General features: G+C 53.9%; 1 protein-coding gene across 1 annotated transcript; it reads left to right on the forward strand.

Moving 5' to 3' along the window:
* Positions 1-3,297: 3,297 nt before the first annotated feature.
* LOC133353399 (collectin-12-like) lies at positions 3,298-24,597 on the forward strand. Its single transcript, XM_061569645.1, is given in 10 exon segments — positions 3,298-3,944; positions 6,428-6,481; positions 7,174-7,256; positions 7,258-7,297; positions 7,994-8,092; positions 9,585-10,376; positions 15,352-15,711; positions 16,677-16,813; positions 21,134-21,243; positions 23,562-24,597. Coding segments are annotated over 10 exon segments (1,887 nt in total). The 5' UTR covers positions 3,298-3,892; the 3' UTR covers positions 23,722-24,597.
* The last annotated feature ends 28,724 nt before the right edge of the window (positions 24,598-53,321 follow it).

Here is a 53,321-nt window from a genome sequence, read left to right on the forward strand (position 1 = left end):
CATTTGTTGCACGTCAAAATCCCGTGTAGCCAGATACCCAGCGAGTTTCAGAGGAAACGGCCCGCATCAGCCGCTATCAATACGATGCCTCTTGTTGTGGTGGTGGAGATGAGCCCAGCCAGCAGCCGGCCAGGAAACTAGAGGCACGGTTTATTTTTGTCGAAAGTCTGCCCAGAAAAGCCCCATCGAGTTTCAAGGCTCTGGGTCAGAATGATCCTGCCAGGTTCTCACAGCAGGGGGCGATGATCGTTGCTGCTGGGAGTGCGTGTCCGCACTTGAGGCGCGGTTCGGGCTACACTGCGCTACGAATTCCCACTCACCCTCAACATCGGTGACGATTATCCGAATCGGTCCTGGGCCTCCCCTAGGTCGGCTCAGCCTCAAATGAGTACCTGGTGCGGTGTGTAAACATTGTGCCACTAGGGAGACAAAGGCGGTCGGGCGTGGTGCTGGCTACCCACCCCGTCGTGTGCCGTATCGGCCTTCATAGATGCTCGCTAACAGCACTTGACACCAATAGTCTGTTAAGGCTACACGGGGGATCTTTGTCTGAGTAAAATGCGGTGTTATTTTTTTCTTTAAAAAATTGTACCATGCAGACGCCGGCACACAAAGGCCTACTCTTGCGAATGATGCCACGGAGATGTTTAACGCCCACGGTGATTGTTTGGGATCTGACCGTTTTAGCGCCCGTTCCAACGCGCACGCGTTATATCCTCTGGTAGCCAACGTGGCCGTTACATCAGAACACCTTGGAATGCCTGCGATGAGCCAGAATGGCTGGGATCCTGGGTTCGAATCTGGGATTCAGTAACCATGGAGTAAAACCGGGTTCCCGAGTACGTAGACACCTACAGACCCACATACACATCTGGACTCACAGATATACCCAGAGACTTGCATTGGAGCCCACAAGACATGGTTTACCAAAACTCCAATCCTCGCCACCCACCACGCTACCAATTTACGCTCCATTTAGATACAACGTTAACTCGTGCCACGCTGCTCGCGCCCGATGCTTGTTAAACACGTTACACGCGCTAAGAAAGTAACGCCGTCCGCGCGACGCGGAACATGTGCACACGTGTAACGAGATCTCAATTTCGATTTGAATCGGCACCAGCTACTGGTATGCACGTGATCAGCCCCCCCACGCTCACAATGATGCGGGGTTTATGTTTGACAGGAGCCTTGTGGGGGCGGCGGTGATTTCGCAACGGGAAATGTTGGGCTTGACTGAGCCTTGTAAAACATGTGTACGTGTAAAATCTCACCCACGCAGCTATGCAGAATTAATAATATCATTATCAATTTCCCCAGTTGCCCCCCCATACATAATGCAACTGCAATGTATGCGCTTTGCGTGGGAGCGGTGGCGCAGTGACGTGCACACACACACACGTGTGTGTTATGCATGCTGATGATATCGTAATGGCTACTCAATTCGACGGAGTTAGGGACTCTTGTTGTGTGCCTGGACTATTCAGTCACGAGGTGTGGCCTTGCAAATGTTCCACAAAAAAGAAAGCGCCTCGTTGTGTATTTCATGTCATCCAACGCTCCACCTGCCCAACTCACCACGAGAAATCAGGGAGTGCTCCAGGCAGTGGATGGAGGAGCTCCCATACCTTGTCAATAGTGCTCACAACCAGCTCGGATTTGGCAGCCACAGTCCCAGTTCAAATCAGCCGAGCTGCGTTCTTTCATTCGACGGTGTAACACTGTGTTCAAATTGCCTGGACTGTTGCTCCATACAAAGCTCCGAACCAGTCGTGGGCCTCCTCTAGGTTTACTCAGCCTCAAATGAGTACCTGATGCAGTGTTAAAACATCAGCGCTAAGGAGACACTCATACAGTTAATATACAAACAGACAACGATCTCTGGTATTTCCGAAAGCAGACTTGGTACAAGCGCTGTTAAAGAAAACCTATTCAGATCCGCCCCTATGTGACATCATAATCTAAATGTTTATTTATCTGGAGGAGGAATCCCATGAGCTCTGCAGCTCGTCTCTTTCACAGATCTCCAGCCTGTATTCATGTGGAACTTCTCTCGCACCGTACGTAAATCTCCAGCCTGTATGTATGCATGTGGAACTTCTCTCGCACCGTACGTAGCTAATAGCGCTAATCGGACGTGCGGGGGTAAGGAAAATACATTAACACAAACAGCAGTTTTGAATAAATGGATTTTCAATCTAGATGATGATGTAAAAGTGCATAGCTCCAGTGGCTTCCTAATATCGGAAGCAAGAGCGTTCCAGACGGCCGCAGAAGCGCATCTGAAAGCGCCGCGCCATGCGGTGATTGACGCCTTTGTTCGACGGTGAGCCTCAAGCCGCCGCTGCTGCTGCTGCTGCTTTGAGGATGATCGGAGTTCGCATAATGATGGTTTCTGCTCCTTGACGAGCTGAGCGAGGTGGTATCGTGGTTAATTTGTGGCGAGCGCGTTGTGTGCGATGAGTGCGAGTCAGCGAGTTGCAACAACACAGCATCACAACAAAGGATAAAAGAGCGGGACAGAGAACAGTTACTCAAGCCGCTAGTAAGTAAATAAATAAAAATTCAAGTATAAATTGCACAAGCGCATTCCTGCAGATGTTTTCTTTTTTTTTTAAAAAAGAACAAAAGCAACCTTGGGGCAAAGCAGCAAAACAACACTTGCAAGAGTCCACGACCGAAAACCAAGACGACACACAGTCTCTCGATTACATTGCACTTTATAAATGTCGCGACTCTCATAGAGGTAAGCTTCAGAGTTACAAAGCGCAGTTGCAAATGCATCTTGCGGTGTTTGGCTCTCGTCCTCTGTTTAAGACCACCCCCCTACAGTCTCATCGCAGTGTTGGGGACCAACGCCGCTTCACGCCACATGGACCGTTTCAAATATTCGCCGTGGGTCGGGATCAAACTCGGGTGGCTGGGGTCAGTAAGGCAGTGCGTTCACCACTGCGCCACTACTCCCCTCCCCCACCGCAGTACATACAAAAAAACAAAGATCCCCCGTATAGCCTTAACAGACTGTCGGGGAAAGTGCTGTTAACGGGTACTCATTTGAGGCTGAGTCGACCTAGGGGAGCCCCAGCACCGATTGAGATAATCGTGTCGGTGGCCGTGAGCGGGAATCCGAACTCGGGTGGCTGGGTTCAGTAACGCGGTGCGCTAACCGCAGCGCCACCGCTCCCCTTCCTCCCCCCTCCACCACACTACGTACATACACATTCACACACGCGCGAACCACTTTGGTCTTCCGCCAATAGAATTCGCATCCGGAGCCCCGGACTGGATTAGTTTATCTTGAGAAGCGTGGGGCAGAGTGCGAGTGAGATGATCGGAGGGAGCAAACAGCAGCAGCAGCAGCACTGCGCAGTGTGCGTTCAACCAGAGAGAGAGGCAGACAACTTATTGGATACACACACACACGCGTAGAGACACACGTACCGTATACGTGTACACACACACACATTGGCACACCGACACATAGACGCGCGTGGAGAGACACACGCTCACACACGTGTCGTCTTACACGCAGGTCGTGCGCGTGCACGACATCACACATGCACGCGTAAAGCAACACGCATGTAGATACACACACGTACGTACACATATACATTAAACGTGCACATGTAATAATAAGTACATACATACAGACACACAGAGAGACACGTGCGTATGTGTGTAAATATTACACAAACTTACACGCGCACATTTGTCACACACACGCGCGCGCGTAAAACACAGATAGACAGACGCACACACACACACGCAGACATAGACGCAATCGTATATAAAGAAACGCATACATACACACGGACACATAACGGCTGGCTACGCACGGTGTGAAAGAAGAAGGTCAACTTACACAACTACTGACACACGGACGGACGGACCCATGAATCGCTTGGGATCTAGCAGCCAGGGAGAAGGAGACGCGATGGTGAACGGTGAGTGACATCGTACAAGGTAAAGATGCCCCGTATAGCCTCCTCGAACATACTTGGGGCAAGTAATGTTAGCGGGGGGGGGGGGGGGGTCATAAATACGTCTCCCCAGTGGCCGATGCTTGCACGCCATCAGGTACTCATTGAAGGCTGAGTTGACCTAGGGGAGTCCCGGAACCGGTTTGGCCGTGAGCGGAATGTTTGTCTGTGAGCAGGAATCGAACTCGGGTCGCTGGATTCGTAGCGCGGCGCGTTAACCACTGCGCCACCGCTCCCCACAAACACAGACGAACACACAGTATAGTACAAGAGGGGGTGGGTGGCCAGCACCACGCCCGACCGCCTTTGTCTCCCCAGTCCTGATGCTTACACGCCACACCAGGTATTAATTTGTGGCTTAGTCAACCTAGGGTACACCCAGCGTCGGTTAAGATACTGAAATCGTCACTGGTATTCGTGTCGTGTTCTAAGCGCAGCGCGATAACTGCTGCGCCACCGCTCCCACACACACAAAGACAAAAACACACCTCGCACACACACCACGCACACACACCACGCACACACACACACCACGCACACACACACAACATGCACACAAACCACGCACGCTCACACACCACACACACCACACCCACCACGCACACACACCACGCACACAGACCACACACACCACACCCACCACGCACACACACCACGCTCACACCACGCATACCCACCACGCACACACACACCACGTACACCACACCCACCACGCACACACACCACGCACACCCACCACGCACACCTACACACCACGCACACACGCCACACACACCACGCACACACACCATGCACACCCACACACCACGCACACCACGCACACACCACGCACACCCACACACCACGCACACACACCACGCACACACACCACGCACACCCACCACGCACTCGCACACCCCACGCACACACGCCACACACCACGCACGCACACACGCCACACACACCACGCACGCACACACACCACACACACCACGCACATCCACCATACACACCACTCACACACACACCACGCACACACACCACGCACACACACCACGCACTCACACCACACACACATACCACGCACACACACCACGGACACACACACCATACACACACCACGCACACACACCACGCACACCCACCACGCACTCGCACACCCCACGCACACACGCCACACACCACGCACGCACACACGCCACACACACCACGCACGCACACACACCACACACACCACGCACATCCACCATACACACCACTCACACACACACCACGCACACACACCACGCACACACACCACGCACTCACACCACACACACATACCACGCACACACACCACGCACACACACACCATACACACACCACGCACACACACCACGCAGACACACCACGCACACACACCACGCACACCACACGCACACCGACCAGGCAAACACACACCACGTACACCACGCACCCACCACGCACACCATCGAACCAAAGACTGTCGCCGCATCGCGCGCTTTCAGATGCGCTTCTGCGGCCGTCTGGAACACACTTCCTTCCGTTAATAGGAAGCCGCTGGAATGAATTCAGTTTTAAATCATCGAGATTGGCAACCCAATTGTTTAAGAACCGCTTTTTGTGTTTAGTTTGTTGCCCTTCCCACGCACCTCCTATTAGCACGGTCGGCTACGTACGGTGCGAAAGAAGTTCACCATACAGTGCATACACACATCACTCGCACGCACGCGCGGGTGACGTGTTTGGTGAAGCCGAGTCTCCCCGCTCTCCCCCCCCTCCTCATCCCACCTCTTCATCAGCATCATCGTCGTCACCGCTAGGTACTCAACCTCATCAGCCCTCATCCTCATCCCCACTTGTTCCTCGTCCGGCCGATGTCCACGTCGACCAGCCGCTATCAGCGTTGTTGGAGGTTGCCGAGCCTCATGGTTGCGCTAATAGGAGGGGGGGGGGGGCTTACAGAGGATCTATCTGGTGATGCTGGGCAGTGCTGCACAAGCACACATAACAACAACAACAATATTTTACACGCAGGAGGCTTTCGCGACCAATATCATCCATAATAGAGGGTTTTTTTCGGGTTAGATCGCGTAAATATATAAATGTGTCGTTAAAACCCGTCACCACCCGACACAGCCAACGATAAGGTTTGTCACGTAATCAGAACGTGGCATGTCCTGATTTCGTTGATTGAGAGCTACCGACAAGGCGGAGAGCTACAGGCGAGCTCGAGGCGAGTGAGAGTAACAACGATTATGTCTCGTTATCAACAGCGAGCTCGCTCCACGACGCGCTGCTTGTGTTGCATGATCGGGGGCTCCCTTGCGCTGCGAGGGCAGCTGCTGCTTTGGGGGGTCGCCGGGCGCAGCCCCAGGCATGCACCCCCCCCCACCACCCCCACCACCACGTCCCCCGGCTCACGGAGCGACCCTGTGTGACCCTCCCTCCCTCCCAACCACCTCCAGGAGGAGCGTGCGAAGGAGACGGAGACATCGACTCTTTCGAGTACAACAGATTCGGTAAGTGCCTCTGTGGAGGAGGCTGCTGCCGCTGCTGCTGCTGCTGCTGATGCGGCTGCTGCTGCTGATGCGGCTGCTGCTGCCGCTGCTGCTGCTGCCGCTGCTGCTGCTGCCGCGGCTGCCGCTGCTGCCGCTGCCGCTGCTGATGCTGCCGCTGCTGATGCTGCCGCTGCTGCTGCGGCTGCTGCTGCTGCCGCTGCTGCTGCGGCTGCCGCTTGCGGTTCGGAGGCCGATCTCAGAGCTGCAGAGTCGGTGGTGTAAGCTCCGTTCCTCTCTGGGGAGGGGCGAATCTATCCATGAGACAACCGCTGGTGACTTCATCACAAAGTGGTACTCGTTTACGCGACCCCGTTGTGATGATGATCGGGTGATTGGATGGTGATGTTGATGGGTATGGATAGCTGTGGCTAAGAGACACCCACAGCGTGCCTAGATGCGGCTAAGAGACACCCACGGCGTGTCTAGATGTGGCTAAGAGACACCCACGACGTGTCTAGATGTGACTAAGAGACACTTTGACCGTCCAATCATGAGACCGATCCTCCACCAGCGCGTGGTGCAGGATGTGAGTGACGGTCCGGACGAGACCCTGGTCCGGGTGGCGGTGGCGCTGGTTCTGCTTGGAGGTTGAATCACGCTACCCCCTGACCCCCTGACCCCCCCCCCTCCCTGACCTCCCGTCACTGGCACAGGAATCTCGGACGGCGCCGGCTGCTCGCGGTGCCGCAGGAAGTGCGCGCTGAAGACGGCGATCGCCCTGCTGTGCGGCCTGTGCGTCCCTGCTGTCGATCATCCTCGCCGTCATCAGCTACACGGGTGAGAGGCCTAGGGTGACACGGGGAGGGAGGAATCTCGCTCATGCCATCTTCTTCATCGTTACCACCACCACCACCAATCATTGCGAGCAGCCATGGTCTATCCACTGCTGGACGAAGGCTTCCCCAGCCATCGCCATCTGTCACGGTCAGCAATGATTGAGGTCGCAGGTTCGTTTCGATCTCCCGGCGTGGCAGCTGAAACAACGGCGCAGGTTTCTGGAAGCCCCCCCTCCTCCCTCCCCCCCTCCCCCCTCCCCACCTGCTCACCCAGCAGCAGCAACGGCAACACCACAATTAGTCGACGATCGGCAGGCCGTGCATTGCGGGGTGAAGTGTGGGTAACCCCACCTCTTCCAGGACGTCTGGCCCGCGTGGAAGAGGAGTTCTCTCCTAGAGCTCCCTCTGAGCGGAGGCCGCTCCTGCCAGCGGTGGCGTGAGAGCGAGCAATTGCAGGGCTGCGCCTTTACCTTTGCATCTTTAACTTGCGAACGGCATTTGTGTGGGCTACACGGGGGACATGCATGTACCGTACGTGTGTTGAACTTCCTCCGCACCGTACGTAGCCAACCGTGCTAATCGGCGGTGCGTGGGAAGGACAACAAACTAAACACAAACAACAACAAGAAATGAAATGACTCGCGACTTCGTGGGTGGGTGCGGCCCGGTGACCCCGCCGTGGCGCCGTCGTGCGCAGTGTTCCAGCGGATCGACGGCGTGGCGACGGTCATGACCGCCGAGGACCTGACGTTGAGGGAGCGGCTGGACGCCTTCGGGACGAAGCTGGAGACGCTGGGTAAGTGGAGGCTCAACGCCCTGGACACAAGTCGACAAATGAACGTGGAACTTTACTCCCCCAACTCCCCCCCCCCCTCTCCCACTGCCCGTTGCACGCCGCGAGTCGCATAGCGGCGTCGGCGGGCCCACGTGAGCAGATGGCCACAGCAGGGGCAGACCTTCATCCAGCAGCGAATCACGACGGCGACGGCTATGATGACGATGATGATGATCAGGTTTTAGGATGTGCTCTCGCCAGCCGTGATCAATCCACTGTTTGGATGTGGGCTCTTCCCCCAAGCTGCTGTTGTCATCTGCCTCGGTCTTGCGATGCAATGGTATATACAAAGTGTGGGCCATGAGTAACTACCCGGTTTGTTTTGCCTATAACTTTTGAAAAAGTAAACAAAAACACGCTCCAGATTATTGAAAATTCCTTAATTCATGGAGATTCGATATAATTACGCGTGAAAAACTAAATATCTTGCAAATGACGGCCTGCGTTGCGTTGGCGAATCCGTGCTCTTTCAACGGCATCTTCCATCACTCTCCGTGTCAGCGAAAGCAAGCGAGCCCCTTAGGCTGCTTCGATGGTCTCTCGGCTCGTAAATTCTTGCGCCGGCTGCATCTTACGTGGAAAAAGAGGCAAGTCCTGTACCCGAGTTTGGCCGCAGCGACCTCTGTGCCATCCCCAATTGAGCAGCGGGGCGTCTCCTCCCCCGTCGGAGTTTCAGGGTTCCCTCCCTTGCTCAATAGAAGTCGGAGATCGACCGGTTCGAGGGCTGCCAACACGACGCTGTGCATCCACCGTCGTTCCCGATTCCCGAAATTGGGAAATGAACGCCCGAATTCAGTGCGGAGTTGGAGCCGTTCGGGTCTTAAAATATCTGCAGCAGTCTCCCTGTGTTTGAAATAATTGAACAATTGTTTCTGATTAAATGTCAACTATTCTCGCAGGCTACCAAGAGTTATAACCAGTTCATCATAAACTCCAAGGCTTCTACTTTATTTCTGCAAAAAAAAATCACTTAACACAAAATACCGTGATTTCAAATCTGGGAGTTACTTATGGCCCACCCTGTATATACACCTACACGCCGATCCATCACTCATTCTCGTCGGTGCGTATCCCCTTCCACTCTGCCACTACCCCTGACCATCGTCTCTTCTCGTGACGTGTCCTGCCCAAGCCTTCGTTGCATTAACAGTTAGCGTGCCGTGTCCTCCCTTTGATGCATGTGTCCCTCTTGTCAGTGTAATTACAAGAATGCCACCTCCACGCTTGGATCCTCTGTGCCACCCTGCCACCTCGGCGAGATTACGTAAAATGAAGGATCTCAAGTTGAAAATACGTGGACGTAGACTGTTACGTGAAGAGGGATGGCTCTGCCTCGTGCCGTAATCGATGTGTCAGTCGGCGAGTCGACGCATCGTCGCTGGCCTCTGGAAGTCGCTCGCGCTAAGTCACCTCCTCCCGGCCCCCCACTTTCCCCCCCTCCGCCCTACACCAGACAAGCTCGTGCAGAACAAAGAGAAATCCATCGGCGACGCGTTGTTGCATTGGCGGCAGGACGTCGACACGCTCAAGGAGTCGACGCAGCAGCTGCAGGACCGCCTCGACCTGGCGGCGCTCGGCACGCAGCGGCTGGGCCACATCGGCCAGCGCGTGCAGGCCCTGGAGGAGGCCACGGGGCTCGCCGGGGACCCCACGGCGGCCGCCTCGAGCCGCGCGGGCCTGGAGGCCCTGCAGCGCTGGAGCTGGGAGGCCAACGCGACGCTGCTGTCGCTGCGCGGCCTGCCCTCGCGCGTCGACGAGCTGGCCGCGAACGTCTCGGCCGCGGCGGCGGACGGCGCCGACGGGCGGGACGAGCTGGCGGGCCGGCTGGACGACCTCCGGAGCAACGCGTCGTCCGCGGCGGAGGCCCTCCGGCTCGCCGACCTGGCGGCCGAGGAGCGCGGGCGGGAGCTGGAGGCGCTCGCGCGGGAGGCCCGTGCGGCCGCGGAGGAGGCGGCGCGTTTGTGGCGGCCCGCGGTGGCGGCGCTGAACCGGACGGCGACGCGCGCCCAGGAGTCGTGGCAGAGGGAGCGGGCCAAGCTCGCGCAGGGCCTCGCGGGCGCGCAGCAGGACGTGGCGCGGCTCGATGGCGCCTTCCGCGTCCTGCGCAAGGACTGGAGCGGCGCCCGGCAGGCGCTGACGGAGCGGGTGGACGCCGGGTACCGCAACGTGTCGCTGTTCGTGGACGAGGTGCGGCTGCTGCTGCAGGAGCACGGCGACAAGGTGCGCAACATCACGGTGCTGAACGGTGAGTGGCGCGGGACGAGGATGCGCGGTGCCCCCCCCCCCCCCCCCCCGCTGTTCAACGAAGATCCTTGCGTCTTCTGCCGAGGACGCTGCGTTGAAATCCGGGGCGGCCAGTGCCCGTGATGCGTGCGGGGAAAGCAACGTGGAGGGGTGGCCTCCTCGGGATTTTACATTGACGTTGTGGGAAGAGGAGCGCGTGCATCAGAGGACATCGTCGAGTGAGACGAAGCATCACGCTGACTGCTTCGGGCTAGGGGAGAACACGCTGTCCAGAGGGGGTGATGGCCGGTGGTCGAGGCTAACAACGGAGTGGCAGCCGAAGGAGGGAAGATGGGTGGCGCAGTGGCAACGCTCGTCACCTAGCAGCAAGAAGGGCCTGGGTTCGATTGCCAACTGGGCCGTGTTTCTGTGTAGAGTTTGTGGGTTCTTCCCCTGTCTTGCGCGGGTCGCCTCTGGGAGCTCCAGTTTCCTCCCAAGGCTAAAAACAAGCGAAACTTACAGTGTAACCGGTCTTGGCCAAAACAACCCCATTCTGAAAAACGACATGAAAATTACTCATTTGGGATTACACGCAGTGGAAACATTTCCCTCTTCGGAGCAAACTTGGCAGGACCCTCCTGAAAAGGGGCCTTGAATCCATCTTTTTTTGATAAACAGGACTAATATATATTATTCCTGGCTAAACACGAGTAATATATATACGTATATCAAAAAGAGGAACGTATCTGTGAGACAATTTTTGCCAGTATCCAGATGATAAGAAAAGACTTAACCCTTTTGAACAATAACACAGGAGGTGTTAAGATGTTCAAACACCAAATAGACACACACGTATTATCACAAGTGTAGTGACATATGACGTCACTACTGTGTCGGCCCGTACGAAGCTATCGTGTCTCTATTAACCACCCGCACTCGTGGTATAACAGATCCAACTTGGGGGATGGAGTGATGCGATCAGCCCGTTACGTCACAGGTCCGAAGAGAGATGGCTTGAGAAGACCATCATCCAGCAGTGGAATGATCACTGCTGCTGATGATGCTGCTGCTGCTGATGATGATGATGGTGGTTTCGTTGAATGAAAGGGTGACGATGGCGCCATTCACCCGCTCCGCGGTGCCGTACCTTTTTTCAGCAACTGAATTCAATTCCCGAAAGAAGGCGCCCCCATAGGACGTGGGCGCGAAACGTCGGACGTGACACACGCAAACCCGGGGAACGCAGCCCATTACGGCAGGGGGACGTGAAAGAGGTTGTCTTTAAAACCTAAAAATTAATGGGTAAATTAATCGTCCCGACGTGCACATTATTCTTAGTTTCAACGTACACGAACGTACGTATCGTCGATTTGCATTTGAATGCACCCCCCCACCCACCCCCGCAAGTTCGTTCCGCTTGAACTGATGCCCGGGGTTTGCAATTTTAATTGCTCGTTGGGCCTGCGCTCCTTTAACGAGCCGCGACAGTCACATCGGACGCCAAACCGGTGTGCGGTTACGGTGTGCGGTTACGGTGTGCGGTTACGGTGTGCGGTTACGGTGTGTGGGTACGGTGTGCGGTTATGGTGTGCGGTTATGGTGTGCTGTTACGGTGTGCGGTTACGGTTTGCGGTTATGGTGTGTGGGTACGGTGTGTGGTTACGGTGTGCGGTTACGGTGTGTGGGTACGGTGTGGGTACGGTGTGCGGGTACGGTGTGCGGTTATGGTGTGTTGTTACGGTGTGCGGTTACGGTGTGCGGTTATGGTGTGTGGGTACGGTGTGTGGTTACGGTGTGCGGTTACGATGTGCGGTTACGGTGTGGGTACGGTGTGTGGGTACGGTGTGCGGTTACGGTGTGTGGGTACGGTGTGCGGTTATGGTGTGCTGTTACGGTGTGCTGTTACGGTGTGTGGTTACGGTGTGCAGTTACGGTGTGCGGTTATGGTGTGCGGTTATGGTGTGCGGTTACGGTGTGCGGTTACGGTGTGCGGGTACGGTGTGCGGGTACGGTGTGTGGGTACGGTGTGTGGGTACGGTGTGCGGGTACGGTGTGCGGGTACGGTGTGCGGGTACGGTGTGCGGTTACGGTGTGCGGGTACGGTGTGCGGGTACGGTGTGCGGGTACGGTGTGCGGGTACGGTGTGCGGTTACGGTGTGCGGTTACGGTGTGCGGTTACGGTGTGCGGGTACGGTGTGCGGGTACGGTGTGCGGGTACGGTGTGCGGGTACGGTGTGTGGGTACGGTGTGTGGGTACGGTGTGCGGTTACGGTGTGCGGGTACGGTGTGCGGTTATGGTGTGCGGGTACGGTGTGTGGGTACGGTGTGTGGGTACGGTGTGTGGGTACGGTGTGCGGGTACGGTGTGCGGTTACGGTGTGCGGGTACGGTGTGTGGGTACGGTGTGCGGTTACGGTGTGTGGTTACGGTGTGTGGGTACGGTGTGCGGTTACGGTGTGTGGGTACGGTGTGCGGTTATGGTGTGTGGGTACGGTTTGTGGGTACGGTGTGTGGTTACGGTGTGTGGGTACGGTGTGCGGTTACGGTGTGTGGGTACGGTGTGCGGTTATGGTGTGCTGTTACGGTGTGCTGTTACGGTGTGTGGTTACGGTGTGCAGTTACGGTGTGCGGTTATGGTGTGCGGTTATGGTGTGCGGTTATGGTGTGTGGGTACGGTGTGTGGGTACGGTGTGCGGTTATGGTGTGCGGTTACGGTGTGTGGGTACGGTGTGCGGTTACGGTGTGCGGTTATGGTGTGCTGTTACGGTGTGCTGTTACGGTGTGTGGTTACGGTGTGCAGTTACGGTGTGCGGTTATGGTGTGCGGTTATGGTGTGCGGTTACGGTGTGCGGTTACGGTGTGCGGTTATGGTGTGCTGTTACGGTCTGTGGTTACGGTGTGCGGTTACGGTGTGCGGTTACGGTGTGCGGTTACGGTGTGCAGTTATGGTGTGGAGTTATGGTGTGCGGTTACGGTGTGCGGTTATGGTGTGCGGTTGTGGTGTGCGGTTGTGGTGTGCGGTTATGGTGTGCGGTTACGGAGTGCGGTTAAGGTGTGCGGTTGTAGTGTGCGGTTACGGTGTGCAGTTACGCGAAGGGCGGGGGGGGGGTCTAAGTGCCGCTGTGTTCCATCCGCGCCAGCCCAGCGCCGCTGGGCATCGTGCAAACTCAGCAAGCGCTTCGTGTCCCAAGCGGCTCAAAGGCGCCGTGGGGGAAAAATTGAGCTGCACCAAATATCAGATTGGATTGAAATCCGAACGAACATAACGTGCTATGATGAATGCGTGTGGTTTTTACCGTTGACAAGAACGAAATCAAATTGATCTCTCATCTTACACGTCTCTCTCCTCTCGTGCCCACTTCGTCTCCATCTCTTCTTATTCTGCATCTCCCCTCTTCATCTCCCTCGTCTTCGTTTTACTTTTTAATAATAATTCCAAGCTTAGGGGGGTCCCCCAATGCATCGGCACCACGGCTCAGTACGGTGGCTCTCTCGTGGCCCCGCTTTGCAAGGCCCACCGACGTCCCCGACACTAGGGTGAGACGGTTCTGTGGCTTCGAGTTTAATGATAATAATAATAACGAGGATAATGTATAAAGCGCCTTTAAACAGCTGTTCTCAGGGTTGTGTGCACGAAAAGGCCGGAATGGTTTCAAGTCGACCGAGGAAAGAAGTGAGAAAGACGTTTGAAAATAAATAAAGAGACATTTTTTTTACGCGGTTCTGCATAAACGGTTCAAATCCCACGGTCTGTTTGTTGCAATTTGGCAATTTCCAGGGAGACGGTTACTTCTGTAGAAGCTGCTGTTGGTTGTTTCATTTGAAAATGTGAGGCAGATTATTTAATTTAAAAAAAATTATCTTCTCAGGAGGTGCAGGGGCAGCCCTGCAATATCTGGGCTCACGCCACTGTTGGCAGAAGGGCCTCCACGAGAGGGATCTCCAGAGAGCCCCGCTATATAGAGCGTAGTGTGGCCTACCCTTCCACGCTGGTCAGACTGTCTTGGAAGAAGTGAGAGTACCCACGTTGTCCTCCACCACACTCGGCCCGCCAATGAACTGCGACAAAGGCAGGTGGGTGGTGGGGTGGGTGGGAGGGTGGGATTTCAGCTGCCGCGCCATGAGATTGAACCATGGACCTGTGGACTCTGGGGGTGGCTGACAGACAGAACTAATGGAAGCCCAACATCTGGCAGCGCCACGGGTCAAGCGACCTGACGCTTGGCTTATCGTGGCGTCCACTGCAGCTCACTTCCCTAAAACCCCCCAGTTACAAGACTCCTCACGCAGACCCACAAAGCTAGGCCTCGTCACTCCAACCCGCAGATCCAAATCCAGTTCTGAATCACCTGCTAAGTCACTACCCTCATGACCTTTGACATCCTCCGTGGATATTCGCCCACCAACCTCTCCCCTCTTATCTCACTCTACTCCCCTCCACGCACTCTCCTGCCTTTGCCCTCTCATCTCACTCTACTCCCATCCACGCACTCTCCTACCTCTCATCTCACTCTACTCCCATCCACGCACTCTCCTACCTCTCATCTCACTCTACTCCCCTCCACGCACTCTCCTACCTCTTATCTCTCATCTCACTCTACTTCCCTCCACACACTCTCCTACCTCTTATCTCTCATCTCACTCTACTTCCCTCCACACACTCTCCTACCTCTCATCTCACTCTACTCCCCTCCACACACTCTCCTATCTCTCATCTCTCATCTCACTCTACTTCCCTCCACGCACTCTCCTACCTCTCCCCTGTCGCTCTCTCGCCTGGTGTATTCACCGTCTACATCGGGTTCAATGCACGATTAGACAGAAGCAGATCATTGTGTTTCGCGATGAGCGTTTGTTTCAGGTTCAACATTCACCGTTCGTGCCCCCCCCCCCCCCCCCACTTCGCGTTAAACAAGCTCACGCTATAAACTCGGCTTGCATCGGCGTCGTCAGCAGCGAGTGAGCGCCACCACCGTACCCTCCTTCCCGTCTCCTCAGGTCTGCCCGGCTCCCCGGGCCTCAAGGGCGACCAGGGAGAGCAGGGCCCGGCGGGCATCCCTGGCCCCGTGGGCCCGAAGGGCGACCCGGGCCTACTCGGCGAGACGGGGGCCACGGGCCCCAAGGGAGAGATGGGCGACAAAGGCCAGCCGGGCCCCATCGGCCTACCCGGGCAGAAGGGCATGAAGGGATCGAAGGGGTCGAGGGGCTCCACGGGGCCTGTCGGACCGCAGGGCCTCCTCGGGCCCAAGGGCAGCCAGGGCCTGAAGGGGCCGAGGGGATTCCCCGGGGAACAGGGGCCTGGCGGAGCGCCCGGCATGCAGGGCCCCCCCGGTGATCCCTACGACCCCAAGAGCGAAGGCAAGTTGGTGTGGGGGGAGGAGCCCTTACTTGCTTTAGCACTCGTAGCCATTGTTGTTAAAGCTCAAGGATAGCGCAGCGCTGCCTGGAAAATGCCCCTCGTCTGTCCCCACCGTCAAACTGCGCCGCGACGATGGACTCGACTCATTTCCAGGCGGCGCGGAGTCGCGCCGTGCTCGGTCGCCTTGAGGACGTGGCCTTGAGCACGTCCCCCAAGGCCCTCGCCGAGTCTCGTGCCGACTTGGCGGGGATGCTCGGTGATTTTTTTTATCGACTTAAGAGAGCTTCTTAGTTCTCTTAAGTCAGAGTGATTTCCTGCTCACGCGTACATTGAGAGAATGCTCATCTCCTGTTTACAGCCGAAGGAAATTTCCAGTGGTGGAGATTCCAGATTTCAGTGGCAGGGTTGGGGGCCCTATGTGCATTAATTCTAGATTTGAAGCTTTCGTGACTGCAAGGATTCATATTCTTAGGTTTTTTCGGTAAAGTCACGTAGGTAAAAGATTAAAGTGCGTTGATCATAAGTGATGATGATTTGTGTTTCGGTAGTGCCGCCCTCCTTTACGTCCGGGCTTTTTGCCCGCGATGAGCAGCGTCGTCCATATCTTGTCGAAGGCAAATTGAAACGGCACCCCCCAAGTGGCAGCTGTCCCTATGCGGCACAAGGTGGCTCAGCACCTGGTCCGCAAGCGGGCACCGGTCGGCAAGTAGGGGTGCCACGGTTGCCGCTACGTGTCATCCCACTTTGAGTTATTTTCGGATCAACTTTGGCAATTTGTGTTTCCATGCGTTGGGCGCTTCAGGCCTCACGTCCATCGCCCGCTACCGCATTCTCGGAGCTGAAACGTGGCCAGATTGAAGAGCGGAGCCGAACGTGGAGCGACGTTTCTGTGTTATTTGGTCATCAGCGTCGACCCTGCTGCTGCTGTTGTCGCCCCCCCCCCCCCGTGTGTGCGCACGTGCAGCCTGCAAGGGCTTCGGGCCGTACTTCAACGGCAGCTGCTACTCCATGTCCAACATGAGGATGAACTGGACCCTGGCCAACGAGTCGTGCATGGCGATGCAGTCGCACCTCGTCATCATCAGCTCCAAGGATGAGCAGGTGCCGTGCCAGCGCCCTTGCTCGTGCAACCTCTCCACCCCCCTCCACCCCCCCCTCCACCCCGGTGTAGAAGGGATGAGGAAGTCTTCTCAGCCAGAGAACCACATTACCGGCGAACGTGCCGCACTCGATCGTGCGTAGTTATCCAACTAATTATTGTTGCGATTATATTATGAGCAACAGTCGCCTGAGTACAGTCCCAATGGCCCGCAGTGTCAAGCGGCCAGCAACGAGCAGCACTATCAATAATGAAATAGGCGAGAGTGCAACACGTGTCTTGGATTGAGCAAAGTTATTATTATTGTTCCTGTAAGAGCTTGGGGGAAAAACACGAAGATGAACGGGAGGGAATTCCAAAGTGGAGCAGTTCAAGGGGTGAAGCGGCAAGGGAAAGTGTTGTGACCTGCAGCGTGGTGAGTGGGTGAGTAAGTGGATGAGCGTTCGAGTGGGTGAGTGCGTTGTTGTTGTGACCTGCAGTGTGGTGAGTGGGTGAGTAAGTGGGTGAGCGTTCGAGTGGGTGAGTGCGTTGTTGTTGTGACCTGCAGCGTGGTGAGTGGGTGAGTAAGTGGGTAAGCGTTCGAGTGGGTGAGTGAATTGTTGTTGTGACCTGCAGCGTGGTGAGTGGGTGAGTAAGTGGGTGAGCGTTCGAGTGGGTGAGTGCGTTGTTGTTGTGACCTGCAGCGTGGTGAGTGGGTGAGTAAGTGGGTGAGCGTTCGAGTGGGTGAGTGCGTTGTTGTTGTGACCTGCAGCGTGGTGAGTGGGTGAGTAAGTGGGTGAGCGTTCGAGTGGGTGAGTGCGTTGTTGTTGTGACCTGCAGCGTGGTGAGTGGGTGAGTAAGTGGGTGAGCGTTCGAGTGGGTGAATGCGTTGTTGTTGTGACCTGCAGTGTGGTGAGTGGGTGAGTAAGTGGGTGAGCGTTCGAGTGGGTGAGTGCGTTGTTGTTGTGACCTGCAGCGTGGTGAGTGGGTGAGTAAGTGGGTGAGCGTTCGAGTAGGTTGAATGCATTGTTGTTGTGACCTGCAGCGTGGTGAGTGGGTGAGTACGTGGGTGAGCGTTCGAGTGGGTGAGTGCGTTGTTGTGGTGACCTGCAGCGTGGTGAGTGGGTGAGTAAGTGGGTGAGCGTTCGAGTGGGTGAGTGCGTTGTTGTTGTGACCTGCAGCGTGGTGAGTGGGTGAGTAAGTGGGTGAGCGTTCGAGTAGGTTGAGTGCATTGTTGTTGTGACCTGCAGCGTGGTGAGTGGGTGAGTACGTGGGTGAGCGTTCGAGTGGGTGAGTGCGTTGTTGTTGTGACCTGCTGCGTGGTGAGTGGGTGAGTAAGTGGGTGAGCGTTCGAGTGGGTGAGTGCGTTGTTGTTGTGACCTGCAGCGTGGTGAGTGGGTGAGTAAGTGGGTGAGCGTTCGAGTGGGTGAGTGCGTTGTTGTTGTGACCTGCTGCGTGGTGAGTGGGTGAGTAAGTGGGTGAGCATTCGAGTGGGTGAGTGCGTTGTTGTTGTGACCTGCAGTGTGGTGAGTGGGTGAGTAAGTGGGTGAGCGTTCGAGTGGGTGAGTGCGTTGTTGTTGTGACCTGCTGCGTGGTGAGTGGGTGAGTAAGTGGGTGAGCATTCGAGTGGGTGAGTGCGTTGTTGTTGTGACCTGCAGTGTGGTGAGTGGGTGAGTAAGTGGGTGAGCGTTCGAGTGGGTGAGTGCGTTGTTGTGGTGACCTGCAGCGTGGTGAGTGGGTGAGTAAGTGGGTGAGCGTTCGTGTGGGTTGAGTGAATTGTTGTTGTGACCTGCAGTGTGGTGAGTAAGTGGATGAGCGTTCGAGTGGGTGAGTGCGTTGTTGTTGTGACCTGCAGCGTGGTGAGTGGGCGAGTGTATGAAGGTGCTGTTGTGACCTGCAGTGTGAACACAGCATGGGTGACCGAGTGCCCAACATGGGCAGAGGAATCGATGAGTGAAGCTCACGGGAACGGAAGCAGTGGTAGTAGCGACAAGACTGACGTTGTGAGCGAGTTACCGGAGTGAATCATTGAGTGTTGGAGCATCATTGTTTACCCTCACTGCTGTGTGATTAATGGAGCGTAGTGTGGTAGGAACTGGGCGACTCCACCGCAGCTATAACCGCAGGATTCCAACTTCGGCCGATAATGCGGCGCTTTGCATCGTAGAGAGAATTGTTTAGAGCTTAAGATGAAGGCTTTGGCACGGAACAGACTACGAATGCTTCTGTGATGCCTCTGTAGGCAGATGAATGAAACAGATGTTCAGTGACAGGTCAGATGAAGATTGTTGTTGAGCCAAGCAGATTTATGTTGTTCTGAACTCCCGCCACCTTCACCAACACCCCCGCGCTGACCAGCGTGGTGAAGTATGGTCAAATATTCCTCACAGCCCACAAGGCATGGGATGGGGTGGGGGGGGGGGTAGGCTCTCATCCAGCAGTGGAGTGAGAAAATTAAATTGGCTGTGTATAAAGCAGGCGACTAGTAATTTGGCAGTTCCACAATGCTGAACACACATTTCAGACACTTTAAATATAAAGGGTGGCTCAAACGCCAGGCCACATAGGGTTACTGGATTTATTTTCACAAATCACAAAGGGCAATTTATTTTATTTTAACAAATGTCCAAACTGACTTCCTTTACCCATAATGCGAGATGGATAAATTTAATTTTGATATGAATTTGGGACTTTTAATCTAAGACGAGAATTTCGCTGGCCCACAGCCGCCTCATTGCAGAGGTCGCAACCGGGTACCCGATACCCGTACCCTACCCGATACCCGGCTACCCGTACCCGGCCAGGTACGGGTACCCATTTGCGACCCTGGTGCGGCCGGGTACGGGTACGGGTAGGCTGTGAGTCACTGGTGAGTAACCGTTTGTCACTCATTTCGGGTAGGGTACGGGTAGGGAACGGAACGGGTACCCGTACCCGGCCGGGTACGGGTACGGGTAAGAAATCAAAACCCGTTTGCGACCTCTGCCTCATTGTAGCTCCTGCGGAGGGCTTCCTGGCGCCTTGCCCGTCGCCCCCACTGATGTCCCCCCTCCCCACCCCCCATGTGTACAGATATTACTGACTCTATTGTATGTAGGATGTGTAGCCATTTATGCCTAAGAAATACGTAAACAAATTTTGGGGGGGTGCTGGGGGTCGACAATTGATGTGAACCTGTTGGATCAACTTTTTAGGTTGACGGACAAATGGACAAACGAAACTCTGGGCTTTCATAATAGATTACAGCTCCCTTCTTGAGCATACATACACAAACTAATTGAACTCGTTCGTCTTTTGCCCTTTGTTTCATTCCATTTTCAAAGGTCATCTGAAAAGGCAAGATGAAAAATAGATATTAATAGTGATAAAAAAATACAAAATATTAACTGACGTACGTAGGGCACATACATTCTATTGTACTTCTGCGAGGCAGCGGTGGCAGACGCGGTTGGAGGGGCAGCTTCGGTTCCCAGTCCGGGTCATCCGGGTCGTTCTCGGAGAACAGCACGACCTTCCGTGGTCTCAGCGATGCCCTCAGTCTAAATTCCTGTGGTGAGACTTCTTCTAGGCAGAGCCCGAGACTCTATCCCAGGTCCCGTGCGTTCTCACCCTGGCTTAAACCATATCGGGTGTTTGTTGTTGTTAAAATGTTACTGTGACCCACGGCTTGTCATAATCGAATCGCGAGGTGTGGGGGTCTGGGTTCGCTCTCAATGGCTAAGCGAATTATAGGGCGGGGGGGGGGGGGCTACCGTTTCCTCCACCGGTTATGCTGCTGCTGCGTTCTCTCACCCGTAAGCGCTTTATATATATTTTCAAAATTTAATTTTCTTTTCGTAAAAATATTCTCTAGGATAGCGAGCGCCCTAACGAATCGCTGTTCTACGGAATTTGCGATAATCGACTTCCGCCTGTATCTCGCTTGTGCAGCTCTTTGCACAAGCGACCTGGATGTCAAAAATTATAGCCCAATGAAGTGGCTTATCAAGTGGAAATTTATAGCAGTCAAATACTCTAAACCCACACGTTGATTCAAGATGTGAAGGGGCAAAACCCGGAGGGCCCGGAGAAAAATCCGCGCGATCACGTGGAGAGAGGCATGCAAACTTCAAAAACGCAGGCGTCAGGTCGGGATCAATCCCACGACCTCCTGTATACCAGCCGAGGTAGTTAACATCTCATAATCACCGCAGCGCCTTCTACTTCCTCTCCCCCACGATGTGTCATTTTGTTTGTATCTTCAGAGGCGGGCAAACCTAGGGCTTTGCGGTGTCGCGCTATGGACGACGATTCCCGGGTGTCATCGATGACGTCGACGATGATGATGATGATGTCGTCCCCAGACGTGGCTGGTGTCCAAGACGATGGGGCACTTTGTGTACATCGGCCTGCACGACACCATGGTGGAGGGCAACTGGGAGTGGGTGGACGGCACCAAGCTCGGCGGCCCCACGTGAGACATCGCGAGCATCGGGGGGAGGGGACTCTTGGGACCCCCCCACCACCACCACTATACTGCCCCCCCCCTTCCACTTCACTCCCCCCCTCCCACGTGACCCCTGCTGCCAGAGGCGGATTCTAAAAACTTCCCAAGGGGGCGAGCGGTCCCCGAAATCTCAAGCTTTATTAAATGTGGTGCCCGACGTTAATCACAACAACATTCAGTGCATTACCTCTGCTAATGATCCACAATATACAGGATTTCGATTTCGTGACTGCAGGGATTCATATTCTTGGTTCTTTCGGTAAAGTCATGTAGAAGGGAAATAATAAAATAAGAAAACGTCGTGAGAATTGTATTTTTTATTTTATTATTATTTTATTATTTCCCTTCTACGTGTCCCCCCACCACCCCTGCCCCCCACCTCTCCTCGCATATGCCACTGCCTGCTGCTCCCATCGGCGAAGACTACAAAGGCAACTCTCTCTTTCTTGTGCCGTGTCCGTCCTTGTGAGAGGGCTGCTTATCTCAATCGGAGGCCCTAAGAGCCGAGATAGTAAAGGCCGAGTCTGGCTCGGAGCTCTGTCACGCGTGGTTGTCACGCATCAGCAGCAGAGGCGTACACAAGAAGCTGTTGGATAACTATATCAGCTTGGGGAGCCGATCGGCTGACGGGCCAAAACATGCATCGACGTGCGGGTGAGAGACGCAGAGCAGACCCCTGATGTTAAATTCCCTTGTGAGTTGCGTGGCTCGTCCTCGAAATCACGGACGTACCCACACTTTACCCCGCCGCACGCGACCGAGCCATCGACCACCTATTCACACCGCCGGCTCGACGCAGACGGGAGTCGAGGGCTGGGTGGGGGGGATCCTATAGCGGAAACTCGTCTCATTGTTTCAGACTCTCGCTGTGAGCCTCGCTCTCTGGGAGCCTCGCTTGCCGAGAGCCTCACTCGCTGTGAGCCTCACTCGCTGTGAGCCTCACTCTTCAGGAGCCTCGCTCGCTGTGAGCGCTGAGAGCCACTCTCGCTGTGAGCCACACTCGCTGAGAGCCACTCTCGCTGTGAGCCACACTCGCTGAGAGCCACTCTCGATGTGAGCCTCACTCGCTGTGAGCCTCGCTTGCCGGGAGCCTCGCTCTATGTGAGCCTCACTCTCCAGGAGCCTCGCTCGCTGTGAGCGCTGAGAGCCACTCTCGCTGTGAGCCACACTCGCTGAGAGCCACTCTCACTGAGAGCCACACTCGCTGTGAGCCTCGCTCGCCGGAAGCCTCGCTCGCTGTGAGCCTCGCTTGCCGGGAGCCACACGCGCGTGCCACGTGTGGCTCCCGTTGACGGTCTCCGTCGCATTCCTGGGCGGGCGCCCAGCGCGCGGTGCGGGCGTTGCGTAACGACGAATTTTAGAGACGAGGGGACGCGCGACGCGACGGGGCCCTGCGTTTGATTGTTCACCCTCGTTGATGTCGTCGTCGTCATCAGCAGCAGTGGTCTATCCACTGCTGGATGAAGGCCTCCTCTGCAATCTCTCGACGACGACGCCGCCACTGCGCATGATCCCGCGATGTAACTGTCCACCCGGCGTCTGTATGCAAGATGATTTCATTGCTCCATCTCCCCACGCCCGTTCCTTGACTGCCGCTCCGAAGTTATTCTTTGAAACGTCGGCCGTCAACCCTGCCCAGCTATGATTGTGTGCAATTCTGAATCATATCAGTGCACAAGATACTTCCCCTGCATGTGTCATGAGCGGGCGTACTTGCGTGTGTGCCTGTGTGCATGTGTATGTGTGTTGTGTGCGGACGTGTGTGTGTGCCTGTCTGCATGCTTACGTGTGTGTGTGCCTGTGTGCATGCGTACGTGTGTGTGTGTTGTGTGCAGACGTGTGTGTGTGTGTGTGCCTGTCTGCATGCGTACGTGTGTGTGTGTCTGTCTGCATGCGTATGTGTGTGTGTGTTGTGTGCGGACGTGTGTTTGTGCCTGTGTGCATGCGTACGTGTGTGTGCCTGTGTGCATGCGTATGTGTGTGTGTGCCTGTGTGCATGCGTACGTGTGTGTGTGTTGTGCATGCGTACGTGTGTGTGTGCCTGTGTGCATGTGTAAGTGTGTGTGTGTTGTGTGCGGACCTGTGTGTGTGCCTGTCTGCATGCGTGCGTGTGTGTGTGTTGTGCATGCGTTCGTGTGTGTGTATTGTGTGCGGACGTGGTGCTCTCCAACCACACCCCTCGGGTCCCATTTCGGCCTTCATAGGTGCGACTCGCTAATAGCCCGCTAAAGCCTGCTAAGGCGACACGGGTGACCTTTTGTCTTTGTGTGCGTGTGTGCGTGCAGCTTCTGGGCGGATGGCCAGCCCGACAACTGGGCGCTGTCATTGAACGGGCGCGAAGACTGCGCGGGCTTCACCTTCGGCGGGAAGTGGAACGACTTCCCCTGCTCCATGGAGATTCACTTCGTGTGCGAGAGGGACGTGGACTTGGCAATGGTTGTGTAGGTGGAGGGTGTGGAGGGCTTTTACCCCTAATAATGAACAGCGATGCACTCCCCCCCCTCCCGTGCCTTCCCCCACCCCCACACCGCCCAAGAGTTCAGAGATAGCTCCTTGGCGGGGGACGAGGACGCGGTCTTGAGTTTCCGTTCAAGAGATCGTCAGCATCTTCGTCATCGCCGCTTCCTTCCCCAGACCAGGTCTCCAGCAGCAGTTTGCACACTCACTCGACGCCTGGTGCTCGCCGTGCTCTCCCACACTCTCACCGGCGCGTCGATTGGGCCGATTGAACGCCGAGAGGTTGCCATCGCCTAACTTGTTGGTGCAGGCCCATTAACTCTCATGGGGGCTGGTTTAAAACTAAAAAAAGCAAACGATGGTCCCGGAAATTCTGTGACCCGGCTCCATGTGGCTAATCGAGTGTGCGGGCAGTTGCAACTGCAGCGGGGCCCACGGGCCAAAGGGGCCCCCCAAGGCACCGAGATGCTACGGAGAGGGCAGAAAATTGGACCAAGCCACTCGTGCCAAGCTCGATACACAAGCCACTAAGGTTGTGCGGGTTGGGGGGTGGTGATGTGGTGAGGGGGCGGGGGCTACCTGGAGCGAAACTGAGCCACATTGACCTTGGGACTGTAACAAGAGTCGACAGGCCGGAAGCACAGGGTTCCCAGATCAGAGGTTTGATATCTCGATCGAGGCTTGTAAAAAAAGGCTGCACTTTTGAGAGCAGCAGAGTTGAGAAGTGATGGAGACGAGACGAGCTTGAGAGAGCAACTCGGACCTTGTGCGCCCGAGGACATCAATTTTCAAAGTGTTTTTGGGTGCTTTGCTGAGCTGGCCGACTTGGGCATTCAATCGTTATCAATGACACATCTAAGCTCGCTTATGCATCCTACTGCAGGGATTCCCTGGCTCAAACCCTGAGGCCCACGGCCTTCTGTGAGCGCATCATTTCCGCGGCAGTTTTTCAAGACAAGCAATCTCTGGACCGGTTCCGACATCACGGTGTCTCGTCAGCTTGCCTTGAATCGATGCCCGGTGAACTGGCGATCTTACAGGCGAGGAGGCGGGCCCCTTTCCCTACCATGTGAGGCACCCTTTCAAATTTCCCTAAAACAGGGTCCTCTTTTCAATCCACCACCCCCACTTCTCCCCTCGAGCGATGCACAAAACTCCCTCGGGATTCGAGGGAGTTTTGTTTTTTGTATCTTGGGACGCTTCGAAACGCAATCGGCCGTCTCGTTCGTAACCTCCCTCTTTCTTGTGCCGTGGCCGTCCTTATCTCAATCGGGGGCCCTAAGAGCTGAGATAGTAAAGGCCGAGTCCGGCTCGTAGCTCTATCACGTGTTGCTGTCAAGCATTAGCAGCAGAGGCGTACACTCCCCCATCAGCCCCACACACATAGCCATAACGATGGAATGCAAATTTGTGTAAAATCTCACGACGATTCTCGCACCGAGGAATCGAAGCATTTATCCTCGAATGTTACATTTAAAAAAAATCTTATTTCGTCAAACTAATCGAATAATGTATTGAAAGCTATCTCAGCCCGACGATACTGTGTGGATGCCGTTGTTAAAGTACTGCTTTTGAACGCACTTAAAATTTGGCGCATCGTTTGCAAACATTGTGATGAGCCTGACGGTTTCAGATTTTGCGGCCCACGGGCCTCACTTAGCGTGCAGCCACGTGGGCCTCACTTCTCGCGGTCCTCAGCCTCATCTCACGCGGCCACACGAGGCCTCCTACCACTTCGCAAAAACCGCCGACCCAGCAAACGATTCCGTCGCTGCCAGCATTTTTAGCCGCACTAATCGGGTGTCCGGAGTGCGCATGTGTGCTTGGGGACGAACGTTTCGAGCTGGCGAACTCAGCATTGCGGCGTTGCCAAGTCGAGCGGCGTTCACCCTCCGCCGTTATTATTGGATAACTCTGTAGCCGCCGCGTGTTCGCACGTGTGGCGCCCCGCCAAAGGTTTATTGTTCGCGAGTCCGAATCCCGCGACTGCTTTTTGGTCTCCGGATCTGGCAACGCTCGCTAAGGGGGGACGGTCCAAGGGGGTTTGGGAGGGAGTGGGAGGGAGAGGTTCATTGTTGGGGGGTGGGCAGGCGAGGGGGGGGGGGTGTTGAGAGGTGGGGTGGAGGGGGTGGGGGGGGGCTATTGTGACGTGCCAGGCCGGCATAGGTCAGAGGTGACGGCACTGCGACGATGTAGGATACGAGGCATTACAGATCCACCACTGTGACAGGCGCGTCGCTTCTAACACGATCTAACAGGCTCAAAGCACACAGTCCGTGCCTCTAAATACCCAATTATACCGTGATCTCGGAAGCTACGCAGGCGTTGAGCCTGGCCTATGTAATGACGACACGGTCTCGTGGCGGTCTAATGCTGGTGAGTCAGCACACGGGGTGTGGATTTACGTTTCAATGTTCCGAGTAAAACCCGGAGCGTGGAGTCTCAGTGTGGGGCACTGGGAGTGGCCCTTGCCGGAGACCCACGGTTTCCCTATCGCGAAGCGGTTACATCACTCAAATATTTGAACAAATTCAAACTCGGAGTGATACGCCGATGTTATTTTTGCGGAGGCGTTACATGCAGGCGGGCCAGACCTTGAAATGGCCCGTTGCTTTTGCTATGCAGCAGATACAGATAAAGATTCCCCGTATAGCCTGTAACAGACTGTCGGTGCAGGTGCTATTAGCGAGCACCTAATGAAGGCCGGCACGGCGCACGAGAGCCGTGAGTGGCCAGCACCACGCCCGGCTGCCTTGGTTTCCCCACGTGGCGATGTTTACACACCGCACTCAGAGGTGCCCCTTTGAAGCTGAGACGACCTATGGGATTCACAAGACCAGTTCAGATAATCTTCACCGGTGTTGGTGGCTGTGAGCGGGACTCGGAACTCGGGTCACCGGGTTCGTCGTGCAGCGCACGCTAACCGCTGCGCCATCGCTCCCCCAGAGCCGCAGAGAGCTACACGGGAAACAGAATCTGTGATGTTTCTTTGGTGGGGGGTGTGGAGGCCAGTAATGTATGTGAGTACTGCTGCTGCTGCTCATTTTTCACTCATGCCGAGCTGCAAAAGTTGACCGCGTGATTTGAACGGTGGTAACCCGAGTCCGAATGTAAAAAAAACAAACGCGAGTTCCCGTTCGCCTGCACTCGATTAGCGGCAGCTCCTCGTGGGCCCGTATCGGGATAACGCGGCACGAGGGGCAAAGTCAGACGCAGCAAACTCTGGGCCGATGAGCGTGGTGGCAGCAGAACGTCGTGGGCTGGGGCGATGCACACATCTCCTTCACGAATGGAGGATTAAAGGCACGAGCCATGCTGGTGTGATTGTGGCCACGCAACACAACTATGGGCCGTAGAGGAATCAACTGGAGTGTGCGCTCCATGAATGGAAGAGGAGGAGAAGGAGGAACAGCGACACGACACGAACTCTATCTCTGCTGAAGCCCTCGCGTCGTGGCCAGCAGCAGACCTCGAGATTGGCATCTAGCTCATGAGCACATTGCTGCCATACGCAATAATAGATTAGTCTACGGGCATTGAATGTCTATGGGCAATGTCAGTCTAATGGACCGTACGGTAAACCACTAGTCTGCGCGCCTTCACCGGAGGAGGAGGAACAGCGACACGACACGAACTCTCTCTCTCTCTGTGCTAAAGCCCTCACGTCGTGGCCAGCAGCAGCAGCAGACATCCGCATTGACATCCAGCTCCTGAACCATATCGCTGCTGCCATCGTGCGCAAGAGTAGAGCATAGCCTTCGAAGCGTGGTGTTCCTCGTCTCCCCCCTTCTTTCGTCAATTAAGCTCAGACCAACAAATGAGCAATACACCGACGATCTGAGCCACGGAGTTTTTGCAAGCGGAGCGTCACCTGCTTTGTTCTCCGGGGTGCGTGGAAAATTGAAGGACGTTCAGAGCGTTAGACTGGGAACGCGTGCATTAGAGGATTGTTGATGGCAGAAACGCCTCACGTCTCCCTAAGCCGCCCCCCTAAGGCATTGTGAGGATGGTGGAGAAATAAAAACAATCCATCCACAGATGACACATTAATTGGGGATGCAGCTGCTGTGTTGGCAATGGGGAACAAACACAATTAACAACAACAAACACTCAACACACGCGTCAACAGCCACACTGTGGCCTGAAATTGAAAAAAATATATAATCAGCAATGTTTTGAGCAATCGCCCTTCTTGTGTGCTGTAAAGGGCCATTGTCTCAAACGTCGCCCCATTTATAACTCTATTTTTGAGACCACACAATGTTGTTGACGAGCGTGTCGATTTGTTCGTGTGTGCGCTTTACCGATTTAAAATGGCGTCGACTCCACGTGCAAGCCCCTCGTGACGTGGAGCGCGACGGGTGGTGGAGGGGGTGCTGGGAGTGTCATGACTCGGCGAGAGACGAACGAATTGGAGGGCGCTTTTTCTGCTTTTTCGCACCGTTGCTGTTCCTTGAATGTGCGTCGAGTATCGGAGTTTGAATTATTCCGGGCTGTGCGGTGTTAATTGGCCTGACTGATTGTTGGTGGAAAGATGATGCATTGCAGTCCAACATTTACACGGTTTTTTGTTGTATTATTACGCAGAGTCGATTTCTGTATCACTAATTGAATACACGTTTCACTTTCTTCCGAAGCGGAATCTTGCCGTATATGATGATATAGTGTCACGTTTGTGATTATCGTTCAATTTTAACACCAAAGATATTTTATATTTGACACAAACAATAATTACTGTACTGTATATATACATACATTAATGGCATATAAACGTTAAGATGTGCGTAAACCAGTGTGGTGTTGGATTGCATTAAAGTTTTTAGTGTGTGTTGGTAAGTGCATCTAGCCTGTCACGAGGGCTGTGGGTATGTGACCATTACTTGGTGGAGTCCTTGATTAGAGCTTTGAACAAGATCCGTTTAGTGTTAGGATAAGTGACAGCAGCAGATGTGAGTGTAAATGTGATCGGTTTCTCTAATCAAGGACATTTTACTGTCTCCAGATGATTTGCTTGTCAGCGTCGATGTAGTCTTTCTGTTAACCAATGTACCTGTACCTGACACCATATCCATCATTGAAGACTTTGTCCAACAGGGACTGAATCCTGATGTACCAACTTTGGTGAGGCACTGCCTTACCAACACTTACTTAATCTGGAATGGTATATTCTACAAACAAAATGAAGGTACCCCTATGGGTTCTCTCTTATCACCAGTGTTACCGAAGGTTTTCATGGAGAAATTTGAAACAGATGCCATCCTGACATGCACCCTACGTCCTTCCTTGTGGAAGAGATATGTAGATGACACTTTCGTCATCTGGCCACATGGCTCGCCAGCACTGAACCAGTTATTCAACCACAAATTCCATACACCCATTAATCAAATTCACCATGGAAGTGGAAAATGATGTCAAGCTACCATTCCTGGATGTTTTGATCGAGAAGAGGCCTGATGGCTCGTTGGGACATTCCGTCTGCAGGAAAGCCACCCACACGGATTCCTATCTAAAGTCTGACTCCCACCACCATCCGGTCCAGAAGAACTCCCTCATCAAAACACTACACCATAGGGCCCGCTGCATATCCGACCAGCGCCACCTAGCCAGTGAACTGGAGCACGTACACCCTCAAGATGATTGGATACTCAGACCGCACAATCCGCATAGCTGTAGCTCCAACCATGGGGAGACAACCATCTGAGGACCCAATCAAAACCATCACCCTGCCATACATAGCAGGTGTTACCAAAAATATTTACAAAATCTTAAACAAACACAAGATCCAAATCCGATTCAGTACAGTACACAAAATCCGTGATTTGATCCCATCTGTGAAGGATGTCATTCCTGACATGCAATACCCTGGTGTCTACAAACTAAGTTGTGTCTGCGGCAGCAGTTACATTGGGGAAACCAAGTGGCATGTCTCGGACCGTGTTCACCAACACAGGGCACATTTGAAACACGGCAGAACCAATACCTCTGCAGTGGCTGATCATTGTTATAACGCAGTGGGCTCGCATGATATTGTTTTATTCCGAGACCAAGGTACTCTGCAAACCTTCGGGCTACCATCAAAGATTTGTCCATGAAGTCATCCAGATATATAAACACAGAGACAATTTCAACCGAGAAGATGGGTACAAGCTGAGCAATCATTTGAAGGACGTTATTAACCAAGCAAAGTCGTAACTTGCTGTGGTGCTGCCATTCTTCCCTGCCGTTTGGCTGTTATCTCTGACTCTCTGAGTTGCATTGCCCTGTTAGGTGCCTCTGCATTAACGGGCTAGGCTCTCACTAACATGGCCACCTCTGCTCCCTTAGCCTCGATGTATCGATGGTTCTGGCTGTGTGATGGGTTGTGTGTCTCACTGGCGCGACCACCGTTGCGGTGGTTCCCTTGCGTGGACGCGCTTGCCTCACAGCGCAGTTGGCAGTGCCGCAGCTTGTGTTACACATAGACGTGACGTTAACTTGCTAATCCCCCTTATCTCCCTGCCTAATCTCTCCCATCAACATAGTGCTAATCTCCCATTAACACCGCTGTTGTGCACATATGCGGGGACGATACTCTTATGCGGCGACGGGAGTTCATTTCTTGCTAATCTCTCTCCCTAATCTCCCTCATTAACACAACTGACGTGCTTGCGTCCGGGGATGGAATTCTTTTCCAACTCAGACCCTGCTTACTTGCCCATCGCCACGTAAATAACCTCTTGTTGTAACAGCTCTCTCGCTGGTTCAGCAGTTCCACTGTTGGATTAATTTTTCTGCCTGAGGACGACCGCTTGTGTTGCGATCGAAGCGTCGTGATATGTATATTTTTCTTTCTACCTACGTGACGTTACCGACAGAACCAAAGAGTATGGATTCCTGCAGTCACGAAAGCTTCAAATCAAGATTTGTATTTCTTATTGTACGAGCGGTGGCACTGTGGTTTGAACCTGCGCTAGGAACCTGGCCACCGATGACGAATGTCTGAGCTGGTCGTGGGCCTCCTTTAGATTGACTCACCTCAAATGAGTACCTGGTGCGGTGTTTAAACATTGCCACTGTAGAGACAAAGGCGGTTGCGCGTGGTCACACACCTGCTAGTGTACCGTGCCGGCCGTCATAGTTTCTCGCGAATAGCACTTGCCCCAAAAAGTTTGCTATGTGTGAGTGTGATAGTGTGCGTGTGTGTGTTGGTGAGTGTGTATGTGTGCATGTATGATATGTGTGAGTGATTGCACACATGCGTGCGTGGGTTTGTGCTTTTTAATGAATGTATATAAATATTGCCGCATATGGGTTGTGTGATTGCGAAACTGTGAATGTGTGTGCATGTGTCGGCTCTCGCATTATTTAACATTTTTGGCACAGCCTTCAGAGGCTGCGCCAGTGTATTTTACACATGGTACATATACAGTGGGGAAGCTGACAAATGTCTGGGTGTGATCAGGTCATTGTTACCGTATGTGTGCTGATGACTTGGACATTGCTGCTTACTCCAAGAAAGAATTGGAGACTGCTGACGAACAGAAATTCCCCGTGTAGCCTTAGCAGACATGGGGCAAGTGCTGTTAGCGAGCATCTTTGAAGGCCAGCAAGGCATACGAGCGGGTGGGTGGCCAGTAGCAAGCCCGGCCGCCTTTGTCTTCCCGAGTGGCGATGTTTACACACTGCCCGAGGTACTGATTTGAGGCTGAGCCGACCTAGGGGAGGCTCAGGACCGGTTCAGATAATCTGCCACTGTTTGTGGTTTATAGCACAGCGCGCTAATCACGAGTGGCGGATTATCTCAGTAGCACAAGTAGCTACTACTGTTGTAGCTACGGGCCTCGCACTTTCAAGGGCCCCGCGCTAAATGCGTTCAAGCTATCAATTCCGGTTCAGTGATTCTGTACTTGCTCTATTACTATAGTACTATACTGCCTTCAACTTTTATGAACGACTCGGTGTTTAAGGTTAGTGATATGTCGTATTATCTGGCTTCATAGCAAATGAAAAAATAAAATTATTTTACTATGGCAGTTAAAATTTTGTTTTGATTGAAAGCTTTCGTGACTATTATTGGTTCTTTCGGTAAAGTCACGTAGAAGGGAAATAATATAAATATAAAACAATAAAAATTCTCACGACGTTTCGACTGCAACACAAGCAATCATCATCAGGTGTGAAATCCACATCAAGAAAATTTGAAAAATTTGTGTTTGAATTTGTATTTATTTTAGGGCCCCTTCATAACATATGCTACAGGCCCCGCATGAGCTTCATCCGGCACTGCTAACCACTGCGCCACCACTCCCCTCGCAATCCGGAGAGCGGGCCCCTGTTAAACAAAACAACTGCCAGGTTCTCTGTGCCATCAAACCATGCACTCCCTCGAATATCAATGAGTAATGGCGTGGTTGTACAAAGGGTATGGAGGAGTTCCCAAATCTGGGCACTGTGAAAATATTAAGCTCCGGCTTTTTGTTTTTATAACGGAGGTCTCACACCGAATCAGTCGAGCGGCGATATCTTTTCAAAGGCTGTGTAACGCTGCTGTGTGGAAGCTATCTAGGCCTGTCGTTCGACAGGAAGCTCTGGATCTTCTCGGTCACAGTTATGACCTCCCTTCTGTACACTTGCGAAACGTGGAGCCCTTTAAAGGAACATCTGCACCGGGTTGACACATTCAGGCTGGCCTTGAACTGCGATCCATCCTGGGTTTGACCAGGCTGGATTGTGTGAGGAGCTCAACACATCTTTGAAAGATCTGAAGTCCGTCCCCATAATCGGTGAGCTATTGTGGCAGGCGAGGCTTCGTTGGCTGGGCCACGTAGCCCACATGGCCAGTCACCGCATGCACAAGCAGCTTCTGTTTGGCCGAAAAGAGGAGGCTAAACGGGCGCGGCACGGGCGAGAGAAGAGATGGACTGATGAAGTACAGGAGGATGTTGAACCGAGTGGACTTGCCGATGACCGGTACCAGCGGTGTCAAGATCTGTCTCTTTGGAGAAGGCCCGTGAAGGACCCTGCTACTGGGCAGTTGGAGGCAGGCGCCCTCCAACAACAACAACAACGGAGAGCAGATGAGCGACGCTCACAACCACTAGCGGAACGCTAGGCGTATAAAACGCAACGAGTTAGCACAGTGGGGCCACACGTGGTGCATCGGCCAGCCATCTCGGTCAACCCATGACACATGGGTCTTTCCCGTGACCTCTTGCCAGCAGCGAGCCTTCCACACTTCACGTGTTGGCCTCAAAGTGCACCTAGCCTGGTACAAGCGCTGTGGTGACGTCAGCGCCACTTAGTGACGAGTGGTCGCTGTTGTTGCTAATGAGTTGGTGTCTTCCGGCGAGTGGCAGTGTTCATGAGTCTGCATGTGTCGGCGAGTGAGCTGGTCAGTGAAGGCATGCACGGTATGCAGTAATCAGTGCACGTGTCCGCTGTGTGTTCATGTGTGTGTGTGTTGGCGTGCTTGGGGAGCGGTGGCACAGTGGTTAGCGCACTCGGATACGAACCCGGCGACACGAGTTCGATTCCCCCTAATCACCAATGAAAGCGGCAAAGATCTGAACCGCTTCTGGGCCTCTCCAAGGTCGACTCAGCATTAAAGGAGTGGTGCGGTGTGCAAACATAGGCACTGGGGAGACAAAGGCGGCCGCGCGTGATGCTGGCCACCCACCCCTTCACGTGCAGTGCCTGCCTTCAGATGTGCCCGCTCACAGCTCTTGCCTCGATAGTCTAGCAAGTCTATACGGGGGACATTTGTCTCTCTTAGTGTGCGTGGCTTTTTTGAGGTTCTCCTAATGAGAACCATGATGGGCTGAGTGAGGGTTAGGGGGTCGGGCTCGTGCAGCCCCCCCCCCCCCCACTTCCCCCACCACGCGCTTCCACTCACCAGGCTAAAGTAAACACGCGCGCACGTGCTCAGACAACAGGGTGCCCTGGTGAAGGTAAAGGTGCAGCCCTGCACACGCTCGCTCACGCCACTGCTGGCGGGAGGGGCCTCCACTCGAGGGAGCTTTGGAGAGCGTCCTCATGCGGCCACTTGGCCCATCGCTTTCACGATGGCCGGAGGAGGGAGTCCCCACATTTTACCCCACCAAGCGCGACCTCGCTGATCGGCTGACTGTGGTGTTCCCCATGTACGCAGCGGCTTTTCGATGGCCATCGAGCCAAAGACGGCGGCACACCGCATCGAGCAGCGCTTTCAGATGCGCTTCTGCGGCCGTCTGGAATGCTCTCGCTTCCGATATTAGGAGGCCACTGGAGCTATGCACTGTTGCATCATCTCGGTTGACAAACTCATGTATCTATAACTGCTTTTTGTTTCGATTTAAAGCTTTCGTGAATGCAGGGATTCATCTTCTTGGTTCTTTCCGTGACTTTACCGAAAGAACCAAGAAGATGAACTGCTTTTTGTGTTTAGTATAATGGCCTCCTGCACCTCCGATTAGCACTGCTGGCTACGTAAGGAGCGAAAGAAGTTCAACGTACATCTACTGCATGGGTGGAACGGCGAGGGCGGTTTTAAGACGCTCGCTCCATTGCTTCAACTGCCGCGCCAGGAGATCGAATCGAACCGGCGACCTCTGGATTGCAAGTCCCGTGTTGTTGACCATTGCACCACTATGAGACATCTCCTTTACCAGTGGCAAAATATAGTAATAGGTTATTACCCTTTCAACTGGTACAAAAACTGACACCTTTATACAAGGCATCATGTTTGCAATAACCACAACACAAGCAGTCAAAATGCAAACAAAAAGAAACAATGAGATCTCTTTTACCAGTGGCAAAATATAGTAGTAGGTTTTTTACCCTTTTAAACTGGTACAAAACTGACACCTTTATTCAAGGCATCATGTTTGCAATAACCACAACACAAGCAGTCAATGGAGACTAGGCTCTAAGAAAAGCTGTCTCGGGTGTGGACCAATCAACTTCAAGGACAGTGCATATCATTATCAGAGTTGTTTCTTTTTGTTTGCATGTGGACTGCTTGTGTTGTGGTTATTGCAAACATGATGCCTTGTATAAAGGTGTCAGTTTTTGTACCAGTTGAAAGTATAAAAACCTTTTACCATTGCACCGCTGTGGTAGCATCCAGGGTGCCTGAGCGAGCTGGCTGTGAACCCGCGGCCACACGAGTTGGATTCGCTACCACGTCAGTGGCGAGTGATGCCTGAACCGGTCCTGCATCACTCACGCGGGTTCCTGCATCACCCTACGGAGTGTGACTCGCGTGGAGGGCTGTGGAGTGTGGATCGCGTGGACTGAATGGAGCTTGGCTCGCCATGTGCGTGCGCATTGCTGTGCTGCTCAATTGCGGTTTCCGGCAGATCTTTGGTTGCCCGATTGGGGCAATAGCAGCAGGAGGAGGAAGAGGAAGAGAAGGAGGACAAGCGAGGAAATGGAGAATAGCGAAAACAGAATGTGATAAACGACTTCCTCCAAAGCGCAACCCGTGGCCACCGCCGATGTATTCGGAGCAGCCAAACGAACGCTGTGGCCTCGTCCCTCCGGTCCATGGGACCCGTAGCCGGACCAACATCTCAGCTCCGATCATTAGGGGGGTGGAGGGGGTGGGTCTCAGTGAGAGGTGCAGGCGCAGCCCTGCAATTGCTCGCTCTCAGGCCACCGCCGGCGGACGGGGTCTCCACTCTTCTCGAGAGCTCCCTCGAGAGGGTGCGTTGGCCCTACGCTTCCAGACGTCTTCGAAGAGGTGGGAGCTCTCACATGCTGCCCCACGTGACCTGCCCATCGAGTGGTGCTGGGTAGACGGAGTCGGAGATGGTGGGGGGGGGTGTAAATTAAGCCCTTTCATTTGTCCACTGCCGCGCCGGGAAAACGAACCGAGCCAGCGAATCGAGGGATGCAACACTCGTCAACTCGGGACACGTGGTGAGCTCACAGTGGCCGTGTCGGAAGCGCTGAGTCGGCATCCGCGACGAAACAAAGTTTTCCAGGGGGCTGGGGAACTTTGTCCGGCCACCAACGATTTAGGTCGAGGCCCCTAGGCGTACACAGGCATGGACCTACCCCCCCTCCCACCACGGGCTTTGCCGTGGAGAGCCGCAGACTTGCAGAGGACACTTGGAGGGATCTCAGATGTGGCTCTGTGACATCCACTTGATTGGGGCCGTTCCCTGACTCGGGGGAGGGGGGGTGCGGGGCCCCCCGACGCCTTCAAACTCAACCTGGAGCGTTGCGCATGCCACCACCACGCGGGGAACCCCCCAAAACGCGGGTCTCAGGGCGGTCGCCCCTATTCGCCGCGTACCATAGGGACGGCTTTGGCGATAGGGTATTTGGGCGAAAGTCAGAAGCGTCTTTGTTATGAGCCACGGGGCTTATAGCGGAGGAAGGATGCGTCAAGGCGACTGCGGTGCGACCTCGAGCACACGGCACCAGAGGGGGGAGGGAGGCAGGGAGCTGTCAACGACTTCATCTGATCACTGGGACGCCACCGTGGTTTGTTGTTGTTCCGCAGCACCGTGATGGATGAGGCTCTTTCCGCCCGAGTGGTTGCCCATTGTTTGACAGTCGGCATTGGGGGGACATTCGGCTTTGGTGCTCGACACGCGCGCAAACACACATGTTGGATTTCTAGTTGTTACCAAAATGTTATTGTTGTTGTCGTACGTCCACCTCCCCACACTGCTCGAGGAGGTGGCTCGTCCACAGCCGTGTGAGCCGTGTAGGCTATTTGACCATACTTCACCGCGCTGGGCATTGCAGGTTGGTGAAGGGAGCAGGGGGTGATTTGGCGAGGGAGGGGGGCACGGGGCGTAATGGGCGCTTCTTGTGCCACTCGCCACTGCCTGGCATTATCCGTGACCGGGTCTGGAACTCAGGTCGCCGGGTTCACACTGCGGCGCATGGACGACTGCGCTACTCACCTCTGCAGCCAGAGGACCGTGCAGGCGCAGTGCCGGATTATCACAGGAGCACAAGTAGCTACATATGTAGCTACTACTACATGTGTAGTAGTAGCTACATGTGTAGTAGCTACATGTGTCGTAGCTATATGTGTAGTAGCTACATTTGTAGTGGCTACGGGCTCCGCACTTTCATCAGCCCCGCGCTAAATGCTTTGAAGCTATCAATTCCGGTTCAGCGATTCTGTACTTGCTCTATTACTATAGTACTATACCGCCTTCAACTTTTACGAACGACTGGGTGTTTAAGGTTAACGATCTGTCGTATTATCTGGCTGTATAGCTAATTATAAAATCCAATTACTTTACTATGCAAGTTAAAAATGTGTGTTTTAATATGTAGGTGTTTTTATTCAGGGCCCCTTTATAACATCATGCTACAGGCCCCGCACGTGTGTAGGCGCATGTACACACACATCACAGTCGCATACAATACAGATTCCCCCCATCATATCCTCGACGGACAAGGAGGGAGCGAAGGGCTGTTCATGAGCATCGACGAAGAAGGCAGTCACAGCACACGAGGCAGTCGCGTGGTCAGCACCGCGCCCGACCGCCTTTGTCTTCCCAGTGCTGACGTGTACACACCGCACCAGGCACTGGCAGCGGTAGGGCACGCGTGCTGCTCACAAACACGTGTTTTGTGTGCGTGTTATGAGCGGGCACTTTGGCGGCATTCACGATCCAGGCGCGCGGTGGATGTTTGAGATTCTGTGGCTTTTCAATGCTCGCCGAGAGAAATAAGTTCGGGACACGGGGGGAAAAACATTCACTCACCCACACACTCACCCACCCAAACACTGACCCACCCACACAGAGTCAGTCACTCACTCACCCACACACTCACCTACCCAAACACTGACCCACCCACCCACACACTCACTCACTCACCCACACACTCACCCACCCACACACTCACCCACCCGAACACTGACCCACCCACACACTCACCCACACACTCACTCACCCACTCACCCACCCACCCAAACACTGACCCACCCACCCACACACTCACTCACCCACACACCCACCCACCCAAACACTGACCCACCCGTTTACCAATCGGTGAGTGGCGAGGTGGCGACGGGATGGCAGTACAGCAAGCGGGTTCGTGTAACCCGTCCGGCGCGGATCTTTCGTGTTGCAGCCCTGACCACGTGCTGCGAGAGGTGGCGACGGCTCATTGGAGGGACGTGGGTGGGGTGGTAACGGGGGAGGCTTTCATCCAGCAGTGGATCGACCATCCCTGACGCTTGCTAAATGATGACGCCGCTATTATGATCTTAAGGCTGGCATCTTGTCCTAAGAACATGTGTTGGCATTCACGTTGGGGGTGGGGTGGAGATGGGGGGGGGGGTGAAGGGTGAGGTGGGGGGGGGGGCTATGGAGGGAATTTTGCACCGCACGTGGTTTTTGTAGCCAACGTTTTTGGAGTATTTGGATGGATACATTCTCTATCCAGCTAAGCCGAGGACACGTGCATTTATTTACACGTGCTCGCCTCTGGACGCAACGCGTGTGTATTGGCTTTCGTTTAGTATTCCTCTCCTCCCCCCCCAACCCAATCTTCCGTTCGTTATCTGTGTGGCCGGGACTCTGTTGAGTGGTGCCGAGTAGCCAACGACACAGACGTCGTCGGGGATTTGGAGAATTGATCGCACACCGAGCGACGGGTAAAAACTCTCGTCGTTGGATATGTTCGTAATCGTCGTGGTCATCATCATCATCAGCCATTATCGATCCACCGCTGGATGAGAGCCTCCCACCATTCCGTTCTCCGCTCACTTCTCGCGATCCCGGGATGCGCGCAATTCGATGATTTCATCGTCACATCTCCCGGGTGCCACGGCCTCTCGTTCCACTCCTTGGCTGCCGCTCCGTTATTGATCTTGCCCGTCCGGCATCGCCCCTTCTGGCCGTGACGCGTCTCGCCAAAGCCTCGAGGCGTGGAATCAAAGACAAGAATCGACCCTGCACGTGGGCTCTGATCCGCGGGTTCCACCTTCCCGTCTCTCGCTGCAATGCCAAGCACGCTTGTTCGCCGTGACTGTTTGCACATGTTTCACTTTGCTACGTTCCCGGTTCACCACGTGGGCGCGTTCCTCGCCCACGTCTCAGAGGGTGGCGCGCGTGGCTTCAAATCAACTCTCTTTTTCACTGGCACGGGACAAATCTTGGATTGATTATTGTTGCACTCTTTCGTTCTATGCACGCGGGGTGTTTGTAATAATTCACAACTTACAGACTTTTGCCAATTCAATGGTGTATCTATATATATTTTTTAAGACTGCTCTGAATAATGGGTCGCTCAGTGGAATGTGCCAATTTTTAATCCCTTGACGTCATTGCAGCGGTGCTACCCATAATGCAGTGCCAGCAGCATTTTATTATTTGACTTTTTGTTAAATAAAAATGAGTTTACGTGGCCGTAATACATGTTTGAATATTAAATGGGTTGTCTGTTACTCAGCAGCTACTATGGAGCAACTATTCCTATTTACAAACTGTTCATCAGGAAACAATGTCGAGTTGTGATTCTCGTCAGGCCTCATAGTGTTAACCAGTTCAGTCTCCAACCCTCATCTTCCGCTCTGTGCCACGAAGAAGGGCCACTACCCGAAACGTCGCCTATGAAATTTGTTGCTTTTTAAGGCCGCACGCAGTGGCATGAGATAAGATGTTTTTTTGTTCATGTTTTTGTTTTTTGTTGTTGCGGTTGCACCCGATCCAAGAGCCGAATGGCTCACAGGGCTATACCTAATAAATGAAACTTGAAACTTGAAACGCGTCACGTGACAACACCGCACAACGGAACGTCCACGATTCGGTTCACATTGACACGAGCTGACGAAATCATTAATAATGAGGCCTGATCGATTATGAATCACGTCTGGGTGGGTCGCTCCAGGAACATCGCTTGAACGAGCACGACTCTGCTGATGAGACCCAGAATGTGGAATCCGGTCCAGAGATTTGCTCGCTTGAACACATGCTGCTTGATACCGTGAGTCTGTGCCAACAGACCAAATGTCTACACAGTTGTGTGTTTGTGGAGACACGGGGGAAGTTGTCCACACAGTTGTGTGTGTGTGGAAACACGGGGAAAGTTGTCCACACAGTTGTGTGTTTGTGGAGACACGAGGGGACGCTGTCTACACAGTTGTGTGTGTGTGGAGACACGGGGGAAGTTGTCCACACAGTTGTGCGTGTGTGGAGACACACGAGGGGACGCTGTCTACACAGTTGTGTGTTTGTGGAGACACACGAGGGGACATTGTCTACACAGTTGTGTGTTTGTGGAGACACACGAGGGGACATTGTCTCCACAGTTGTGTGTGTGTGGAGACGCAGGCGTACGGAGGTGTGTTCCTATTTGTTCGGACGAATCGATGCATCGTTGTAACCCTCCCTCCGCCCCCCCTCCCCTTATGCCCGACATCTCTACCCACACCCACAGCCGCGCTCACCCACGTGCTGTGGATTTTGATGGAAACAGCCGCTTGGGTTAAATGGCTCATGTCTACATCACACTGCCAAGTAACCACGTGTTCCTGGTTAGTCACGAGCGCTGCGTTTGTACGGAGGGGGGGGGGAGATGGTGGTGATGGTGGTGGTGGGCCGGTGCGGTGGTAGTGGTGGGGTGGTGGTAATTATGGAGTGACGATGCTGGGGTGGCGGTGATGATGGCGGTGGTGCGATGTGTGTGGTGGTTGGATCGTGGTGGTGGTGATGGTATCGATGTTGGTGTGATGTGTACGATGGTGGTGGTGATAGTGCGATTGGTAGTGGTGGTGGTTGTGTGATGTGTGTGGTGGTTGGGTCGTGGTGGTGATGACTGTGATGGTGGGGGTGGTGTTGATAGTGCGGTTGGTAGTGGTGGTGGTTGTGTGGTGTGTGTGATGGCGGGGTCGTGGTGGTGATGGCTGTGATAGTGGTGGTAGTGATAGTGCGGTTGTGGTGGAAGCGTGATTGTTGAGAGGAAGTGGTGGTGATGGCGGTGAGGGGTAAGAGGCATGACCCACCGCTCAGAACCGACGCCGTTGGCATCGCACGACAATAACACAGACCACGTGCGAGAGCGTTTTGGCCGTTTCGATGTGATGAAGCGAAACCTCTGCCATCTGACCAGTGTTTCATCACAACATCACAACAACACGACATCACATCAACAAGCAATGCCTGGCCACAGCCAACATCAGTGGCGGGTGACATCCAAACCGATGCCGAACATCCCCTGGGTCGGCTCGGCCTTAAACGAGCACCTCCAACGAGATGTAAAGCATCAGCATCGGGGAGACAAAGGCGGCCGGGCGCGATGGTGGCCATCCACCCCCACTATGGCGTGCCGTACCGTTCTCAAAAGGTTGTTCGCGAACAGCACTTGCCCCGACAGCGTGTCGAAGGCTACCCGGGGGTGTGGGGAATCTTTGCCTTTGTGTGTTCGCTCGGCGGGCAGGAAGCTGTCTAAGTGAAACGCAGAACGCGTGCTGCTGCTGCTGCTCACGAACGCGTGTTGCTGCTGCTGCTCACGAACGCGTGTTGCTGCTGCTGCTCACGAACGCGTGTTTCGTGCCCGTGTTATGAGCGGGCACTTTGGCGGCATTCACGATCACGGCGCGCGGTGGATGTTTGAGATTCCGTGGCTTTTCAATGCGCGCCGAGATAAATAAGTTCGGGACACGGGGGGGGGGGGGGGGGAGACACACAGTCCTGGAACGACCATAGTTTAAGAATAGCGAAGCCCTTGGGCACTTCGTGGGGATGCTATACCGTGTGTGTGTAGAACAAAGACACAAATTCACCGGGTAGTCTTTACCGGCGTTTGGGGCAAGTGCTGTTAGCGAGCACCTCCGAAGGCCGGAACGGCACACTGGTGGCCAGGACCACGCCAAGACCGCATTCTCTCCCCAGAGTCGAGGGTTGACACCGCACTGTACCGTGTACTTATTTAAGGCTGAGTCGACCGACAGGAAGCCGGCAATTAATCATGGCTGGGATTCAAACTCAGGGTGCTGGGTCCGTAGCGCAACGCGCGAATTACTGTGCCACCCCTCCCCCACCACGCAAACATTCACTCACCCACCCACACAATCATTCACTCACCCACACACTCACCCACCCACACACTCATTCACTCACTCACTCACTCACCCACACACCTACCCACTCACCCACACACCTACCCACTCACCCACACACCTACCCACTCACCCACACACCTACCCACCCACCCACACACCCACTCACCCACCCACCCACACACTCATTCACTCACTCACACACTCACTCACCCACCCACCCACACACATACCCACTCACCCACACACCTACCCACACACCCACACACCTAACCACTCACCCACCACACTGCAGGTCACATCACTCCCCTCTCTGCTTCTTTCCCTCGCGCTGCTCTGATGACATTCCCTCCCCTTCTTCCCATGTTCTTGACAACAACAACATTTTAAAGCTTTCGTGACTGCAGGGATTCATCTTCTTGGTTCTTTCGGTAAAGTCACGTAAAAGGAAAATAATAAAATAATAAAAATAAAACATAATAAAATAATTCTCACGACGTTTCGGCCACAACGCAAGCAGCCGTCTTCAGGTGAAGAACAGGTCTGTCAAGGAGACAGAGGAGACAGAGTCCTTGACAGACCTGTTCTTCACCTGAAGACGACTGCTTGAGTTGTGGCCGAAACGTCGTGGGAATTATTTTATTATGTTTTATGTGTATTATTTTATTATTTTCCTTCTACGTGACTTTACCGAAAGAACCAAGAAGAAAAAAAACAACAAAACTCACAATAATAACAACCTCGCTCAAATCGAGATTCTACAACTTTGATACGTGCTGCTTGTGGCTGGCCGTATACAACGGTTGGGCATTCGCTCCGCGAACGTGATTCACGCAGCTGATTTCGCAAGAGAACTCTCCACCCTTCGCCCCCCTCCACACCGGCGGGGGGGCGGTGTTTGTGTGTTTATGCCCCTCTCTGGAGAGAGTAGCACGTGTTTTATGGTAAGCGCAGGAACAGCTTTCTGGAAACGGGGAAACACAGAGGTGGGGGCGGGGGTGGACCGAGTTGTGTGGGGGGGGGGGGGGTACAGAGCGAGCTGGGGAGAGAGAGGAGGAGGGCCGGGGGGTGGGGGGAGTGAGAAACTGAGTGCGAGTGCCAAGGCGCTGGCCAGAACACGTGGGGGACCTGCGGCGGCCACTCCGCTCGGCGCGCTGCGTTTGAGCGCCCCCACACATCGAGAGGATGCGGGGACAAGCGTCTCCTACCTTGCAAAAGCACGCACACACACGCACACACCTACACACACGTACACCACACACACGTACACACACACGTACACGCACACACACGTACACACACGTACGCACACACACGTACACACACACGCACCCACAAGTATACACACACGCGCACACACACACGCACACACACGCGCACACACACACGTACACTCACACGCACCGACACACACACACGTACACACACACAAGACAAAGACCCCCCGTATAGCCTGTAACAGACTGTAGGGGCAAGTGCTGTTAGCGAGCACCTATGAAGGCCGGAACGGCACACGAGGGGGGGGGGGTGGCCAGCACCACGCCCGACCGCCTTTGTCTCCCCAGTGGCGATGTTTACTACACACCAGTACACAGGTACTCATTTGAGGCCCACGACCTGTTCAGATAATCGTCACTGTTATTGGCCGCGATCGGGAATCGAACTCAGGTCGCCGGGTTCGTAGCGCAGCGCGCTCATCGCATTGTTTGATTCGCTCCAGCGACTTTCCCTTAAGCGCCGCATGCTGTTTCGGCGTTATGTCCGACGTTTCGGCTCGACGGCGCAATCGACCGCGAACACTTACGCTGTGCCGTGGTCCATGACACAGGCTTGAGCGGGCAATTGCAGGGCTGCGCTCGCCCCTATTATTCTAGCCATTGGACATTCAGCCACGCGCGTGTTCAGCTCACAAGCTCCGTTCCCGCGCGTATGCGCAGGTTACGTGAGCGCGTCTCTTCGGAAGCTGATTTGAATTCACTTCCAATGCAGCTGAATTTTTGGTTCTCGTCCCGAACGAGAGGCCGCGTTCACGTCAATCGGCCAAGGATCATTAGCGAGTGGCAGCCGCCAAGGAACGGAACGCGCCCGAGACGACATCCGCAAAAAAATCCCCAGTCAATCGACAACAATGAGATGTAGCCACGGGGATGGTGCAGCTCGTGAACACGGCGCGAGGTGGATGCGTCACATCGCACGGTCGCGAGAGAAGGGGGTCCGTCCCCTGGGGTACGGCGAATCGGGCGACCGCCCCGGACCCCGCGCTTTGGGGAGCCCACACTTCGTGGTCACGGTGTCAGATGTAATAATTGCCGTTTCGCTTGAATGCGTTGGTGGAGGGGGACGCCTACACGGCGTGATTTACCCCGGTCCCCGCACCCCCCCCCCCACCCTATGGACTGCCCTGGCTAGCATATTGGTGAAATCCTTCATCTAGCAGTGGAATGACCACGGGTGATGATGGCGACGATGGTGATGATGATAGTGAAAACATGTCTTCTCTGGGCACATTAGGATGCTGCTTTTCACTATTAACACTTTCCCGAGAGGCCCGTGTTCCAACGACAGCGATTGAAGGTGGCCCGGGATCAAAACGCGTTGACATTTTTCACGCGGCGGGCGAAAGCAGAAGGCGACGCTGCAGCGGAACTGCTTGTCGAGGGAGAGGCGTCGTATCGTGCGTGGTGGGCCGCGAGGACTGGCGTGCTTTTAAAAGCAAAAACGAATTCTAGAAATAAATCCCCGCTTTGCAAGCAAAGTGGTCAGAATACATCTCGTACCATGCCCCCTTCAGGACCACGTGGTTGGCCGCGCGCCACGTGGCAGAGCCGAGCTGGGGAGGGGGGGGGGGTCGAATCTTCATCTCGTGTTTGTGTTTGTCGTGGGCACAGGCCATCTGGGGACGCGAGGTGGGGGGCAGGCGCGGTGGGGGTGGGGGGGACAGAGCTATGCCGATGGGCTTTGATCTCTCGGAAGAAGGAACCGATGATGCGGATTCTCACCCCGAAGCTTCCGCAACCCCCTTCGGTACCCGCGAGACGCGGGAGAAGGAGGTGGGGGGAGGGGATCGAAGGTCGAAGTCGCGGTCGTGTCGCTCGCTGTAGGAGTCGCTGTGGATCGGTTGGCGCAAGGAGTACCGTGCAACCTGAATGTTGTGTCCAGTTCGGTTTCGTTGAACCTGGTTCGGAAGCTCAGAGACACGAGGATATGAGTCTCATTTGCCAGGGTTACCTGGATGGGTGGGTGGGTGAGTGTATAAGTAGCAAGGCCATAGCCATGGAGTCAACATTGGGGGGACCAAATCTTTCTTCCAGGGTGTCTGGGGGTCCCAACCCAGAAAAATATCTAAATTTTAAAACTAATTTCCTGCCTAAAATACTTTAAAATTCACTAACACACGGGATGGACTTTTTATTTATTGTCTACAATAATGTCTACTAGTGTATTGTATTACATTGCTCTGTTTTTACTTTTTTACCATTTCTTGTTTCATTGTATGTAATGGCAGAGATTAGGGATTAATAAAGTACAAACATAACCACAATCATATAAACAGAAATCTATGCATTGATTTATATGAAGACAAGTCCAGATATTGTGTCCAAGGTTTAGCAAATTGTTGTATTTATTTACATAGCAATTTTAATAGCAATATATTGGGGGGGACATTTTTAACATATTTGAATATTGGAGGGGGGGGGATGTCCCCCCCCCCCCCTCCAATATATATTATAATTACGGCCTTGATAAGTGGGGAACCGTAGAGCGGCGGTTAGCGCGCTGCGCTACGAAGCCGGCCACGCGAGTTCGATTCCCGCTCATGGCCAACACCGGTGAAGCTTATCTGAACCGGTCGTGGTTCTCCCCAAGGTCGACTCAGCCTCAAATGAGTATCTGGTGTGGTGTGTAAACATCGCCGCTAGGGAGACAAAGGCGACCGGGCGTGGTGCAGACTAACCACAAACAGCAGTTCTCAATAAATTAGTTTTTAATCCGTCTTCAATGTATCTCTATGGGGTTTTGTGGGTCTCGATGTATCTAAATGTGTACTGTGGGTTTACTATTCGGTCCATAGTTTGTATTGCATTTCCACAATGGGACTACTTTGCGGCTTGTCTTACATATCCTGCTGATGGTGCGATGGTGGTGACACCAGCAGCAGCAGTGTCTTCGATAAGAAGGAGGAATGTCAAAGCCAGGAGATGTGCCATGATGTCTGGGTTTCCAATGAGGAGGTGTTCTATTCTGGACGGCCGCCTTGTTCAATAATAATCAATAACAATGAGTATTGTTAATCAATAACAGTGAGTATTGTTGTTGATTGGCTCACGCTTGCTGCGCCCTCTAGTGGTCTACGGTGCATTTTTCACTTGTTTAGAGGTTTGTTGCTCACAGCGCCACCTGGGGCATTGTCGTGAACACAAAATAGTTTTACGACACTTTTTAAAACTTATGGCAAGTCCTCGCTTAACGCGTGTTTTATACAACGCGTTTTTGCTCTCCATTTTTTTCTCATTCTGGGAAATTTTTCGCACAATGTGGAACGTGCACCATTGTAATGCTGAATGCGCACCGTAAGAACCCTGAGCGCACCCATTATGACGCCGAACTCGCCCATAATGACGCGATTTCTGAGTGGTCGACGACGAACTACTTTCTTGAGCTGCGCGGCTGAGCGGAATGATACAGTCAGCTATTTGTCCCGCCATCTCACTGTGCGCGCGTATCTCGCCACAGTTTATCGTTACGCCGTTTACGGCGAACTTGTTTTCGCTGAACGCATTTTTCGCTTAACGCGACACTTTTCACGCACGTATCTACCGCGTTAAACGAGGACTCGGTGTCCACACCGAGGAGCAACCACACCGAGTCAAAGGACTATATTTGAGGAGGGTTATGCTACATTGGCTTTTTTTTGTTTAAAGATGTTTTCAGCTGATTAAGGATGAGTGTCTGTTAACCAAATGGGAAGGAAACCCGAGCACCCGGAGAACACCCGCGTGTGCGAGGGGGCAACACTCTATCCCCGTACAGATGGAAAGAGATGGCGATTAGTCCCACTTGCTCCACTGCCTTTTTCCCCTGGCGAGACAGGGTATGGCACCTCATCGAAGCCCACACGCTGCGATGTGGCTCTGCGTCTCACGGCGCTTGCACAGAAGTAGTGGTAAGTTTTACAATCAGAGGCAGAGTCGGAAGGTCTTGAATCTGGACGCGAAAGGAGGGAGCCAGGTGGAGGTGGGGGCAGGAGAATTCGACAGCACGGGTGACTGTGAGAAGCAATTTGCGATGTAATTACAAGAGGTGCCAAACCGTGTTTGTTGGATCATATCCGCCTTTTAGAAATGGACCAAGCGCTTCACGTGGAGGTGATGAGAGCGAGCAGCACAGCGCTCACACAGGGAGGCGGCGACGCAGGCTGGGGTCGTGAGCCCCGGGGTCAGGTTCATGGGTGGCCACCTACAACTCTGCCCTTGGCGTTAGTGTGCGGCGCGCGTGTGCGCGTGTGTGTGTGTGCGTGTGTGTGTGTGCGTGTGTGTGTGCGTGTGTGCGTGTGTGTGTGTGTGCGTGTGTGCGTGTGTGTGTGCGTGCGTGTGTGTGCGTGTGTGCGTGTGTGTGTGTGTGCGTGTGTGCGTGTGTGTGCGTGTGTGTGTGCATGTGTGTGTGCGTGCGTGTGTTGTGTGTTTGTGCATGTGTGTGTGCGTGTGTGTGTGCATGTGTGTGCGTGCGTGTGTGTGCAAAGGTGTGTGCGTGTGTGTGTGCGTGTGTGCGTGTGTGTGCGTGTGTGTGTGTGCGTGTGTGTGCGCGTGTGTGAGTGCGTGTGTGCGTGTGTGTGTGTGTGTGTGCGTGTGTGCGTGTGTGTGCGTGTGTGCATGTGTGTGCGTGTGTGTGTGTGTGTGCGTGCGTGTGTGTGCGTGTGTGCGTGTGTGTGCGCGTGTTCCGTTCCGCGCAGGTGAACGTGACGCACGTGGGTGGCCCCCACCTCCCACCGCAACCCTCCCCCCCTCCAAAGACAAAGATCCCCCGTATAGCCTTAGCAAGACTGTTGCGGAAAGTGCTGTTAGCGATCACCTATGAAGACAAGCACGGCACACCACGTCCGGTCGCCTTTGTCTCCCTAGTGGCGATATTTACACACAGCACCAAGTACTCATTTGAGGCTGAGTCGACCTAGGGAATGGGGGGCCTTGGGCCGGTTCAAATAATCGTCACTGCTGTTGGCCGTGAGCGGGAATCGAACTCGGGTTGCCGGGTTCGTAGCGCAGCGTAGCGCTAACCACTACACCACCCACGTGGTCCTGAGCCTCCCCTCGGTCGACTAAGCCCGATACGAGCACCTGGTTTGCGGTGTGTAAAACATCAGTGCCGGTGAGACGAAGGCGGCCGGGCGTCGCGATTACATCAACACCCACCCCCCTCGTGGTTGCGCCGTGCCGGTCCTCATAGGCGCTTGCTAACAGCACTTGCCCCAACAGCCCGTGCAGGCTATACGGGGGACCTTTGTGTGCGTGTCCCCATGTTTGCTCAGCACCCGTGGGAGCAGTGAGCCATACCGAGAGCCTCACGCGGAGACGCCTCGGCGCGTGGAGCCTTCAACAGTCAGCGAGCACCGATTTCAGGGCCGGCCCAGCGTGGCCACTTTCTCACGTGCCGTAGATGTAAACCACACCAGGTGATCGCTTGAGGCTGAGTCGACCTAGGGGGAGGAATCGGGACCAGTTCAGATGTGGCGCTCGCAACGGATGTCTAGGTGGTGGATCGATAATTGAATTCGGGTGGCTGGGGTTTGTAGCGCAGTAGATAACACACGGAGGGGCAGACTGAAACACGCAAATAGACACACGCGCACACGCGCGCACACACAGTCGCGCGATCTCGGGGATGGGATAGAATCGGAGGAGGATCGGGGAGGATCGGATCAGTGCGGCATCAGCGACGGATGAAGAGGCTCTTCCTAGGTGTGTGGCACCGTTACCTGGGATCGAATCCAGGTGTCCTGTGCACCACGTGGCCAGGTCCCGTGCTGTGTCGCCAATCGGTGCTACATTGCCCACGCTGTTCATGTACGGCGGATGATGATGGTGGTGATGGTGTTGAATCTGCGATTGTTGTTGCTGGTCCTGATGATTATCATTATTATTTGTGACTGATGATGTTGGTGCTGCTGATGCTGATTCATTATTGCCTTTGAACTGCTTTGCTGCTGACGATCATTATGATTATTGTTTGACTCCTGCTAATATCGTTCGTACTGCAGCTGAAGATGATGCTGCTGTTAATAATTATGTTAATGCTGAGTGTTATTATTAATTTATTTCTGCTGTTGCTGATGATGATACCGCTGATCATGACCATATTGATTCTTGTCTTTTGTTGTTTATGTTGATATTTTTCCTCCTGCTCATGATGTATCGCTGCTGTCGATAACACTGTTTTTCCTGTTGCTGCTGCTGATGATGATATTTTTCTGGTGGTGCCGATGCTGCTGCTTCTGTTGATGATGATGCTACCGTTTTCACTGATGATGACCATATTTATTATTTTCTGTTCATGCTGCTGCTGCTGGTGCTGATTATGATACTTCTGCTGCTGATGCTGATGCCGCCGCTTATGATACTGGTGCTGATGCTGATGATGGTGACGATGCTGCTGATGATACTGGTTCTGATGTGTCGATGCAGCATGCTTGCTGCCGCTCAGCCACCCCTAAGCGGCGAGGCGGCTGACGGCAAAGCTCTGGACGAGGATCGAGGAGGATACTGTGAGAGCCGGGGTCAGGAGTCGAACTCGGGTCGCGTTGCCCGAGGCACTGCGGCCCGGTCTGTGGCCGCTCACGGTGTCGAGGAGAGACGCTGAGTACTGGACCGAGTTCCTGAGTCGCAGGGTGAAGTCGCAGAGGGAGGAGAGAGGGGCGATCATGAGCTATGGGCAGAGGAGCAGAGGCGAGTGGAAGGTGAGCGCGCGCGTGTGTGTGTGGGCGTGTATCCCACAGGTCGACTCAGCCTTAAATGAGTGCCTAATACGGTGTGTAAGCATCAGCACTAGGGAGACAAAGGCGACTGGGCGTGGTGTTGGACACCCACCGCCTCGTGCGCCGTGCCGGCCTTGATAGGTGCTCCTCTGACAGCACTTGCCCCAGCAGTCTGTTGAGGCTACGCGGGGGATCTTTGTATTTGTGCCTTGCGTGTTTTTCTTGTTGTTGTTGCAGGATTTGGATTTTCGAAGGGCGGTGCTCGCTGCTTTGTTCACGATTGGAATCCAGCGGCCGCCTTGCTTAAGTCGGCCGTTGTGCGTCGACTCCACGGCTCAAATTTTTTACAAAATAAAAAAAGTGAAAATAAATGATTCGATTAGAATTACACGTAACAACATCGCCCATTACTTGGCAGGACCCTGCGTCACGAGTGAGGCTTTCCTGGATAATCCGAATAATAATAATTGGGACCTTTTTGCCAGAATAAAAGTATGAAAAAATAAGAATAGATTTTACCCTTTCTGGAAATAAAACAGGAGTTGTGTTAAGATGTTCAAACGCCGAATATAAACCTTTTGCAAGGCATCAAGTCTGCATTAACCACACAGAGTACTTGTGGTGAACATGCAAACACAAACACGTGGCTCTGATAATATCTAGACCAAAGACAACAGCCTTCTTTAGGGCCTCGTCTCACCACCAGCGTTAGACCAGAAGACGCCAACAGGCGATCGGGTTAGTAAAAATAATAATAATTTGCATTCATAAAGTGGTGCATTTCATCCGTAGATGCCAGCAATGCGCCACTGTGTGGATGGAAAGAAGGAAATAAATAGAGCATGCAGGGTAAACGGCCAGAACTATAGGGGGCAAATGTAGATAGCATCTCGCCCCGGTGGCGAGATGTTAACTATCTCGCCTGGTGTGCAGGAGCTTGTGGGTACGACCATGCCTGTGTATTCGGAGTTTGCATGTCTCTTTCCCCGTGGTCGCGTGGATTTTTTTCCAGTCCTCCGGGTTATCCCTCCACATTTAGAAACACACGTTAAGAGAATTTGGCTGCTATACATTTCCACGTAATAAGCCACTTCGTTGAGCTATCATTTGTGGCCAGGTCGCTTCTGAAAAAGAGCTGTATAGCTCAGTGGGACCTTACCTGGTAAAAAAAAAAGTTTAATTGAAAGAGGTGAGTTTTCAAGAACGACTCAAATAACAGCTGTAACGACTCTCATCATCTTATTAGCCAAAGGCGCAAAGCGTTGTTCCAAAGATTAGGAGCTGGACAGCGCAAATCAAAAGTGTGATGACCCCGTGACCTCCCCCCCCGCCGCCCCGTGTAGACCGTCGAAGACGCGGCCACCACCACCACCACCACGGCCCCACCTCGCCCCGTCTTCCCAAGGACTTTCGGCGGCTACAGTCGCGCCGAGGCCCTGTCGGCCATGCGCACGGGCCGCTTCGGGGACGGCTCGAGGCTGCGCCGTCGCCGGGACGGCTCCTACGTGGACAAGAGGGGGGCCCTCCTGGCAGAGGACGGACCCTTCTGGCCGGCGCGACGCGGCGAGCTCTTGCAGAGGCTGCCGTGGTGCGAGGCGGCCGCGGTGCCGGGGGAGTCGAGCCAGGCCCCTTGGAGAGACGCGGCGCGCGGCGGGAGGTCTCCAGGTGCGTTGGCGGTGAGCGCGCTGCGCGGGATTTGTGGCTGGGCTGTTGAGGTCGTGGTTGCTGTGGTGAGCAGCAGGGGCGGTAATAGTCACAGAATCGTCGTGATGATCATTCGTACCAGCAGCGTTCACAGCAGCAGCAGGATTAATAGTAGCAGCAGCATTAATAGTAGCAGTAGCAGCATTAATATTAGAAGCAGCATTATTCATAGTAGCAGCAGCAGAAATGATATAATCTTCAGCAATACAATAATCATCGGCAGTAACAGAATCGGCATCATCATCAGCACCAGAGTTTACTACGTGAATGCTATGGGGTTATGTCGCGCAAGTAAAATGGGCGTCGTTGCAAAAATTCCCACAATTCCCTGATCCTGCTGGTTGCAACTATCAACAAAACGTCACTTACCCGATTGCTAAATGGGTTTCGGATCACCAGCGGTGCAGCTGCTGCTGCTGAATCAGTCATACATTCCCAGCGTTCATCACGTGACAACTTTATTAATCGGCTGCGTCGGGTGGAGGAGGGTTTACGACACGCAATTTACTCACGCGAGCTGATCCAACAAACCATATATGAATCATCGTTTTGCCTTATCAGAATCTGGAAGAATCCGGAGAGCTTTGAAGCGCTCGAGATGCAATGTCAAGCTTGCTGCAACGGCTCGCAATGGTAACGATTCTCGTGTTGTCGCCACGTGCTTAGCGAAGCTAAGGGCAACAGGTACTGAGTGGATTATAAGATCTGCTGCTTACCTACAAGGCTCTCAATGGGTTGGCCTCAAAATATTTACAGGAACTGATCCGTGTTTATACTCCAACGATGTCCCTGAAATATTCGGATCGCCTTCTTCTCAGGACTCCGAGGTCAAGGCTCTCCGTTCCTGGTGTGATCGAGATTTTGCCTGGCACTGTGCAGTTTTCAGACTATGGAACAAGGCTTTGTTCCTTTGGTAATGAACCAATCTGAGTCCATGGAGCTATTTCAGTATTTCTTGAAATCTCACTCCTGTAAATGGTTCTCTATTCCCACCTCGTTCTGGCCGTTTACCCTGCAGGTACTGTTTTTGTCTTGCTTTCACATACATGGACGTATTACGATCTTTGCAAATGTAAATGCTAATTTTTGTTATTGCTACGTTGTCGGGCCAGCATGTAAGAGGCCAAAACACGCTCCAGAGGGCTTCTTTGGAACTTCCTCTAGCGGGGATCCTTCTGCCAGCAGAGGCGTGAACAAGCAATTGCAGGGCTGCGCCTTTAACTTGTATCGCGAAATCCGTGACATAAAAAAACGTCTCTCGGCTTCTGGATTCGGGAGAAGCAGACCCCCTTTTCTGGGGGGGGAGGGGCGCATGGAGTGGAGATCCCCCCTCCCCCGTCTCAGTGAAGGTCTCTGTGAGTAGAGGGGCGCGAGAGAAGGATGCAAATGCGAAATTCCTGCTGTGCAGAGTCTCACAGCACGCGCGAGTGAGCCGGAGGAATGAGCTCACTGTGCTAAACTGGGGGCGGGGGGGGGATACAAGAACTGATGCTTCAAGGTCAAGGTCAAAAGGTCATCACACCTCGCCACCGCTTCCTTCCTCCTGCTCGCTTCTGCGGCGGTTACAAAGTCGACAGCCGACCGCGATGTTCGGCGCCCCGATGCTCGCAATCATTGTCGCTGCCGAAAACCCGGCTGGCTTTTAAGTCTTCATCTTGTTACTGACTGACGCCTCCTTCAAGGACGGCGCTGACGATCTCATCGTCACCTCCACCACCACCACCGTCTGGGATTACCTCGTTCCTTTATCGTACTGCTCACGTATCGCTGTGTGAGTCTGGGTGCAGTGCTTGGCAGGTGTTATAGGCTGCGGTGCCACGCGTTTCGCTCGACGTGCAGGGGAGCTTCTCCGGAAACTGAATTCGCTCATTGAGGAAGATACATTCGGTCACTTGAAGAGGCTCCCAGCACGTGGGGCGAAAC

Source organism: Lethenteron reissneri, chromosome 43 (assembly GCF_015708825.2).
Source record: "Lethenteron reissneri isolate LAM-NWPU_2019-01 chromosome 43, ASM1570882v1, whole genome shotgun sequence".
Taxonomy (NCBI): domain Eukaryota; kingdom Metazoa; phylum Chordata; class Hyperoartia; order Petromyzontiformes; family Petromyzontidae; genus Lethenteron; species Lethenteron reissneri.